General features: G+C 34.4%; 1 protein-coding gene across 1 annotated transcript; it reads left to right on the top strand.

Annotated features, from left to right (window-relative positions):
- The first annotated feature begins 41,824 nt into the window (after positions 1-41,824).
- On the top strand, positions 41,825-48,679 carry LOC136227382 (actin-related protein 7). Its single transcript, XM_066016025.1, has 7 exons — positions 41,825-42,113; positions 42,697-42,912; positions 43,353-43,494; positions 44,409-44,653; positions 46,736-46,919; positions 47,572-47,639; positions 48,268-48,679. The coding sequence occupies exons 1-7, from the start codon at positions 42,036-42,038 to the stop codon at positions 48,418-48,420; spliced, it is 1,086 nt and encodes a 361-aa protein (XP_065872097.1). The 5' UTR covers positions 41,825-42,035; the 3' UTR covers positions 48,421-48,679.
- The last annotated feature ends 23,410 nt before the right edge of the window (positions 48,680-72,089 follow it).

Consider the following 72,089-nt stretch of genomic DNA (forward strand, 5'->3'; position numbering starts at 1 on the left):
TGGATGGACCCAGTGATGGATGGTAGGGAAAAATCTGTGATTCTTGGATTATTGAGGAAGCTAGACAGGATTGAGAACGAATGCAGCGGAGTGAAACGTGAATTAGAAAGGGAAAGATGTTGTGATGCCGATTTTCAAGAGAATAGAGAGCTGGTGATTGATATAGAAAGAAGTAGGGGAAGGCACTGAAGCAAATGGATAGGGATTGTGGTTTCTGTAATGGTTGCTCTGTTTATGTTGTGTTTTATGGGTTGATTTGTTTAGTTGTTTAGTGTTGTTTTAATGTAAAAACACAGGATTGCTGTGTGAAATACTTTGTGGCTTGTAATGTTAATATTTATGTTATTTAAATGGCTTTATGCTGTATATTTATTGTGCTTTGGCTGGGACACATAATAATACAGGGGTTGGAAATTAATGACATACCAAATTTTAGGACCTGGTTAAAACACACAAAACAGTTGGTCAACATGTTAACATACCAAATTTTACCAAAACATTATGTAAAAAAATACCTAAAAAATAAGATTGAAGATTAAAGAACATGGTATCATACCAAATTTTACCATATTTTACGAGAACATTGGTTAAAAAACACAAATTCAACAATGATGGTAAGATTGAATTGCCAACTGCCAAATATATTTCCATTAACAAAAAATACCAACTACAACATATTGTCAACCCAACATGGGCACTGCACAAAATACCTAAGTTCATTGCCAACATGGGCACTGCACAAAAGACCAAACTTTAACCCAACATGGGCACTGCACACAAAATACTAAAGTCATTGCCAACATGGGCACTGCACAAAAGACCAAATTTTAACCCAACATGGGCACTGCACAAAATATCAAAGTCATTGCCAACATGGGCACTGCACAAAAGATCAAAATCCAACCTAAGTTTTATGCCAACATGGGCACTGCAGCATAATTACCAAAATTCAACACATAAAACCTAAACAACTCTAATGCCATGGTCTTTGTTGATTTGCAGATGCACTTCTTGTACATGGTCCCCTTCCTGGATGAATATAGGATCTTGCATTAGGTTGGCTTCTTTCTCTGGTTGCCTGTGTTGGTTGACTAGATGAGGCAACTGTCTGGCTAGTTCCCTGCACAACTCATCTATATTAGCAATTGAGATAAACTGTGACATAGGAATAATTAGACAAACAAAACCACCACTTACATTCATCATCCAACGGACTGTAGTAGATGGTGGGGGCTATGATGTTGCTGGCCTTGCAGCAGTAGAAGTACTAGGTGGTGATGTTGCTGGACTTGGAGTTATCCTTGCCCTCTTTGACTACAAGAAATAGATATGAATGATAGTTAGATCCCTATCAGAAATCATATGACTATACATTACATAATTAATACATGTGGAGCAGTTGATTGTGTAGCTTGTGATGTGCATGTCCTCTTATTGTGGTTTTTACCTCCACATTTTATGCATGTCATGTACATGTTACCTTTCCTGCTCAATTTAGTTCTGTTAGTTGCCTCAATTTCTTCTGGTTCTTTCCTCCTTGCCCTTTGCCTTCTGCCACGCTTGGCCTTCACCGGTGAAGGAGGCTCAATTGGAACCGGTGGATCTTCATTGGGTCATTGATCCATGCCATTAGTTGGTTCAACAATGAAACTGTAGACTTTTAGATAGGTTTCAACTGAATAACAATCTGCTAGATAGTTCTCCGGGTTGTCGTTTTGGCCTATAATAGCAGCACAACCGTGACTGCAAGGGATCCCATTCAACTGCCATCGTCGACATGTGCAAGTGTTATCTTCTAAATTCACAACAAACTGCTCTCCCAGCCCATTGATTTGAACTCTAGGCCCACCTAAGTAAGTTGGAACATAATGTCTTGCCCAATCCTTGTTGATTTCTAGCTTCTTCAAAATCTTTCCACATAACTTCTTATTATTCTTCTTCATAATATCTGCTTTGTTCTTGATCCTCTTCATTAACTTCACTTTAATCATCTCATACATGGTGATTATGCCCTTATCCCTTGCATCAAGGATGTACTTGTTGAAGAACTCACACAAGTTATTTAAGAGCATATCACATTGTGCCCTGTAACAGAAAACAAGCAATCAAATTACACTATTGAAACAAAATCCATCACAAACAATAGATAGGATATTATTACCTTTCAGAAAAGCATGCCCTGGCCCAGTGTTCGCTTGGCCTTTGTCTAAGCCATTCCCTTGCCTCAGGTGAAATCTGTTCAATCTTGTTTAACCATTCCTCATGCTTAGCCATATATGGAGCCGTTGCTGCATTCCAGATTAAATCCTTCAACTCTTTCCTTTTAAATTTCATTCTAAAGTTTATGTACATATGGCGTATACAAAGCCTGTGTTCAGCATGGGGGAACAACATCTCCACTGCCCCTATTAATCCCTGCATGTAATGACACAGTTATGCATCATGAATATGTAAATAAATACACACTATCCAAATAAACAATTATACCTTTTGTCTATCTGACATGAAGGTGAAATGGCTATTGTCTTCAATTTCTAGATCATCAGCCAATAGCTCCAAAAACCATGTCCAAGTTTCCTTGCTTTTTGTCTCTACCATGGCATATGCAATAGGAAAGATGCAGTCGTTTGGATCAATCCCAACAGCTACTAACAACTGACCTCCAAACATACCTTTTAACCAACAACCATCTAATGAAATAATTTTCCTGCACCCTGCCTTCCAAGCTGATTTCAAAGCACCCAAGCACATGTACATGCCCATGAACTTTCCTTCCTTCCACCTACCCATAAAAGTAGAACCTGGGTTGGATCTCATTATCTCATCCCTATACCTATATAAAAAGAACATACAAAAAATCAACAAAATAAGCAAACCAACATGTACATGTATAAGCAACAAATGCAAATTATAACCAACAAAATACACATGTAGATGTTCTCATATTGGCTCTTCTCATCACCATATATAATGGCAAGGGCAAAGTACTTAGCCCTGTAAGCTGTCATTCTGCTAATGCTCAAGGACATCTCCCTCCTGATGTCATCCATCATTGCTTGTATCTTCCAGTCAACATCACTCCTGAAATCCTCCAAATATTTCCTCCCAACATACTTATACGTCATGTGAAAATTTTTATGTACTTTACAACAATCATGTTGGAAGTGACCACTCTTCACCTGCATGGTCCGATTCAATGGATCATTTCTATCCACCCTTGAAGCATATATTCTCCATGGACACTTGTCACTATCACTGATCATCCCCTTGCAAACTGCCTCCACTTTGATAGGTGTGTTAAGCTTGAACCATGGTTGAAATCTGTGCTTGATGCCATGGCTCCTACATGCTGCTTTGAACTCTTCGTTATCATTGAATAGCATGTCAATCTTGAATGTAGGATCTGCCATATCCCTAGGAGCATTGAACTCTGGGTACCTGGTTCTACCTTCATTCTCAGAATCTGACTCCGAGTATAATACATCAGAGTCCCCATACTCCGATGAATTGTCTTGAACGTTGAAGCTTTGTGTCGGGTCCCTACCACTTGTGGGAACAGATGGTGCAGTCGTACGTCTACCTCGTCTGGCATTCTGAACCCCTTGTACCAGATCCTCATCATCTTGCTCCAGCACGTAATCATCATCAACAAAATCGTCTTCATCTTCTTCTCCTGCAACTGCATTTTGTTCACCCCCAGCAGCATGGTCCACATGAACATGGTCCACATTAGCATCATGGGGACCAGTTTCATCACCCCCAGCAGCATGGTTCCCTTCATCATCCCTTACAGCATACTCCCCTTCATCATCCCTAGCAGCATGGTCACCAGCTTCATCATCCCCAACATATGTACCTTCATCTTCATGGTCATCTTCTTCGGCATTAGGGGCATCATTTATGTTAACATAATCAAATGTTTCAGCTGTAGCTTGGTGATCACTTTGAGCTGCTTGCTCATCATGTACACTTTGATCTGCTTGCTCATCATGTGGACTTGGATCCGTTTGTTCACCATCATGTGCAATAGGAGCTTCGTGTTCACCACCAGCAGTAAGAGTTGCCTGCTCACCACCAGCAATAGGAGCTGCCTGTTCACCACCAGCAATAGGAGCTGCCTGTTCACCACTAGCAATAGAAGATGCTTGATCACCACCAGCAATAGGAACTGCTTGTTCATCTGAATCCTTATTGTACTGAAGCAAAAGCATCTTCCTTCCACTATACTCTAGGCCCCGCTGTTTAGGTAAGTCAACATCATCATCAATCTGTTCTAATATAACAGAGCTTGGTATAAACTCAAACTCATCTTCGTCTTCATCTTCTGATTCAGGTTCATCAATGCTAACCAAGTCATCTTCAGTCACCTCCTTGACATATATGTGAATCTCCCCACACTCAACACCAGCCAGAGCCATATCATAGCAATCCTCATTCGAGCCCAAATGTTTTAACCCATCCTCCCATGGCGTGTCGTAGCGCTTCCAGTAATACTGATAAACACCTGTGCATTCCAAACTGACTAATTTGGCAGCAATCCCCACTAAAGACAGAGTGTCCCAGTGGCACAAATCCTAGATGAACACCTTACCCCCTACATATCCATGCATTGTCCATCTTCCATCGTAATACAGTATAATAGGAAAATATCCTTCTTCAGGGTCTACACAGTCAAAAGCATTAAACCAATTAAACCAAAACAGCATAATTATAACAAATTAAACCAAAACAGCAATAAACCCAATCAGTCAAAATGAACTCTATCCAATAAACCTAAACATTCACTAATAAATTCAATGATCCAATAGGCAATAAACCAATAAACAAAAAAACTCAATCACAATTATAACCAACTAAACACAATCAACAATAAACCAAATCAGTCAAAATGAAATCTATCATTCAATTAAACCAAACAAGAAATAAACCCAATCAGTCAAAATGAACTCTATCATTCAATTAACCAATAATCACTATCATTCAATAAACCAACTAAACACAATCAGTAATAAACCAAATCAGCCAAAATGGACTCTATCATTCAATAAAGCCATAATCACTATCATTCACTAAACCAATAAACACTAAACACTAAACCATATCAGTGAGTAACCAATAAACAAAGCCATACCAGTCAGCAAACATTTTTCATCCATTAAACACTAAAATACATCGGTCAATATACATTTTTCATCCACTAAACACTAAAATGCATCAGTCAGTAAACATTTTAAAACCAAACATAATAAATACACTTACATGGCTTCGACATGGCAGAATCTTTTTAACAACTATGGTCCGGTGTACTACGATTCCCTCGATGTTCGATTATCCATACGGAGTGGGTTCCACTACATGACAAAAATCGAGGGGTATAAGTATTTAAATGGTTTGTATTTTAAACACCACTAAAAAAGCTTTCGTCAGAGAGAAAGCTTATTGAAGGAAAAAATTGATGAACTAGCCAAACAAACTTATTTCGAATAAGGTAATCAGAAAAAGTTATAAACTTACCTCCGATGTCTTCGAATATGAAATAGATTAAGTTCTCCTTGTCTTGCGATATGGGTTCGATTATTTAGTCACGCTGTTCGAATACGGAAAACAACAGTGTTACTTCACGTCTTCTTGTATTGCATGATCGCGGTGACTATGGTTTCGCTTAGCTTTACCCAGTAAGAACTGTAAAACTTAGGGTTTCTTATGGAAGTTGAAGATTTAAAGTCGAAAGATAGAGAGATGGAACTGGGTTCGAGCAAATGAAATAATGAGAGAGAGAGAGTTTTCAGTTGTAAGTTCACTCAGAAAACGAAGAGACGTGTATGGGGAGTTGGGTAGGTGATTAATTGGGAGGGAAAACAAAAAGAGGGTAGTTTAGTCAATTCACAATAAGAGGGCCCACGTTTTTATTTCGAATTAGTGAAATAAGGGTGACGTGGCGGTTTGACTGGCGTTGACCGGTCATTCTCATCGGCTATACACCACATTGTGAGGTCACCCCTAAGTACGTACATATTAGTGTGACATTTTGAAGGTTGTACACCAAAGTGTGATTTAGGGTAAAGGTTGTACACCATATGTGAAATTTACCCTAAAACACTCTGGTAGAAAGTTTGTCATTTTGTCTCTATATGTAGATTACATCCTAATAGCAGGAAATGACATTGAATTTGTAAACCAAATTAAAACTTGGCTAGACTCAAGTTTTGAGATGAAAGATATGGGTGAGGCTGCATACATTCTTGGAGTTAAGATTTCAAGAAATTGTTCAAAGAAGCTATTGGCATTATCTCAAGAGACTTAGGCCATGTTCTTTTTGACTGAAATTAAATTAAATTAACTTAACTGAAATTAAATTAACTGAACTGAATGCTACTGAACTGAACTGAATTGCACCAAATAATTATATATATAATGATATATTTTATATATATAAACAATTATAATTATAATAAATAATGATAAATTATATATAAAAAATTATAATTATAATAAAAATTATAAATTATATATAAGTAATTAGGGTAAATTTCATGAATGGTGTACAACCTTTACCCCCATTTCACACTTTGGTGTACAACCTTCAATTTGTCTCACTAATATATACGAATTTATAGGTGACCTCCCACTTTGGTATATAGCAGGTAAAATTGACATGTTTGACCAGTCAACTTGAAATCAACACTCCACATCATTATTTTTCATCATATTCATTAATAAAAAGTGGGACCCACAAATTATAAAAAAAATTAATTTTATCTATTTCTCTTTTTTACCCTTATACCTCAATCTCTTCATCTTCTTCCTTCATCTTCTTCCCTCTATTTCTTTCTCTCTAACTCTTCTCTCTCTAACTCCCCTCTCTTTTAACTGGATAAATTAAAAAAAAAAACAAAATATGGGTAGGTATTTTGAAGAAACTATAGATCCCTAAGTACAATACATAATAAAACCCACTAAATACAAAGCAAAGGCTAGGGCTCACCCTGTAAATTTAATTGCATATGAATTTTATTCAATTGTAATATAGGAATATCTGGGCTCCATAAATGTTTGATTAAATTTGTTAATTACATCTATAATTATGACGATAATTACCTTTAGTACCACTCTTCAAAATTTATGATAATTATAATTAGGCTCCATCATCATTTTTTACTTCCCAATCCTCACTTCATCTTCTTCCGTAAGCTACTCCTACCAGCTCTCATTTTAATTTCTTGATTTCCATGCTTTCTCTCTTGTTTAAGTTTATAACTTTTATTGTTTTGAGAAGTTACAATGCGTAATATGATGGAGACTTAAACTGAAGAGACGTCTTTTTAGCCGTTCATATATGTTTATTTCTATGTTTTATTGACTGCAATGGTTTTTAACCAGTTGTTCAGAAACTTTCATTTGGAAGAAATAAATTCAATTATTTTATTTATAAACCAAGCTCATTTGATAGAATTGTAAATGATGTAATTGAATTGAATTATGGTTTTGTTTCGGAGATCTGAACTGATGCTGCTTATTTTTCTCTCCACCTTTAAAGAGTATAAGATAATGCACTTTGATTTTCATTATATTAAAGACGAAACTTTCGAGCATCATAAGGAAGCATTTTTTTTTGTAGAACATTTGGAGTCAGAGAGAGAAAGGGAAAGATATTGAGAGGAGTGAGGTTGGTTTTAGAGAGAGAAAGGTAAAGTGGGAAATAAGAGAAGGGAAAAGGAAGAAGAAGGGTATAAAAGTAATTTCATATTAAGTGGGTCTATTTTTTACTGTTTGACTGGTCAAACAGGTCATTTTTACCTACTGTACATCAAAGTGGGAGGTCACCTATAAGTTCGTATATATTAGTGAGACAAATTGAAGGTTGTACACCAAAGTGTGAAATTGGACAAAGGTCGTACACTATTCATGAAATTTACCCTAAGTAATTATAATTATAATAAATAATGATGAATTATATATAAATAATACTAAATTATAAGTTATATATAAATAATTATAAAATATATATAAATAATTATAAAATATAGTAAATAATGATGAATTATATATAAATAATACAAAATTATAAAGGGAAAAGTATAAAAATAAACCTTGTGGTTACACTCATTTTCGAACAACACCCATGTGGTTTAAAAGTTTGCAAAGTGGTATCATGTACTTCATTCCGTTAGCAAACACATACCAAATTGATTAACGGTGTTAAAAGTCAAAGGAAAAAGAGTTAATTTGGTCCTTATATTTATTTATTTTTATAAATTGACCCCCTTATTATCTAATTATCACAAACAAGCCCTAAAATAAAATTTAAAATCAAATATACCATCTTCTCCATCTTTCTTTAATTTCTTATTTTTTCCTTATTTCTCTCCTCTCCCTCTCTCACGAAAACCCCCAAAATCAAAACCACCAAGATTTCCCAAAAAGCTCTCTCCTTTTTTGAAAAAATAGTAATGCAAGAATCTGTAGCTGAACCAGAACCAGAGGATGAAGAAATAAAGCTTTCTCACTTCATCAATGTCAGCTTCTGATTCCAGTATCCTCTTCACCACCACCACCGCCATTTTTCTACTCCTCTTCTCCACTGAACTTTTCAATTCAACTCAAGGTATTTAAAATTTGAATTTCCCCCAATTTCAGAAACCCCCAATTTCTGAAACCCTAATTCTGACATTTTGTTTACAAATTTATGTAGCTAAAGACCTAGACATGGAGTAGTTGATCCATTTCCACCTTCTCAATCTTACTTTAACTAGACATGGAGTAGTTCAGTAATGCTTCCTTTACTTTAACTATACATGGAGTATAATTCTTCGAATTAGCTGCTTAATCTCTTTCAATTTAGATTCTATGTCATACTTGAGCTTAGAATTGAATGAAATGAGATTTCGGATTTCTGAGAAAACATATGATCAAAGTCAGCCAAAAAGTTTGCTAAACACAAAGCATAATCTGAAATTCAAAATCAAGAGAAATTAAGAGAGAGGTGAGAGAAAGAAGAAAAAAATAAGAAATTAAAGAGAGAGGGAGGAGATGATATATTTGATTTTATTTTTTTATTTTGGGGTTTGTTTGTGATAATTAGATAATAAGAGGGTCAATTTATAAAAATAAATAAATATAAGAACCAAATTAACTCTTTTCCCTTTGACTTTTAACACCATTAGTCAATTTGGTATGTGTTTGCTAACGGAATGAAGTACATGGTACCACTTTGTAAACTTTTAAACCACATGGGTATTGTTCGAAAATGAGTGTAACCACAAGGTTTATTTTTGTACTTTTTCCAATTATAAATTATATATAAATTATAATAAGTAAATTATAAATTATAATAAATAATGATGAATATAAATAATAATAAATTATAAATTATAATAAATAATTATATATTATATATTTTATATATTATATAAATAATTATAATTATAATAAATAATAATGAATTATATACAAATAATACTAAATTATAAATTATATATAAATAATTATAATTATAACATAATATAAATAATACTAAATTATAAATTATAATAAATTATATATAAATATTTATAAATATTTATAAAGGGATTTGGCTTTTTTGGAGGCCAGATCGGATTCATTTTGATATTCTTAGCATGGATAAGTAGTTCATTCATTGTAAAGTGAGTATTTCCGGCAATACTCCCTTTTTTATTACCCTTGTGTATGCTGACCCTATCTTGTCTAATCGAAAACGGCTTTGGGAGGTTCTCTATTCTATGAGTGTCAGCATTTCGGAGCCCTGGTTTGTGGCGGGTGACTTTAATGATATCGCCTTTATGAGTGATCAGAGAGGGGGATCCAATCATTATGTTAATCGCTGTCTGCATCACAAGAATAGTATGGATTTATGTGGGCTTTCCGATCTGGGGGCTTCTGGTCATAAATTCACTTGGAAGCGTAATAATACTTTTGTTCGATTGGACAAAGTCTACGCTAATGTTTTAGCTCTAACTTCCTTCCCCGAGTGCTCTGTGTTGAACCTCCCGTTCCATCATTCGGATCATTGTCCTATTTTGTTTAGACTTTTGAGAGGTAAGCATCCTAGGGGTAAGAGACCGTTCCGGTATCAGTTGGCTTGGGAGTCCCATCCTAAGTTTAAAGAGTTCGTTCATGAGAGTTGGAGACCTCATTCGTATGTACTGCAAGCTGCTGAAGGGTTCAGGAATAAGGTGCAGGGGTGGAATAGGAATGTGTTTGGGCATATTATCAGAAGGAAGAACAAGTTATTAAAGAGGATGGAGGGCATTCAACGCAGGTTGGAGGGGAGGTTTGATCATAGCCTTGAGGGCCTCCTCAGAACCCTTCAGAAGGAGCTGGAGGCTGTGCTTAGGCAGGAGGAGTTCCTTTGGTTCCAGAAGTCTCGGAAGTCCTGGATTAGAGATGGGGATCGTAATACCAAATACTTCCATCTCTCTACCCTGATCAGAAGGCAGAGAAATAGAATTGAGGCCATTAAGGATTCTAATGGTGATTGGGTTTATGAAGATGAGGTTATTCGAAACTTAGCCCTGGATTTCTACAGAGAGCTGTTCAAAGAGGAACATGTTCTTTTGGAGAGGGCTCACTCTATTGCTACATTTCCTTTAATCAGTGAGGATTGTAGTCAGGAGGCCTTTCAACCTATTTCCCGAAAAGAGATTGACCAAGCTATCTTCAGCATTGGGGCTTCTAAAGCTCCTGGGATTGATGGTCTTCCGGCGGGATTTTACCATAAGCATTGGGATGTCGTGAAGGAATGCATCTATAATTTTGTCTTGGGGGTGTTCAGTGGTTCGAAGGATATTGAGCTGGTTAATAGAACCCTCCTGGTTCTGATTCCTAAGATTGATAAGCCTTCTTCCTTTTTGCATATGAGACCTATCAGTCTTTGTAATGTTCTTTACAAAACTGTTACAAAGATTGTGGCTAATAGAATCTGTGGCATTCTTCCTGCGATCATTTGTCAGAATCAGGGTAGCTTTGTGCCTGGTAGACAAATGATGGATAATGTGGTGATCGCCCAAGAGATGGTCCACACGATGAAGATTAGGAAGGGGAGGAAAGGCATTGTGGCTCTAAAGCTGGATTTAGAGAAGGCCTATGATCGAATTAATTGGGATTTCTTGATGGAGAGCCTTGAGAGAGCTAGAATCCCGGACAGCTGGAGAAGTTTAATTAAGGTATGTATTTCTTCTCCTGTGTTTCAAGTTATGGTCAATGGGGATATGTCGGAGGAATTTTCCCCGGGCAGAGGAATCCGTCAGGGGGATCCTATGAGCCCTTTCCTTTTTGTTATTGCTATGGAGAGGCTCTCTCACCTGATTCAGGATGCGATTGATAATGGGAGTTTCCACCCTGTGGCGATCAACAGCTTCTATCCCCAGGTGACTCACTTATTCTTTGCAGATGATGTCCTTATCTTTCTTGAGGGTAATGAGGAGCAGTTGAGAGTCATTATGGATATTCTGGATTGTTTTTGTTCGGCCTCTGGGCAGAAGCTTAATATCCAGAAATCTAGGATGATGTGCTCTAGAATATGAATCAGAGAGTCTGTAAGAGATTAAGTGATCTCTCAGGTATTCCTCTTACTGATTCTCTTGGGAAGTATCTGGGCGTTCCCCTCCACAGTGAGCGTGTGTCTAAAGGCTCCTTCAAAGAGACTTTGGATAAAGCTAATTCGAAGTGTGCCACTTGGAAAGCCAAGACTCTGTCTCTCGCTGGCCGCCTCACGTTAATTCAATCTGTTAATTGTGCTGCTCCCAATCACATCATGCAGGCTTGTAAGCTTCCGGATCCTGTGCTTAATGATCTTGACAAGATTAACCGTAGGTTCCTGTGGGGGGAAGCTGCGGAGGGCAGGAAGATCCATCTTGTGCCTTGGAGTGAGGTTTGCCAGCCTAAAGATTCTGGGGGTCTGGGTATTAGGAAAGCAAAGGACAATAATAAAGTTTTATTAATGAAACTCCTTTGGCGTATGTGGCAAAACCCCTCCTCTCTTTGGGTTCGCCTCCTTTGTGGTAAGTATCGGAAAGACAAAATCTTCGGGGGCCCGAAAGAGAGAGTTGCTAATTGTTCCTTCCTTTGGAAAGGACTTAATGCTGTGTTTGATGAGTTCTGCTCGGGAGTTGGCCTGGAGGTGGGGAATGGTAAGTCCATTAGTTTCTGGTTTGATAACTGGATTGGGGATAAATCGTTAATTGAGGTGTGTTCTTCCCCCCCGCCTAGTGATATACGCAACTGGAGGATTGCCGATGTGGTTGACTCGGAAGGGGACTGGATCTGGTCAAAGTTTGATACTTTCTTTAGCCTTGAGACTCTCCTTAGAATGCGGGGAGTGAAGCTGAGTAATCAAGAGGAAGACTTGGATAGGCACTGTTGGGCGCTGACTAACAATGGAGTTTATTCTTGCAAATCGGCCTTTGAAGCTTTCTCTCTCTTTAGATCTGATCCTCCCTCGGATGTGTGGAAGTCGATTTGGACCCTTAAAGTTCCTTTCCGTATTAGGAGTTTCCTGTGGCTGGGCGTTAAGGACAGGCTTCTTACTAATTCGGATAGGCACAGAAGGCACTTGGCTGATTCTGGAGCTTGCAGTAGATGCAGAGGCCATGTTGAGACTTTGTGCCATGCTCTTAGAGATTGCTCTAATAGTAAAGAGGTTTGGAGGAAAATTCTCCCACACCATATTTTCTCTTCCTTCATGGCACATTCTGAGGTCGACTGGTTCTCTGATGGTGTTAGAGGAAAGTTGCTTCCATACATGGAGCATGGTGACATTTTCTTTGCTATTATTTGTCACCAAGTTTGGAAATGGAGAAACGAGGAGATTTTTGGAGATAAAACTGTTTTTATGACAAACTTAGCTGATTTCTTCTCGAAAAAACTTTTCTCTATTATCGATAGTTTCAAAGGAGAGTCCCTTGCCAGAGCCTCTCAGTGTTGTGATGTCCATCTCGTGGGATGGAGCAGGCCAAGAGAGGGGGTTGTGAAGCTGAATACTGATGGTTCCTGCCTCAGTAATGGTAAGATTGCGGCTGGAGGTGTGCTTAGAGATGCAGGGGGCGCCTGGCTTTCTGGGTTCTCCCAGAATTTAGGGTTGGGTTCTTCCTTTTCTGCGGAGCTCTGGGCTATTCTTACTGGAATCAATCTTGCTAAAAGGCTGGGTGTTAAGAGGCTCTCTGTGGAGTCTGATAATTTGGAAGCAATCAAAATGATTTTTGAGAATCATTTTATGGGTCTTAACAGTCGCAACCTCATCAAAGCTATTATAAGGCTTTGCTCCTCCTTTGAGTTCGTAGAGTTCAGACACATTTTTAGAGAGCAGAATCGTGTTGCTGATCGCTTGGCGGCGGCGGGCCATGAAGGGACGTTAGGCGTTACTACCCTTCCTGTCTCCCCTAGTTTCATCTCTCCTCTTCTCTTAGAAGATAGGATTGGAGTTAGCTTCCCTAGGCTAATTCCTGGGTAGTTTGTTGTTGTTCGTTTTTCTTTTCCTTTTCTACCAAAAAAAAATAAATATAATAAATAATGCTGAATTATATATAAATAATAAGAATAAATTATATATTATATATAAATAATTATAATAAATAATTATATTACTGAAATTAAATTAACTGAATTGAACTGAACTGAACTTAACTTAACTTAACTGAGCTGAACTTATTTATGCTGAAATTAAGTAAAAAGAATAGGGCCTTATATCAACAAAGTGATTGAACGCTTTGGTATGAAAGGTTGCAAACCATAGATAGCCCAATGACTAAGGACGTCACCCTAAGTGCTGAAATGTGTCCCCAAACACAAAAAGAAAATGAACACATGAAGGCAGTTCCTTATGCTAGTGTCGTTGGAAGTTTGATGTATGCAATGTTGTGTACTAGACCCGACATTTGTCACGTCGTTGGGATGGTGAGCAGATATCAGTCCAATCCTGGACAAGCACATTGGACCACAGTAAAAAAAATATATATTAAGATATCTTAAAGGTACTGCAGTTATTCTCTATGCTATTAAGGTAAAGACCTCAATTCTTAGAGGATATCCAGATGCCGATTGGGCAGGCGACTTGGACGAAAGGAAATCCACATCCGGCTATGTCTTCTTGCTTGGCAATGGTGCCATCTCGTGGAGCAGCAAGAAACAGACATGCGTAGCACTATCTACCATGGAGGCTGAGTACGTTTCTTACTCATCAGTAGTTTAAGAAGCAGTGTGGTTGAATAGGTTCTTAAACCACCTTGGCATTACCACCTCACTGCTCCAGTCAATACTGATAGTCAATCTGCTATTGCTTTCGCTAAGGATCAAAGGTTCCACAACAAGGCCAAGCATATAGAGATTAGATATCCCTTTGTCATCATCATTCATTTCCAAAATTACCCTCTAGCAAATTTCTCAAATCCTATAAATTTTAACAAATTCATAATTTAAATCCTAAAAAAAATGTGAAAATGGAAAAACGGGGTAAATGTTAAAAAATGTGAAAAATATGAAAACATGAATAACGCGAAAACATTACAAAACATAAAAACGTAAAAAAAAACACGAAAATGTGAACAAACGCGAAAAACACGAAAACTCGAAAAAACGGAAAAACACAACAATGCGAATAACATGAAAAAGTAACTAAATACGATAAATACAAAAACGTGAAAAATGCAAAAAAGGTGACAAAATGCGAAAAACATGAAAATGCGAAAAACATGAAAACGCGAGAAATCACAAAAACAAATATGAAAACGTGAATACATGAAAAAATATTAACACGAAAAAGTCACAACATAAAAATCATGAAAAACCATGAAAATGCAAAAAAAAAACATGAAACCCACGAAAAAACGATAAAACAGAAAAACGTGAATAACACGAAAACGTTACAAAACGTGAAAAATATGAAAACATAAACAAACACGGAAAAACAAAAAAAAAAACGTGAAAACACAAAAAAAAATGTGAAAACACAAAAAAAAAATGAAAAGCATTAAAAACACATTTTTTCACATTTTCATGGTTTTTAACGCTTTTTACGTTTTTGTATTTTTCGCTTATTTCAAATTTTTGTGTTTTGCATGTTTTTGTGTTTAACCATACTTTTTCATATTTTCGTGTTTTTAACATTTTTTTACGATTTCGTGTTTTTTTCAATATTTTCATGTTTTTCACGTATTTACACGTTTTTCTTGTGTTTCCACGTTTTCATGTTTTCCATTTTTTAGGAAAAAATACAAAAATAAACCATATAGTTACACATGTTTTCGATCGGCACCCTTGTGATTTAAAAGTTTGTAAAATGGTACATTGAGGTTCATTCCATTAGCAAAAACAGGCAAAATTGATTAACGGTGTTAAAAGTTAAAGGGAAAAAAGTTAATTTAGTCCTTATATTTACTTATTTTATAAATTAACCTCCTTATTATCTAATTATTACAAACAAACCCCAAAATAAAAAATAAAAATCAAATATACCATCTTCTTCATCTCTTTTTAATTTCTTTTCTTTCTCTCTCTTCTCTCTCCTCTGTTTTTATTTCTCTTTCTAAAATCAATTCTTCTCTTTCTAAAATCTAATCAAGTGAATGCAATTTTGAAAAGATAAATTAATCAATTAATTCAATTGAATCCATACCCTGACACCATAGGCACTCCTACAAACACACATACCCTTAATATAAGCCCATCCCTCAGAATTTCTTCGTCATCTTCGCCGCCGAAATTCTGAATTTTGGGGGTTTCGAAGTCGAGTTTGGGTTGTTTCATGGGAGGTGGTTTTTTGCTGGTGAAGCCTTTGGCATTTGCGTTTCGCTGCCATTTAGTTAGGTTTCGTGGGGTTGTAGGGAGGAAATTAGTATAAAGCTTCGACGGAGAGGACGAATCTGTGAGATAAAATGGTGATCTTTGTGAAAGGATTAGGGAGTTCATAACTTGTTAATCTGTAACTTCTCACTATGATGATGAGCATCGATTAATATCTGTTTATGGTGTTATGGTGGTTATCTTATCAATAAAATAAATGTTGTTTCGCATATGTTCTTCGTGATATTTTTTTTTTCTCAAGAGAGTGTGAAGCTTATTAATTAATTTATTTTTCTTTTAAAAATTGGATTCAATTGGTTAGATTTAGAAAGAGATGAAAATTCAATTGATTTTAGAGAGAGAAATTAACAAAGAAGAGAGAGAAAGAAAAAAAAATTAAAGAGAGATGAAGAAGATGATATATTTGATTTTTATTTTTTATTTTGAGATTTGTTTGTAATAATTAGATAATAAGAGAGTTAATTTATAAAATAAATAAATATAAGAACTAAATTAACTCTTTTCCCTTTGACTTTTAACATCGTTAGTCAATTTGGCCTGTGTTTGCTAACGAAATGAACCTCAAGGTACCGTTTTGCAAACTTTTAAACCACAAGGGTGCCGATCGAAAACATGTGTAACCAGAGGGTTTATTTTTGTATTTCTTCCTTTTTTTAAGTTTTCGTGCTTTTAACATTCTTTTTACGTTTTTGTGTTTTCCACGTCTCTATGTTTTTTGCGTTTTAACGTTTTGCACGTTTTTTGTTTTATTGCGTGTTCATGTTTTGCATCTTTTTTTGTGTTAATTTGTTTGTATGTTTTCGCGTTTTCACCATTTTCCACTTTTAATTTATTTTATTTGTTTTTTTTTTTTGCGTTTTCACGTTTTTTTTTCGTATTTCATATTTTTTTACCGTTTTTCATATTTTTTCTGAATTAATATATATTTGAATAATTTATTGTCATAATTAAATTTTAAAATAACTAATAAATTACACTCGAGGGTAAGGATTTCTTTTGACTTACAACTTTTTTAATTCTTTCAACCAAACATAGGAATAGGTATTGTTGCAACTCCCCCCTCCAACTTTCAATTGTAACAACTTACCCCTCGAACTTGTCTAATTGTAACAATTTACCCCTTAAACTTGTCCAATTATAAACTATAACCCCAAATTGCTGACATGGACTGCAATTGAAGAAACGCGTGAAATGCAAAATCTGCAACGCTCGTGGAGTGTGATAATCAGATCTTTGGCGTGATACGAATCTGGAGAAACGCTTTTACTATTTCTTTAACTACGGGGTAAAAAAAAATTCAATTTGGGGTTATGTTTACAATTGAACAAGTTTAAGGGGTAAGTTGTTACAATTGAAAGTTGAGGGGGGAAGTTGCAACATTTGGACAAGTTCAGGGGGTTATTTGTGTATTAGGCCTAAGAAAAATTATTTTATTCTATCATATTTTATTCCTACAGAATAACTATTTTACTCCATTCTATTCCATTCCGTGAACCAATCGACACTTAAGGGCTCGTTTGGTTCATGGAATAGGGAGGGAATAAAATAGTTATTTCTTGGGAATTCCTAACCCACCATTTGGTTCAACTTTTTTGTATGGAATAGATATTCCATGGAATGTGTATTCCATAAATTAAAGAATATAGCTTCTTTAATTCAACCTAGGAGTAGCTATTCCTAATCAATATAATTCTTTATTTCCAAAGTTGCCCTTTAGCTAAATTCTCAAATAAAATTTTAGCAAATACATAATTTGTATCCTAAACAAACGGGGAAAACATTAAAAAATGCAACAATATGAAAACATGAATAACACGAAAACATTACTATGCACAAAAATATGAAAAAACGTGAACAAAAATGAAAATACGAAAAACGCAAAACACAAAAATGTGAATAACACGAAAAAGTGACAAAACACAAAAATATATAAAAACGTGAAAAAACGCAAAACACAAAAACGTGACAAAACTTGAAAAACACAATAAATATGAAAATACGAAAAACGCAAAAAAAAACACAAAAACATGAGAAAGCATAAAAAAACACGAACATATGAAAAAACATAAAAAACGTGAATAACACAAAAAGTGACAAAATGCGAAAAATACAAAAACGTGAAAAAACACGAAAATGTGAAAACTAAAAAAAGAAAGAAAAACACAAAAAACCTGAAAAACGCGAAAAAATAGAAAAAATAGAAAAAATGGAAAAAACATGAAAAATACGAAAAAATGTGAAGACGCCAAAAACATGAAAACTTGAAAAACGTTAAAAACACATTTTTCACGTTTTATTGTTTTTAACATTAAGTGTTTTTAACGGTTTTCATGTTTTTCCACATTTTTCTATGTTTTCGTGTTTTTCGTATTTTTCACTTATTGTGTTTTTCACATTTTCGTGTTTTTAACGTTTTTAACATTTTCATGTTTTTTAACAGTTTTCACGTTTTTTCTGTTTTGATTTTTTTCACGTTTTCCTATTTTCTACATTTGTCACGTCTTTCTATAGTTTTTCACGTTTATCAAGTTTTTACTATTTTTCAGGTTTTACCATATTACATGTTTTGCGTGTTTTTTGTTTTAACCCGTTCATATGTTTTTCGTGTTTTCATCATTTTCCCTTTTATTTCCTTTTTTATTTTTGCCTTTTTAATGTTTTTTTTTCTATTTTCATGTTTTTTTACGTTTTTCGTGTTTTTTTTCCGTTTTTCATATTCTCTCTAAACTAATATATATTTGAATAATTTATTGTCATAATTAAAATTTTAAAATAACTAAGAAATTACACTTGAGGGTAAAGATGTATTTTGACTTAGGCCCTGTTCTTTATTACTTAATTTCAGTAATAATCAGTTCAATTCAGTTTAGTTTAATTCAGTTCAGTTTCAGCATCCAGTTTCAGCATTCAGTAATTTAACATTATTTATTATAATTATAATTATTTATATATAATTTATGATCATTATTATTATTATTTATCTATAATTTATTATTATTATTTATCTATAATTTATCATTATCTATAAATTAGATAAAAGTCAAGAAATTGTAGTTTATTAAAGTATACATCGTTTAATAAAAAATGATGCACGTGTGATGTGTAGATGACAAGAATCATGACCGAGAAGACAGTTTGATGAATTATTTCTCAAATTTACCCAATTTATCAATGTTAGGATACAAGTGCACCATTTTAGACATTAGGGGTAAAATTACTCCTGATCCAAAACGTTAGGAGTATTTTTTGCACCTTACCCCGTAATTGTAATAAAAAGTTAAGAGTTTGTATTCATATGAAAATTTGTATTTAATTTCATAGGCTTTAAATTGTATGTAAATTTGCATTTGTATATAATTTGTATTTTTAATTTAAATTAGACTCATTTTTATTTAATTTCATAGGCTTTTATCGAGCCGAGCTTTTATTTGATATTCAATTTAGTTTTATCTTGAATAATATATTTATTTATTATTGTTATTATTATTCTTATTATTAGAATCATTATTATTATAAGCTTGTTAATGTCTAATATTATCATTAAAATTATTTTAAAGTCTAATATCATCATTATTGTTAAGTTCGGTTAAGTTCGGTAGCATTCAATTAAGTTCAGTAGCATTTAGTTAAATTGAGTTCAGTTCAGTTCAGTATTCAGTAGCATTCAGTTCAGTTTAGTTCAATTCAATTCAGTTCAATTCAGTGCAGTTCAGTTCAATTTTGTTCAGTTTTTTTCATCAATAAAGAACAGAGCCTTACAAAACTAGTTATTACAACTTATTTCATTTTTTTAACCAACTTTAGGAATATTTATTCCTAAAGAATAACTATTCTATTCTTTCATAAGTTCTATTCGGAATAACTATTCTATTCCATTATATTCCATTACGTGAATCAAACAATATTTCAATAGGTAACACCTTATAAAAGCATACGAAGGATGAAATGATAAGAGGATATTACTTATTCGTCTGTCTTCCTTTATAAATACGCAAAATTGGTTGATAAAGAAAGGGCACAAACATGTCCACAATTGGATAACAAAAAAAAACTAAATAATGAATTCCAGTGAAACCAAAGATTGAAGAGAGAGAATGCTAAGAGAGATTGAGGAGTGTACAAGTGTGCAGTCTAAGTAAGAATGTCTCGCTTTTGACGAGTGTCCCTAGGGTTTGTTGTTTCTAGCCGCCTTCCACGTTCTCGCAGCCGTAATTTTGCTCTCATCCGACGTACTTTCCCTTTCTTTTTGCCATAGATTTGTTACTTGATCAAGCTTCAAGAATCACTCTAGTTGAGGAACAGGAATCGAAACTAGTTGTTCAAGCTAATTATGAACCGGGTCGTGAGAAGCCCCCATCGTGGAGTTTACTGGGTCGTTTTCTAACTGACCGCCCTATTAAGATACCGCTTGTGAAGAATAATATGGCCGATTTATAGAGGCCGTCTCGAGGTTTGTTTATTGAAGTGCTTGGACCTAATCTGTTTCGCTTTGATTTTTTTCACCCGTTGGAGAGGAGCCGTGTGGTGCAAGGTGGACCGTGGACGTTCGAACAGAATATGCTTCTCACTAAGCGTTTGGAGGAGTGTGAATTGGGGACTAATGAGCCTCTATCAATGGCGGAGTTTTGGGTACAGATTCACGATTTGCCGATGGGTTTTATATTCGCTAAGTGTCTGTCAGTATTGGTAATTTCCTTGGGTGTTTCATTGAGTCTGATGAGAACAACTTCACGGACGATATGCGCTCCTATATGAGGATCCGTATTGCTATGAATGCACTCCGTCCGCTGAAACGCAAGATGAAGATCGAGAAAACTGAGGGGGAGTTCTCATGGATACAGTTCCGGTACGAATGCCTCCATACATTATGCTTCTATTGCGGCCTAATTGGCCATGCAGACAAATATTGCTCGGCCCTATTAGATCATCCGTCACCTGAACAAGCAGAACGGCCTTACAACACCTTGCTCCGTGCTCTCCCTCGTAGGCTGACTGCCCCTGAGTCTTCTAAATGGCTGTTACCCGCCCCGCCTACCACTCGGATGATTGCTGCCTAGGAAGGTGTGAATGTCGATAATGAGGGAGTGAACACTATGACGGCTGCCATGTCTTTAGTTTCAGCGAAGGTATCTGTGTTTGAAGCTGGCTCTGTCGATGAGGAGCTTCTGATCAACGAAGCATAACGTTGACGTCAAGAAAAAGGCGAGATGAAGGAAAAAGGTGATAGCCCTCATTTGGATAGCCATATGGAGTGGGATTCAGGCTATATGGGTGATTCAAAGCTAACAACATCATCAAAAAATAAGGTGGGTCTGAAGCCGGCCCGCCGACTGCCATGAGTACCTTAAGTTGGAACTGCCGGGGTGGGCAATCACCGGTCAGTTCATATGTTACTTGATCTTGTGTCAAGATTCTGCCCATCTTTTGTTTTCCTGATGGAAGTTAAATGTAACAGGAACAAAATTGAGATAATAAACGCAAATTGAATTTTGATGGTTTATTCTTTGTTGATCCTATTAACTGTGGAGGTGGTTTAGCTTTCCTGTGGAAAAATAATGGGACTGTCAATCTTCTTGGCTATACAAATAATTAAATTGATGCTCGTATCACAATTCAAGGTTTGCCGGAGTATTGATTGACCAGTTTTTATGGGTTTTCAAAGAGAGCTCGTAGGCTCGAATCATGGAATGTCCTCCAAACCTTTCGTAATCAATCTAATTTACCATGGGTAATTATTGGGGACTTTAATAACATTTTAGCACATTATAAGAAGCGAGGTGGTAGACGGTATCCACAAAATCTTCTAACTAGCTTTGATGAAGCTTTGATTGACTGTGATTTGTGAGAAGTTTATATGGTTGGTCATCCTTTTACTTGGGAGAAAAGTCGAGGCACACTGAACTATATTAAGGAGAAATTGGACCGAGACTTAGCTGATTCGCGTTGGAAGAACTATTTCTCATAGGCAAAGGTTACGAATGAGGAAGCCCATGTGTCTGATCACTCGGCGCTGATCTTGGTTCCTGTACAATCATTGGCTGTTTGACAACGTCGGTTTTGGTTTGAAAACGCGTGGTTAGGCGAACCTGACTGTCATCAGCGAGTGCAATTGGCTTGGAACGGAAATGGGAATGCTAATCTGGTACAGAAACATCATCTTTGGGAAGAAAGTTTTTTTATGTGAGACGAGCACGTGCGACTTAGTTTCAGAGAACAGCTTTGTTAGTGCAGATTGGAGATTAGGTATTGGAAGCGGGGTCAGGACAACGTTTCTCAGAATAAGCTGCTGGCTGCAAGGGCGAATTTGGACCGATTGCTAGCTCAGAATGAAATCTACTGGCGACAGAGATCGAAATACTCGGTACTTTCACACAGCCGCAAACAGTAGCAGGAGGAAAAATTCAATCGATCAGTTAAAGTCAGACATAGGCATCTGACACGACTGTGGTTCAGGTTTGGACAATCTAATTTTGAATTATTTTCAGAATTTGTTTACATCTAGTGGGTGATATGCTGATAGGATAATCTCTAATGTGGCCTGCAAAATATCTCCTGCTCAAAATGAGGAATTTCTTAGTGCTTTTATTGTTGAGGAAGTTAAGACAACTGTCTTTTCTATGCATCCGGATAAAAGTCCTAGGCCTGATGGCTTTAATCCTGGATTTTACCAAAAGTATTGGGATATTGTGGGTCCTCAGGTGACTAGCTCTTGCCTCTCCTGGCTCAACTCCGGTTCACTCCCTGACAATATTCATGAAACAAATATCGTGTTAATTCCAAAAAAGTCCAAACCGGAGAGTGTATCAGATATGAGACCCATAGCTCTTTGTAATGTAATTTATAAAGTTATCAGTAAGATCCTGGCAAATAGACTGAAGACTGTCCTACATCTCATTACCCTGTCAAAGTGCTTTCATCCCTATCAGGCTTATTTCTAATGTCATTCTGACCTACGAAGTGAATCATTATCTTCATAAGAAGTCTCAGCGCAAATCAAGTATGGCGGCACTGAAATTGGACATGTCGAAGGCTTACGATAGGGTTGAATGGGACTTCCTAAGACATATGATGTTAAAATTGGGCTTCTTAGAGGCGTGGGTTTAGTTGATTATGCAGTGTGTGGGTAAAGCAAGATATATAGTGGTAAATGGCAGTCATTCTGTGGGTCCTATCATCCTTCAGCGAGGGCTTAGACAGGGTGATCCTATCTCCCCGTACCTATTTATAATCTGTGCTGATGGGTTATCCCTCTCTTTGTCAAATCTAGAAGAACAAGGAATATTACATGGATGTAAATTAGCTCCGTCTGCTCCTCCAATATCTCATTTATTTTTCACGAACGACGGTTACTTTTTCTTCAGGGCTACAGTTTCAGAAACAATGGATATCAAACAGTGGCTGTCTGACTACGAAGCTACATTGGGCAGCAGATTAATTTTTCAAAGTCCTCAATTTCGTTCAGAAAACATTGTTTGCCTCAGAACTATAATGAAATCAGCGCTCTCCTTGGGGTCTCAGCCATAGCTATTCTTGATAAATACCTCAGATTGCCGTCTATTTTAGGTAGGAGCAAGACTGAGGTTTTTGGATACATCGAGGATATGGTCACCCGTCGTTTGCGGAGTTGGAAGGCGTGATACTTATCTAGAGCTGGGAAGGAAGTATTGATCAAATCTGTTTTGTAGTCAATCCCATCTTACGCTATGAGTTTGTTCTTAATGCCTAAATTGTTATGCTCTAGTCTTGAAAGAATGTTGAATTCCTTCTGGTGGGGCTTGGGTGATAATGGTAAGAAAAGTATCCATTGGAAGTCCTGGGATAGGTTTTGCATCCCGAAAAAGTATGGTGGTATGGGATTCCGGAAGTTTCAACAATTTAACATTGATTTGCTGGCAAAATAATTATGAAGGCTCCTATCAAATCCTTAGTCACTAGTAGCCTAGGTATTGAAAGCCTGTTATTTTTCGGATTGTTCCTTTATTGAGGTGTCTCTCCCTCCTAATCCAAGCTATGTTTGGAAAAGTATACTAGCTGCTCAGCACCTTATTGTGAAAGGTTCACATTGCCTAATTGGTATGGGTACCACAACTTAGATCTGGGATTATCCAAGGCTTCCTAACAATACGGATCCATTTATTGAAAGCACCCGAAATGTAGAAATGGACATTGAAAGAGTCTCAGACTTGATTGATATGGATATTAGGTCTTAGGACTGGAATCTAATTTCTGAGCTTTTCACCGTCAAGGAGCAACGTCTAATTGCTAGGATACCGCTAAGCTAGAGATGAATCGTTGATAGTTGGTACTGGTCCGAGGAGTGGAAAGGCATGTATACTGTTAGAAGTGGATATCGGCTATTGATGAGGGAGTTTAGAGTTTTAAATGCATTACAACCGGATGAGATTTGGCGCAAAACCTAGCCTTTAGTTGTCCCTCCTAAAATACGTGATCTGATGTGGCAGGTGTTAGCTAATTGTTTGCCATCACAACTAGAGCTACAATCGTGCTGTGTGGAGATATCTAGCCTATGTCAGTTATGCGGTATCGGGGAGAAGATAGCTTCCACGCTTTGGTTCAGTGTGAGGAAGCACGTCGGGTTTGGAGGAGATCGCTATTTGGCGAGAGAGCTGCTGATTTTACTAATTTCTATGACTTCTAGCATTGCATTACTACTGAAGCAGATCAGGTGGTGGTACAAGTGGCAATGCTATGTTGGAGAATTTGGCAGAATAGAAATGAACTTACTTGGATTAGCCGAACTGCTTCAGATTCAGTCCTATTCATGACAACCTGTCAAATGCTGGAATCGTGGAAGGCGACTCAACAAGTGTATGCTATCTCAGATAATGCAGTACCAGTAAATTTGGGGATGTCGTTACAGTTGTTGCCAGACTTTCTTCGTCTTAATGTTGATGCGGCCACTTTTACGACCGACAATAATACTGGCTTTGGTTGTTTGGCGTGGGATGGTAGTGGTCATTTCATTGCAGCGAAAAACGGTCTAATTGAAGGCGGTGTGGATGCAACATTAGCAGAAGCTATCGCGCTACGTGAGTTCTTGTCTTGGGTTAAGGCTCGCAGCTGGCAGAGGGTACTGATCGAAATGGACGCACAAGTAGTGGTGATGGCTCTATAGCATGTCGCCAGCGCTATGTCTCCGTTTTATCTTCTCATTCAGGATTGCCTTTCAATTTTGAAGGATATCCCACAGTGTTCTGTTCGATTTGTTCGTAGAATATACAATTCGAAGGCTCACACCCTTGCATGGGCAGTATCTAGCTTTAGCAGTAAGGGAGAATGGCTTTTGTTACCTCCTCCTTTTCTTAGCTATGTACTAAACCTTTCTGATTAATGATATTCATCTCAATTAAAAAAAGAGATTGAGGAGAGAGAAAGTGATATATGGTTAAAGTATAGAAAAATAAAAATAAAATAAATGAAAGGAAAAAAATACCAGTTTAGTCATTTGACTTTGATTGCCCGTCAATTTTTTTAACACCATTAGTATTTTTGGATCCTATTTGCTAACAGAATGAATCTCAAGATACATGTTTGTTAAATATTAAGTCATGATACTGTGTTTAAAAATGATCGAAACCACAAACTTTAGTTTTATACTTTTCCTTATTTATAATTTTTTTTTTGAAAATACTTCACCTGTGTTTAATTTCGTTCTAATTTCAATGAAACCTCTAATATTTAACCTTTTATTTTTACTAATGTGAAAACCACTTCGAATCTGAAAATAATTTTCGGGAGGAGACTAAAGTCACCTAAGTTTAAATAAAGGCCTAATACATCATTTGTCCCATGAACTTGTCCAAAAAGCTTGATTGGCCCCCTGAAATTTCAAGGTGTCCTAATAGCCCCCTGAACTTGCATAAAATGTTCACTTAGCCACCTGAACTTGCGTAAAATTTAATCAATTGATCACTCGGTTATAAAAAATTAAGTTAAATACGGAAGATGTATTGTACGAGTCTTAAAAAAAAGTAAAACGACCAAAATCGGGGGTATGCAGTTCTAATATTAGAGAAGACAAGTTGTATAGTTGAGCAAGTAATAACTTCATTTTGAATTTATTTTTTAATTATGTAATAACATTTTAAAATGCATGGAATACATATTCCGTATTTAACTTACTTTTTTGCGACCGGATGATCAATTGATTACATTTTACGCAAGTTCAGGGGCTAACTGTACATTTTATGCAAGTTCAGGGGGCTATTGGGACACTTTGAAAGTTCAGACGGCCAATCAAGCTTTTTGGACAAGTTCAAAGGCCAAATGATGTATTAAGCCTTTAAATAAAGCGAGAATTACTAAACTAGCACCTTTTAAGAGGTTAGTTTATGTTTCTAGCTCCTTTCAATAAAATTTCCAAAACTAACATATTTCAACAGATAACTTCCAAATGTGCCATTGTCTTCTTCATAAACATAACTTTGTGTTTTTCCCCCTCTTTCTCTTTCTCGCGCTCTCTCTCTCTCACTCTCTAAAGAACAAAACAATCTACAGAACGACTACGAAAACTACAACAATCAATCCAACCCACAGTTCATATAACAAGATTTTATACAATCATGTAAGTTTTTCATACGTTTTTAGTTCCATTAGAAAGATTTAAAGCTTAGTCCATTTATTGTTAAGATCTAGCATTTTGTTTCTCTACAACCCAATGTATATTGTTTCTCTTCCTTTTTCATGTTTTTCCTGGTTGTGCGAACCCCAAAAATAGTGGCATTGTTGTCTGAAAATGCATTTTGGTTGGTCTTTTTCCATCGAAGCCATCGTGGGATGCAATTGGATGACTTTACAAAGCATTCGTGAGTGGCATCCCATACTTCAAACAACCAAGCCTGCAACAAAGTTCCAATTCATTATTTATGCTTATTACTAACATTTCTAGTATATAGAATATACACACATCATACCTGAAATACGAGTGCAAAACCATATAGGTTATATGAGACATGTGCTTTCCTTTTTCCATCCCTATAAGCACATAATTGATCCTGTCGGTCTTTGCCACCATGCATACCATTAACAAGGGACCTGTAGGTCTCATCCCAGGCCACAACAACCCACGGGAACTTGTTAAACAGTGTTGGAAATTCTGCAAGTTCCAAAACCCAAGGAAGAGCTTGTTTCGTGGCAGTGTTATCCAACACACTGCCAAGTACAAAGTACAACATGACAAATGAAACTGCATCTTGATCATCTCTTCCTTAGCCCATTTAGTTTGCTTCATAATTGTGTCCACGTCTCTAATAGTTGGTGTAGGGTAGTGTGAAAAAAACTTCTTTCTAAATCTATCTGGATTCTTTAGCGCACTAAACTTTGCCCTAAATGCTTCCAGATCTCCAAACCGTAACCCACTTAGGAGTTCAAACTCCCAATCTCCACATCTCAACTCAACACCTCTAACTTTGAAGCAAAACTCCCTGGGGTTGAGGTCTTCTGATAGCTCCCATTTGTATAGGGTTTTTAGGATCATTTTAGCTCGTTTTTGCTTTATTTCCTTTTGATTTTATTATCGTTTTGTTATCTTTTAGTTAAAATTAGTAATTTCCATTATTTTTGGCATTTTCTGTGTTTTCAGGTGTTTTTAGGCCTATTTGAGCATTTTCGAACCAGACCCAAGCCTATTGGAGCATTTCTGGATTATTCAAGGACCATTAGAGCACTTTTGGGATTCATCAGGACCATTAGAGCACTTTTCGGAAGCCCAAGGACCTAAACGGATAAAAGGCGAAGCAAAATCGCCCCATTTAGGACCTGTCTCGTCGAGACAATACCTGTCTCGTCGAGACAGGCCCTCGTCTTATCGAGACACTCCTTGTCTCGACGAGACGAGGTGGGGAAAGGCGCACCAGCGCCTTCCCCCTTGCTGAAATGTGCGGATCGAGCCCTAAAGCCCATTAAAAACACTTTGTAAATGTCCCTTTTTACCCTTGAGGCATTAGGGTTTCCTCCCTAACTCTATAAATAGGGAGCTAATCCTAATCCTTGAAGGGGGGATTAGCCATTCAATAAATCAGAGAGCCGCTAGGGCTTTCTCTCCTCCACAATGTAGATTTATATTTTTGTTTATATTAGATTTCCTGCTTTCTAGGTTAGTTTAATTTCAATTTCTGTTTTTATTTCTTTCAAAAACAATTCATGGGAGAAGTTCCTCATCTTCTATTTCTGTAATTGGAATCGGCAAAACGGGTTCTGGATTTCTCTCTTTCCATTTTATCTTTTGCGATTATATTTAATTGAAGCTTTTTTCATTGTTCCTATTGTCCTTTTGCTATGATTGGTTTGTCTATGAACTGATCCCCATCCAATTTGGGATGGGGGATGAAATTGATTGTATGAATATGTATGATTAGGGAACTAGGGTCTTTTGATTGATCAGTTTATGCATGCTTAATGCCTAGATGATGTTAGGAACATGATTTATGCTAGAATGAGCATTGATAATGGTCAACTAGCCTGTTTATGTATATAATGTGTTTAATGCCTGTGACCCTGACATTAAATAGGATTATAGATAGATGAGAACTTGACCATGGAATCGTCTATACCGAATATGTATTAACCTGACTTCGCTAGAGACCACTAGGAATGAGGCTTTGTGGCTGGGCTACGACTTTAGCCTTAGTTGTCAATAAACCTAATGCTTTGCATGACCTAGGGTATATGCCTAATCAAGCCGTCACCCGAATGCATGTGAATAAGAAGGACGAATACTGATCACATTAGTCTTTCACTTAGGACAATTACCTTCAATCATTGGTAAAACATAAATCTGAACTCCCTAAACCCATACATAGGATTTAATCAAAGGATTCCTCAGCCTATATTGTGCCATCCATTAATTCACTTTCTACCCTGTCAATTGTCCAATCTATTTTTGTTATCTTTATTGCTCTCAATTAGTTAATTAGTTCACCAAAAACCCAAACATTTATCCAACCCTCTAAACAATTAGATCACTCTAGGTAGATTTACTAATTATAACAAATAGTCTTTGTGGTTCGATCTCATGCTTAGCACAATATTACTTGTTGCGATAGGATACACTTGTCCTATTAAATGCTATATACTTTACGAGCATCATCTTCACATTTGATCTCTCTTGTCAAAAGGGTATGACAAAGGACTCCTGCAAATTGTGTAAGTTCCATCTCACAATACTACCCGAAGCAACTCTGCTTAAATAGCTTTCTTTGGTTTGGTGTTAAATTGGTCATTATATTTTTTGTTGCATCTAAGTTACACCTAACTGTGATGACGCTTTCTGTTCCAAATGCTTTTTTATATTTATATTCTGAACCCTCATTGGCTTTCCTGGAAGAAGAGACATGCTCATCTCTCTTCCTCTTTTGTCCATGATCATGCTGAAATTTATTGTAGATATATCATAAGCTAATAAAGAAGTTAAGCTAAAATGAGCTAACATAGGCTAAAATAAGAGAGATATCGACAATTAGGTTGTCGATATCACATAGATATCGAGAACCTAATTGTCGATATCACATAGATATCGACAACAATATCTATGTGATATCGACACATATCGATCAAACACTTACCAATTGCAGATAGGATATCGATTGATATCGACAAATATATGCACGAATATAGAAGATAAACAAACAAGGAAATTAGTGTTTGTCAATATCACATTGATATCGGCAACTGCAAACCCAGATGAACCCTAACACCAAAAGAAGTAAGCAAAACGAAAGATTCCTTCTCACACCCAAGAAATGTACATACAATACAAGAACCCAGCAAATGTACATACAATACAATAACCCATAAGTAAAATCAAGTTATTTATCCTTCTGAGCTTCGCGTTCTCGCCATGTCTGAGCTTTGTGTTGTCTAAGCTTCACGTTCGTCGGAGTAAATCGTCGAATGAATCATCGAATTCGTGCAATGAAATATGTTAAAGAGCAGAGTGTTAGAGAGCACAGTGTTAGAGCGGAGTGTAAATGATGAGGGCAAATGTGGAAGAATCTGTTGAAATATGTTAGTTTTGGTCATTTATTTAAAAGGAGCTAGAAATTTAAACTAACCCCTTAAAAGATGCTAGTTTAGTAATTCTCCCTTAAATAAATGAAATTTGAGAATATTTTTGCAAGAATATTATTTACTCCTTTGCACTGTAAAACTATTTGTAAGGACTAATATATGTAAAACTAATTTCAATTATTTTCTACACTTTAAATATGTTATATTTACTTTTTGAGCTTGCAGAAAGTAACTTATCGACTCCTAAAATTTTAACAAGTTGATGTATGTATATTTTAAGTAAGTTCAAGTTGTTAATAGACTACTGTATGTAAATATAGACCCAAAAATATGGCTACTTAAAAAGTTAAGAGATTTAATAGATCAATTTAAATAAGTTCAGAGAGTAAACAAAACGTTTTCAAAGTATGGAGAAAATTAACTTCTTTGGACAAGTAGGGGGATTAAAAATGTATTAAGCCTAACTCTAAATTAGTTTTCGTTTAAACTAAAATAAAAGTGTGCGAGTTTGATGCTAAATACCGCCTCTAATTTACTTTTCACCGACCCCTCTTTTACCCTTTCGCCCTTCTCATTTTTTTCCTACTAAAACTCAAAATCCTTTCTCTCTCTTTCTCTCCCAAGCCAAAAAACCCGATTTTGACGAAAATGGACCCGAGCATTCCCGAAAACCATGATTTTGAACACGAGGTATTATTACGATCCATATTTAATTTAAATTTACGTTTCTGTTATTTTTTTTATTGTATTTGGCCTGAAAGGGCGGCGCATACTGCCCATTCTGTAGGCTGAATGGAGTGTGGCACCCGTTCCTACCTACGGTGGAACGGGCAGGCTGCCCGTTTAGCCTATAAATGCCCCGAATTTTAATTTCTAATGGACAGGCTGCCCATTTAGCCTAAAAAAGGCCCGAACAAGCCCCGAATTTTAATTTTTAACGGGAAGGGTGCACGTTTAGCCTAAAAAAAGGCCCGAACAAGCCCCAAATTTTAATTTTTTAATTTTTGCACGTATTGTTAATACATATTATGCATTTTTTATATATTCAGGAATCGTTAGAAGATTGGCAACCCGACGACATTAATTACAGTTCCTGTTTCATAACGGACACTATTTTCCCTTCGTGTCAAAATGCTGTTGATTAGGCAAAACAGGTAGTTATTCAAAATGGGTTTAAGATCATAATATCTTCACATAAACATGGGGGAAAGCAGAAGCTGTTGAGATGTTCACGGGGTGAACGCTATAGAGGGAGAACGGATGAAGATACTTTAATAAGAAAAAGTAAAACTAAAGCGTGCAGATGTAAATTTTAGATTAAAGCCTATTAACATTCAGACCTTTCTAGTTGGGGGATACAGACTAAGGCTAGGTTAACTGGCCAGCACAATCATACGTTACGTGTGTATCCAGAGGGAAGTCGGCAGATGAGCAGACTCAGTACCGCATCTAAAATAATTGTGCGTGATATGAGTTCGGCTCAAGCAAAGCCCTGTGCTATTTTAGCAGCCGTTAAAGAAAAGCATCCTGAAGACAACCCAACAATTAAACACGTCTACAATTATAGGGATAAGATGAGGAAGGATGAGTTCGAAGGTAGAGACCTGGCTAGTTAGTTCTATCATATTGCTCTCGAGAACAAGTATGTTCACTATACGCAAGTTGATCCTCATTCTAGCATGATAACGCATGTGTTTATGGCACATCTAGAATCAGTAGATTTATTCAGGACCTATTACTGGTACATCGACATTGATTCAATGTACAAAAACCAACAAGTACAAAATGCCATTTGTTGAAATTATTGGGATGACAGCATGAAATAACAACTTTAAGATCGTGTATGCCATCATTAAAGATGAGATTGAAGGGAGATATCATTGGGTCCTACATCGGCTGAGGGTTTTGATGGGGTTTGATCTCAACCCAACTGTTATTGTTAGTGATAGGGAGTTGGGGTTGTTGAAGCCGATCCTAGAGGTTTTTCCACATTCAGCACACTTGATATGCACCTGGCATATAAATAAGGATGTAGAAGATCGGGTGTACAGAATTATGGGAGATAAATCATTTGCCGCTAAATTCAAGAATGGAAAATGGAGAACAATAATACAATCCTTAACCATTGCGGAGTACGAGATAAATCTGAGCAAGATGAAGGATTCGATGAATAGGTACCAAAATCTTATCTCGTACATTGAGGAGATGTTGTTGGTGCATAAGGAGAAGTTTGTTGTTGCTTGGAGGAAAGATTTCCTACATTTTGGCAACACAACTTCTTATCGTGTGGAGAGCGAACATGCGAGTCTAAAGTAATGGCTCAATACAACCACTGGCTCCCTCGATACAGTATGGCAGAAGGTCCACAAGCAGATAGAATCTCAGGCAACTAATATCAGGTATTTGCAATATGTTCTAATGCAATATGTTTATCTTCTTATCAGGTATTTGTAATCTTAGGCAACTGATAGTATGTTTATCTTCTTATCAGGTACATGCTTGGGCAGTCTAGGCTTCATAAAGGAGTCATGTACTCCGGTTTCCCACTTAACTACCTGGTCTACAATGTCTCCCACCACTGCATGTAGTTGCTCAGTGAAGAGTTAGAGCGTATGTGAGCTTTGAGCCATGAAGTGAACGTGCTTTGTGGTTGTGTATTGAGAACCTCTCATCAGATACCATGTGCATGCGAGCTCAAACAAACTTATGATCGTAACCGTATGATCAGTATTGAGAGGGTTCATATGTTCTGGAGAACACTTTTAATTAATTATGGTCAGACTGATGAAAATGCAGTGTGTAATGATCAGATAGAGGATCAAAGATATTTTCAATCCTTAGTTGACCAGGTCTCTAAAGGTGACCCAACCTTGCTGCGAAACATTTCAATACTTATCCATGATCAACTACACCCTGATGAAGCACATTACACCGAACATGATGTAAAAATTCACGTTCGAGGACGACCTAAGGCGAGTAAATCCACAAAACATACGTCGAGTGCTTGGGAGTACAATGACACTCGTCGTGGACGTGCTCATTCTACTAGTTCGTCTATGAGTCATGGTAGAAGTGGTAGAAGAAGCTCTTCATCATCTGTCCATAATGTTGCATCATCAGGTAATGTGTATTTGATCAACACAGCTTGTTTTTGTAATACAAATTTGCAATATCTAATTCATTTACACTTAACATCAGTGCTGCGAGGGTTACAATATCTTATTTCACTCAATGTAGATGGAAATACGTTTGATGTTTGTGATTTCGCACATTCTGACAAAATAGTCGGGATCATTAAGCCCTACGTCGAATCATATTACGACATCATCGGTGATGGAAATTGTGGCTTCCGTGTTGTTTCTACCTATATTTTTTGGCACCGAAGATTCGTGGCAAGCAGTTAGGCATAACCTTAGAAATGAAGTAATTGCTAACCGTTTCCTGTATGAAAATGTGTTTATTGATGGTGTTGATGCAGCAATTAGTAGGATAGGTTGGGACGATGGAGGTTGTTCGCAGGACAAATGGATGCTCGTCTGTGATGACTTGTATCCAATTGCTATACAGTCTTGATCACATGCACCTTAATGAGCATGTAGAATTTGCTCATTCATCGTTAGATCTAGACTTATTAGAATCCTAAGGTGGAGATTCAAAGCATCCTGAGGCTTAGATTTAATAAGCCTATATCTAACGGTGAATGAGAAAATTCACTTGCTCATTAAGGTGCATATGAAAATTCCTGAATTGGCTATATTGTATAATGCTACTGTCATGTTTTTCGACTTCGCGGGTGGGCATACATTGCAGTTTTGTGGTACCGTGTTACCATTGTATGCCGCATCCACTGCTACAAGACCAGAACGAGAGATATGTATATCTCATTTGGCTAATCACTGTCGACACTATATTCGTTTAAATTTATCTCCTAATTTTCTGGTACCCCCTATACTGGCATGGTGGTTTCAACACCATGATCGAAGCGTTGAAGGGTGGGAGCGCTTCTATGTTGATAGAAGAGCACAATGGACAAGATTGGGTAACATTAGGGGCAGTTAGCTGTATATATGTTACAGGTAGTTTGTGAAAGAGTTTTGTAATGTTCTGGAATGATCAAGTTAAATTTCAGTTAGATGTATATATGTACCAGGTTGATTGTGAAATACTTCTGTCATGTTTTGGAATGATCTAGTTATGTTACAGCTAGTTGTAGCTATATTGCAGTTATGTTACAGGTTGATTCTAAAATACTTTTGTCATGTTTTGGAATGGTCCATTTATGTTATAGTTATGTTTTAGTCATTTTTAGTTGAGTTACAAGTTGATTCTGTATGAGTTCTGTAATGTTTTGGATGTTTTTAGTTACAGTTTTGATACAGTTATGTTCAGTTGAGTTACAGGTTGATTGTATATGATTTCTGTAATGTTCTAGATGTATTCAGTTATGTTCAGTTGTGTTACAGGTTGATTCTGTATGAGTTCTGTAATGTTCTAGATGTTTTCAGTTACAGTTTTGATACAGTTATGTTCAGTTGAGTGTGTATGATTTCTGTAATGTTCAGGATGTATTTAGTTATGTCCAGTTGTGTTACAAGTTGATTCTGTATGAGTTTTGTAATGTTCTGGATGTTTTCAGTTACCGTTTGGATACAGTTATGTTCAGTTGAGTTACATGTTGATTGTGTATGATTTCTGTAATGTTCAGGATGTATTCAGTTATGTTTAGTTGTGTTAAAGGTTGATTCTGTATGAGTTTTGTAATGTTATGGATGTTTTCAGTTACAGTTTTGATACAGTTATGTTCAGTTGAGTTACAAGTTGATTCTGTATGATTTCTATAATGTTCAGGAATGTGAGTGAAAGACTTCTATTAATAGTTTTATAAAAAAGTACTAAAGTACGTACTTATATAATTAAAGTACTAAAATACCTACAAATATAATCTGTACAACTATAATAAAAAGTACTAAGCTACAGTCACAAATCACTTGGTCGAATGCCAAACATCCATAATCTGGTCATACGACTATCTCCACTCAGTCGCAACATCCTCATCAAGAAGGATCATCGCCTCCAATGCACCTTCACCCCAGTTAGCTAAACGGCTAACCCACTGATAAAAGAAAAACCAAAAACTTAATAAATATCATTTCATTAAATGGAATTTTATATTTGTAGATGAGTTGATTAAAACTAAAATCACTTACTGCTTCACTGTTCGAGCGAGTATGAACAGTCGGTGCGGGTGCAGTCATCTCCGGAAGTAGATGAGGGTGTGAATCACAGGTGTACCAATGCATGTACTGCTCCTCACAGTCCGAAGGAGTCCGTGCTGGAGTGAACCGAGACAATACAAGCATGCCTGCCTCAGGATACGAGTCCCAAATCTCCTACGCTATGTCGGCAGGCACCTCTACCTAATACTTCAAGTTTGACCAGGGATGTACGACCTTGAACGACCTCAAGATCGGTCTGGGGATGGTCTTCACGTAACCAAGATGGCGAAGGCATCTCCCCGGCATGTACGGCTTGATCACATCCCGGTATCATATCCATCCGGCGTATGTCGTCCTCGGGGTACTCGTAATGGCATTAAGACCATACGGCATCCACATCACCTACAAATGTATACAACAACATTAACATACAAGTAATGACATCGGTTTATTTAATTAAATGGAAATTGTACCTCATCCATAATCACTTTATCAAGCCGGACGTGATATGATCTCAGCCGATCATCACTTTTCTCCAATGCTGTAGATGGCCACATGCAAGCCCTAGGAAGATCCGAGTCCACTATAACTCCCTCCCGATGAGGCCTGAAGCATGGGAAGTACTCATAAATCCATGCCTGAATTAGTGTAAGACAAACCCGTGATCTGCCCGTAGTCTCCTCTGCTAGCAATACCTAGATGACAGTATAGATATGCTAGTGCAACCGAGCCCCACGAGGGTCTAATGGCTCCAGCTGCCGAATCCTGCACCTCTAGCAGGTAGGAAGGTCGAATGCGGTCACCACTATTGTCTACGAACAAGATGCAACCGAGCATAAGAAACGTCGAAGCTATAGCCTGTGCATCAGGAATCCGATCTCCTCGACAATACTCCATGACGAAAGCCGCTCGTATACCGCCGTTAAAGTAGTGACCGACCAGCAACTCAGGCCGAGTCATCCCAAATAACTCCATCACACAAGACTGAAGCTCGTTCGTACCCGCCTCAGCAGTCACCATAGCCCCATCTACGGGGATGCGTAAAATCTGCCACACATCATGCAACAGAATGCTCATCTCACCGAACGGCATGTGGAATGATGACGTGTCTAGCTTCCACCACTCCGTAAAAGCCTCAATCAGAGGCGCATCGATGTGGGCGTACATGATACCTGGTAGATGGGACAACCCAGATGACTCTATACGCGACTGAATCTCCCTAAAAGCACCACTGTACCATAAACACAGCTTCCCGCAACAGATTGAGTGTGTATGACACCTGAGGATGCCCCTATCCTGCCCGCTCCAGATAGCATAGGCAATATGTCCCAGAAAGCTCAGGATCACAAGACCATCAGCTGGACCCCTAGGGACCGGGGTCTTCACGATCCAGTCATCCTCTCCAGCACTCCTCGAGCGCTTGCTGCTACCTAAAATTACAGTAAATGAATTTCAGAATATTCGTATATTTTCTACTACTCACGAATAAATCACATAATAATAACTAAATTTAAAATTCTCACCTGAAAACGACCATGCTGCAGTAGAAAAACGTCCATCTCGACCCCTCGTCACTGTCCCAGGGAGGTACTGGGACAGAATCAACACTCTGAGGAGGCATAGAGTCATCTCTGTCCATCTCCACAGCATCCGCCACCTCTTGACGTCCAACACGCTCGTCATGTGCAGTCTATGCCCTCCGGGCATCCTCCATCAATCTCTGCTCTGTATCCTCCAGAACGCGCCTCACCAATATCATCTTATAAAAAAATGCAAGTAAATAAAACATTTTTTTATTTATTATACTCAATTTCTCGTTTTTTCGGTTTTTTTACTATTTCGGGCCTGCCAACGGGCGGCTCGAATAATTTCTTTTTGAAAAAAATTGAAAAACGACCCATTTTTGGGCTGAACGGATGCCACGTCCGTTTGGCCGGCACCGGTGGAACGGGTGCACCATGCGTTCCACAGTTTATACGCAGGGGCGTCTCCAGCATTTTGGAGGCCCTAGGCGATTTACGTACTTTTTTTTTCATTTTTTTATTATTTTAGAAATAATAAATACGAAATAGTAAAACGAGTATATTATTAACTATAATTCAAACAATATATTAGTCTTGATATAACAATCAAAATCAACTAATAACAACTTAAAAACTAAGAAATTATTATTCTTCTCGCTTTTGCATGTGCAAAATCTCTAATTAAATCACTGTAATCTAGTTCAGCTAAAACTTTCTTCTCAACAGATAATATGGCCAAACCGTTCAATCTCTCTTGTGACATAGTTGATCGGAGATAATTTTTTATTAACTTCAACTTAGAGAAACTTCTTTCGGCAGTAGCTACTGTAACCGGTATAGTCAATATAATCCTATAAGCAACCCAAGTATTAGGAAAAGCAAGATGCAAATTCTTAATGTACTCTAACACTTCAACTGGTGTGGTTAAGTTATCTGGTAATGATTTTCTTAACAATTGCAGTTCTGAAAATAATTCAAGACCATCAATATCTAAATTATCTCCATCTTGCAGAAAAATCTCAAGTGCAGCACAAGCATGCTTCATTCTCTCGTCCTCCATAGCTTTCAACTTGCTCAAATTAAATAAAAACCCAAAAATATCTTCATATTTTTTAAATTGCTCAAATCTTGTAGTGAGCGAAGAGATGACATTATCAATTATATTTAAAAAATAATTTACTCGAAAAGATCTTTCAGCCACTTGGATTGCTTCATCGCTGGTATTCTCATCAAAAAACCTTTTTTTAAGACGCACACGAGTTTCGCGAAAAGTGGGTTCAACCCCCATTTCTAAAGCAACCTTTCCAGCTTCAATTTTAGCAATTTCAAACCCATTATTTCTGTACTCTTCGAAAAAAAGAATGAGACATTGCAAGAGATTAATACATGCCTCAATATTCATATCCTTACTTTGAAGAATCTTGCTAACTTTATTCACTTTTTGTAGAATTTCAAACCAAATAACCATACCAACAAGGAAATCAAAGTTTTGAAGTTCATGGTTTGCTAAAGAACTTGCATCACTTATTGTGGTTGCATCAGCACTATGTTCTACTAGATGAAGTAATGCATCTCTTATTTGAGGAGCTTGAAATCTTATTGCCCTTACACTAGCAACATGACTTTCCCAACGTGTATCCGACCATGACTTTAATGTAAGCCCTTTCCCATTCTGATCTTTCACATAAGATTTAAGGACCTCCCATCGTTTTGTTGAACCAGAGAATAATTTATAAATCCTTTGTATCACTCCAAAAAATGATTTAGCTTGAACAGAACTCATGGCCATATCACAGAGTGCAAGATTAAGAGAATGACAACCACACAGAGAGTAAAATGCTCTAGGATACTCTTTTAGTACTCTACTACTTACACCTTTGTATTGTCCCTTCATATTAGAACCATTGTCATAACCTTGCCCTCTTATGTCACTAAAATCAAGTTTCAGATTTCCAATAGCATCTTTCAGTTCAAGAAAAAGTGCATCCCCTATTGTTTCAATAACTTTCAAAAAGCTAATGAAAAACTCTTCCACTGTTATTGGACTCGTAGAAACATTAACACATTTCAGAATGAGACTCATTTGTTCTTCATGACTAACATCGGGAGTACAATCAAGAATAACAGAAAAATATTTTGCCTCTTTAACAATATGAAGAATTTTGCTCTTAACCTCACTTGCTAACAAAAGTATTAGCTCATTCTGAATATTATGACCAAGATAATGGACACGATGAATCTCTTTTTTTCGAATACGCCTAAGGTGCTCTTCCATTATTGGATCAAAATCAGCAATCATTCGAATTATTCTAAAAAAAATTCCACTATTATCATCATCAAGTCTCTCCTTACTCCCACGAAACGCCAAATTACTACTAGCAAGAGTTTTTACAACACATATAATTCTTTCAAAACTTCTCCCCAAAACATTTTCTCTTTCTCAATGGCTTTTTTATTAGAGGAATCAATTGTCAATTTTTTTCTCAATCTTGTTTCTGCCTCCATCGAGTCTGTTATATTATTAAGGTGATCACTGCTCTTTTCATGCTCATTAAGCTTAGAATAAATTTTTTTCCAGTCATTATATCCAATGGTTCCTGTTGTTATAGGACTTGGCATAACTCTTTCTCTTTTGAACAAGACACAACAAAAGCAAAATACCTTATCTATCTTCCGAGAGTATACTAGCCATGACCTATCAAGTTTTTCTTCATTTCGTAAACATCGAGTGTAGTGTTTATTACTAAAACTTCTATTTTTTCCATTAGAAGGATATATTTCATCTATGACTCTGATAGGCCCTTTTTCTACTAAAAAATCAATTTTTCTTTTAGACATATTAATCTCCCAATTTCCTGGATCAAATAGATCATTTAAATCTTCTTCGTCCACATCCACGTTTTCATATAAAGGTTCATCATTTGTAACTACAGTATTAAGATTATTATCAATTAAATCTTCATCTGTAACATTCACAGGATTCAAATTCTCAGGCAAATTTTCATCAACGTGTGAGGGGTTCAAATTGTCATCATTGATAGGTATATTTTCAACTAAATTTTCATCAACAGTGGCACTCTCTGTTAAATTTGGCAATATATTAGTAGCTTTTAAATACCTATTCATCGATCCCATTAGAGATTGAGTGAGTTTATCTTGTCTTTCCTTTTTCTTTTTCTTCGAGCTTCCGGATTCAAATTTTCTTTTACCTGTCATAGTATTGATAACACCTACAAAATAATGATAATTATTATGATAATCAGAAAATAGGATTGTAATTGAAATAAAAAAAATTACATTAATTACTAATTATAATTTGCAACCTCTACATATCAAATCCTCCATACATAAAATTAAAAGAAATATACGTTTTAATTATTTTCTCTAGTTAAAATAATAAAATATATTTTTCTTGATCTATTAATTTAGACAACTTTTTAAATATTTCTTTCTATGTGGTACTAGTTAGTAATAAGAAACTAGCAAAAAAGAATGATAACTTTAGCTGTGTTTTTGATTGACATTGACAAAAAAAAAATGAAAGATTGTTGTATTTTAAATTTAATCTATGTTAAAGGCAAAATTTATAATTTATTTAAATACCTTTGCTTATTTTAATCTATATTTAATGCACATTTTCTATTTTTTTTCCACTACCTAGAACAAATCATGACAAAATTAATCCGATTATGATTTATTACTTTTATACTAAATTTTAGAAAAAAATTAGATCAAAATAAAATTAAATAAAATAAATGAGTAAGCATTAGGAAAATTAAAAATCACATCAAATAAATAAATTGAATAAAAATTACCAGTACACCACCCATGAGAAGAAAGAATAGGAAAATCACAAATATTTATCTTCTAATCTAAATAATATATTAATAATGAATATATGTAGAGTAGAGAGAAGAGAAGAGGAAAAACAAAACATTTGTCAGACTAAATTTTGTGGGGGGCGATAGACTGGGTTTTATAGGGAATAGATGTGAGTTTTTTTTTTTTTTATTTCTAGTACTAATTGGAATAGTACTTATTTTTGTCCTATTCAATTTTTATATTAATACAGTAAAACCTCTATATAGGAATACGTTTGGGACCGGACAATTTGTATAACAATTGGGAGGTTATTCTTATATAGAGTTTGGTACCCAAAAAAAAAAAAAATCAACACTTAAAGTTTATAAATTTAACAACAATAAGAACTCTCTAATTGGAAGAGTTTTGAGTTTAGTTTAATAAAACAAATTAATGTTTAGCATATCAAGTTTACGAGTTTTATTTCCAATACCTAAAGAATTGGAAGAGTTTTGAGTTTAGTTTCCAATACATAAAGAAAAGAGTTTTATGGGAAAATGGTAAGAATTTATAGTTAAAGTTGGAATTTGTGTGCCAACTCATATTTAATCTCAATAATTTTTAAATTTTTTTAATAAATTTTGTTTAAATCCTTAATACATATATACATTATTTACATAATTATTCCTATATAGAGGTATAGTTTCTAAAGGTGGGACTTGGATTATGTATAACAATTAACATTTGAGAGGTTATTCTTATTTATAACCGGCCCAAGTTGGGACCGAATTTTTTTTATAACAAATTGAAGGTTATTCTTATATAGAGTATTCCTATATAGAGGTTGTACTGTAGTTAACAATTTGATTTGTAATTGATATAGGTTGTTGTGTTTTACTGACTTTTATCTCTTGGTTTCCACGACAGAAGTGAAAGAGAAGTGAAAGAGACGTGTTAGTTGAAACTAAAGGCAGACTTTTATTCTTTAAAAAATAATTAAATAAAAGAAAAAGTACAGCTGTCTATATTTTTTTTATGAAAAACTGAGGCCCCAAAATATATGAGGCCCTAGGTACAGGCTTAGGGAAACTTCCTCTAGGGCTGGCCTGTTCATACGTTCCGCCCATAGTGGCAGCATAATGGCGCACCCGTTTAGCACAAAAAAATCCGAGTTCCGCTTCCGATTTTGGAGGCGGAATTCATGATTTCGTTCAATTTTTGAAAAAAAAAACTTACCAGAATGCCCATCAAGCCTTTTCCCTTTCCGTATTTTGGTGTCATGACGTTTAGGTCGGATTTTTGAAAATCCAAAAAAAACTTGAGAGGATTTGATTTTTGGAGTTGAAATGGTGAGGAGGGGCATAAATGTCCAAGGGGCGGTGAAAATACATTAGGGGCGGTAAATAGCAGTTAACAATCCATATGGCAATTTAGTAGAAGCAGCTGGGTGCAATTAACCCAGTTTGAAATTAGTCATAACCCGCTAAAGAGAAAACAAGCTCAGAGATAGAGAGTCCACAGAGTGAGAATTGCTAATTTGCACTTCTTGAGGACGAATTTCTCTAAAACGCTTGAATTCCAAGTCAAGGTGCAGATAACATTGTTACAAGTTGGAACTTAGGGTTTTGGGTCTTGAAGTCACGGATCAGTAATGGAGGCTGCGGTAATAGACGCTGGGTCCAAGCTCCTCAAAGCCGGCACCGCTATTCCAGATCAGGCTCCCCCAATTGTATGTGCTTCAAATTTTAGATTGTGTTTACGAAAATTTGTGCCAGCAAACCTTTGCTCGTTATTGTTTCATTTCATTTTTTAATGCTGTTTTCCTATTGGTTATGGTTTTGTTAGAATATCTGTTTTTTTTTTTTTTTTTTTCCTTTTTTGCCTTGGGCGTACCACTCTCTAGTCTTTATCCTCGTTTCCTGCCTCCACAAATGCTGTTTAGTTCGTGAGAATATGTTAGAGAATTACCAGGGAGAATTTGAAAATTTTATTGCTATATTTATTCTTATTTTTCTGTTTTCAAGGTTTTGGAGAAGTGAAATGCAAAGATATAGTGGAAAATAAAAGGGGCAAAGGGAAAGTCCTACTATCAAATAAAAACTATTTTTATACCGGGTGTACTGGAGTTCGTGTGCTGGTGTTGTTTCAATCCATCATTGGAAAATTTAGAATTGTATTCAAGTTGAGCAAAAATTTCTGCCTAATTTTAAAACGGTGCTTTTATTTCAGAATAAGCATAAAATATTATGTTTGGAATATCTTTTGTTATACACTGTGAAAGAGGCTATTTAACTCTGTTGGTGCGCAAGCAGATTATTCCTACACAAATGAAACGCATGCTTGAAGATGGTTCGTCAGCTGATAGTACATTATTTGAGGATGTCAACGTTGATCCAGTTGCTCATGGTTTTATAAGAGATTGGGATGCTATTGAAGATTTGCTGCAGTATGTTCTTTACACTGGCCTTGAATGGGAAGAGGGCAATGAGGGACAAATCTTGTTTACTGATCCACTTTGTACCCCTAAGGTTACTCTACTCTGTATATTGCAAATCTTAGAAAATGCGATGCCGACAGTTTAATTATTATTATTTTCTGAATATTTTGTATGAAAGAATAGTATAGTCTATATTTGAGAGGGCAGAATCTATACCTTTTTCTTTTTTTTTGCACCAGAATCATGCTGTTGTTCGAGTACATACTGTAGGTTGACATTGTATTGGGTTTAAAGTTGCTTACTTCTACTCTCTTAGGCTGCTAAACAAGGTTAAGTGACAGTGAAAATTTTAGGTCTAGTTCCATTATATATGCAGCTAGCTTTAAGTCAAAGAAGGGAATGCATAAATTTCACTAGACTGGTGTTCCTATGTACCAATATGTATACATATGTTTGTGTGTGTGATCATGTCTATTGCTGTGAAGTGCTGAGCATTATTTGGTACTAAAAGTGCTCAACTCAACTTTACAGTCTGTCAAGGAACAATTGGTGCAGTTAATGTTCGAAACATTTAACGTCTCAGGGTTTTATGCATCCGAGCAAGCTGTTTTGTCTCTTTATGCAGTTGGGCGCATATCTGGATGCACAGTTGATATTGGTCATGGGAAGATCGGTATGCTATCCACTTTTAAGCTAATGCATAACCATCTATCTCTGCATGTGTAAAACATTTTATATAACACTGAACTGTACTAAAATAAACATGATTACACAACAATTCTATTTATTGGAGAATAGAAGTCTCAGTCATCATTTCATGATAATAATTAGGAGACAGCTTGAAGGATGCCAGAAACACTGCTTTCTAGTTTGTGTTTAGACGTTAGAGTAATGTATACTATTTTGCTCTTTGTATTTTCTGCCTCAAATATAGTTATGCAAAGCAAGATTTTCTCTTTGAGCTAGATTTAAGATTCATATATAGGCAGTAGCCCCTGTAATACATTTGTTGACTTTTATTATTCTAAATACCTTAAAGTGTTTTCAATTGGTTCACTTAACCAATAGATCAAAGTGGGTTCTATCATCTGGAGAAAACATTAACAAAGTAACCCTACAATTTACCATATCTGGAATATATTAGTTTCATATGTTATATGTAAGTTGTCAGGGACATATTAAATGTGTAAAACTGAAAAGTTTATGCTTTTCTATGACCATTTCGTGATCCAATCTTTGCTTCTGTTTTTTTTTTTTTTTTTGAAATAAAAATAAAATATAGATTGTGCATTCTCAATTTTAGATTAAAGAGTTAATTGGATGGTAGTACTGATTGTTGTTTATACCTGGATTGAGTAAAAAGAGCATATCCTTGATTTCTCTGGCTGGAATATGAGATCCAAAAAAGTTGGTATAAATTCGATTATATGGGTGTAAGATTAGAAAGTCTCTTAAGTGGCACAGTTTTTGTAATGCATTTGAATCAATTGCATGAACTCAACTTTGTGGATTTGCTACATAGTATGTTCAACTATTAGGTGCATTGGCTGCTTTTCCTGCACTCAAATGATTTCTTTTCCCTTTCAGATATTGCACCAGTTATTGAAGGTGCTGTTCAGCATATAGCTTCAAGAAGATATGAAATTGGTGGTATTGATTTGACTAAGTTACTAATCCAAGAACTGCACAAATCTAATCCTTCAGTAAATCTTAGTCTCTCTGATGCTGAGATTATAAAAGAAAAATACTCACGCTGTGCTGAAGATGAGGTTGCTTATGAGAAGCTGCAAAAGTCAAGTGAGATAGAAGAGCATACTCTTCCTGATGGACAGGTTTGTGCTTTCTACACTGATCCAGCCATCAAACTTTCTGTGGAAGAGTGCAAAGCACCAAAGATTCAATTTAGGTGACATTATGCAAACAAACTAAAAGCAAATAAGCATGAACAATTTATTATTGTGTAAATGTTGTCTTTTAAGTGCTAAACTCATAGAATACTAAATTTTTAGTTAAGTTAGGACCAAGGTTGTAAAAAATGCTAGGAGCTAGTCGGGCGGACAGGGTCCTCGGGGATTAATCGGATTTGTACTTTTGTATGTTTTTTAATTTTTAATAAATAAAATATTATATAAATACAATTAAAATATGAATCATACTATGCAAAATTAATAATAGAAAATATTTAAGATAGAAAACCATATATATTTTCATATTTGTTACATTAATGTCCTTAAAAAATAAAAATGTGCCAACAAAATAACATTATATCCTTAAAAATAACATTTGATAGTTTTAGGTATTTTCTTTTAGTTTTTGGTTATTTTAGTAATTTATTTAAAATTAAAAAATTGACATAAAAATCAGGGGCCAATTTTTTTAAACAGGCTGCCTGGATCTCCCTGGGGCTGTCCTGACGGCCAAACATTGGTAAACCGATACCGCGCGACATGAGGAAATCGAGACTGTATTTCTACAAATCGCCACCTGGGTTGATTTTTAGAACACTGGTTATGACCAGACATGATAAAGAGAGAAACAAGCACAGAAAAATATAAGTGAAAGAAACAGAGCATAGTGAAACATAAGCACCCAAGGGAGAAGAAACTGATTTTGTAGATGATGTGATGAGGATAAAGAGGATCAGTTCCTTGACCAAGAATTTGATGATATTTTAGATGAGGAGCGTTGCATTTGGAGAGTTTTGATGAGGAGTGGCTATTAGTCCATTTAGGATCTACTATTTAGTTGGACAATTGAACTTGGGGTTTATTGCATGTTAGAATTTAATTATGATTAAGCGTATTATTGTTTAGTATTTATTGCATTTTGATTTTAGAACTATCATTTCTTATAATTTAAATGTAATCATAGTTTTATAAATTTTATTTTGTTAATAAGCCTTCTGCCGCTCAAGCGGGCGCCGACACTTTGCGTTGTGTGCCAAGCTCTAGGATCCCCTTGCACTGGGTGCCTTTAATAACTGTCTAGCCCTGTGGTTTTATATGTCTAATGTGCATTCAGGCTTCTATGTGAACTTTTTTTTTAAGGCATAATACATCCCCAGCCTCCCGAAGTTGTCCAAAAACTGCAACTGACCCTGAGCTTCAAACCATTACAACTAACCCCCTCAGTTTGCTTATTTGAAACAAATAACCCCTCAAATACCACGTGGCAGCACGTGATTGGAACATCAAAATGTTACAACTAACCCCCACGTGCTGCCACGTGGCATTTGAGGGGTTATTTGTTCCAAATAAACAAGTTGAGAGGTTAGTTGTAACGTTTTGAAGTTCAGGGGTCGATTGCAGTTTTTGGACAACTTCGGGGGCTAGGGATGTATTAGGCCTTTTTTTAATCCTTATTTTGGGTCATATAAATGACCAAATGACCAAGTAAATATATGTTGTCTCCCTGGCTCATTAGTTGATGTTTAGTAGTGAGAATCTGACTGTTTCAAGATCAAGTAGTATTTGGGATAAGACCTGGGGACATTTCATGGATTTCCTGATCTAAATGGCTGATCCACTCCAGCCAAAAGAATTGTTGTTATTGTGCCAGGTTCATAGAGTAAGATATTCAATTTGTTTGTTTGTTTGGCTTTTTTTTTTTCCTTGTAAATTTGTATAGGAAATTTAAGTTTTTATAGGAATCCTATTGTCATTGAGAGTCACTATCCTATCCACTATTTCCTAAATTCGGATTTGTAATCCTAGGAGAAGGGTTATATACTGTATAACATACTTAAGGGGTGGTAAGCACTTCACTCGCTAGGGGATGGGATCTTCTAAGGTTGTTATGTAATGATTGTAAGTTGAAACCAAATTTTATGGTTTTAATCCTTTTCTCTTGTATAATGTCATAGTTCATAGTTATTCATCATGAGGATTCTGAAACAGTTTCAAACGTGGTCTTAGGTGATAAAAATTGGAAGAGAAAGATTTAATGTTGGCGAGGCTTTATTCCAACCATCTATATTGGGTTTAGAGGCACATGGAATTGTTGAGCAGCTTGTTCGCAGCATTTCAACAGTTTCTTCTGAGAACCACCGGCAGCTGCTGGAAAATACTGTGCTTTGTGGTGGCATTACTTCTATGCCTGGTGAGTTCATATTGGTGAAAAATCTTCGATGTTCAGATCCATCCTTCCTTGCACTGCTACTCTACCTGGATGGGAGAAGAAGTAAAAGATTTGTTGTTAATTTCTTTGCAACTCTTTTCTTGCCCAGGTGTGAGGACTCAGTCGGGAAAGGGAGTTGTTTGTATTAGTTTTCAATGTAGCCAAAAGGAAAATGTTTTACTATTTCTGCACTATTGATTGCAAGAGTTGAATTCTTGCTAAATAATTTTTCTTTGACATGATTCCAAAAGTATGAAGTTGACTTGCTATATTATGCAAAAGAATTGAGTTCTAATCATCATGAGAATTGACCAAATGAACTTCAGTTGAATTTTGGAATTGTAAAAGTTACAAGAAATGATCATGCAGATGCAGAGAGAGAAAATTGTTTTGGCATTATGATGAAAGCTGTTTAAAATCATAAAATTAAGGTAAAGTATATTTTTGGTGGGAAGAACAAAGTGTTGGATTCTTTTTTTCCTTTTTTCGGGTGTGCGTAGTTTCCATGGCTCTCTTACAGCATGCTTTGCTCATGATGCATTCTTTTTCATCTTTTTTAGTTACATTCTCCAGTAGGGGAATCTGTTGCTTTTGGAGTAGCTGAGATAGATTATTAAATTGCTGCCTGTTGCAGGTTTTGAAGATAGGTTTCAGAAAGAAGCTGGCCTATGCTCATCAGCTATTCGTCCTTCGCTTGTAAAGGTGATCTGCTTATGACTTGCTTGTTAGTTGTTAAAATATTGGTCCCGTATTTTGATGACTTTGACTGATGGTGGTCATGCCATGGTCAAATGCATGATAAATAATTTGTTTTTAGCAGCTGGGAGAGAGTAATTGATAAACGTTGAGTGATCAGTGTTTTATGTGCTGTATCTCCAGCTTGGGATTTTATTGAGCTTTACTTCCCATCATATGAGAATTTTGGTGGTGGTTCATAATCGTATTTTTGTTTGAATAATTATTTTGTGTTGATAAGAGACTTATATTTCTTTTTGGCTTTGAAGGATTTGTAGAGGGATTAATATATCAAGAATCATCAATCAATGAGATATGTTTCTTGATAGGCTGCCATGAAAGCTCGTCACTTATTTATATATTTTCATGTGCTTTTATGCTAATAATGACACTAAGGGAGACTATGATGAAGCTGGGTGGAAATGGAGCTGCCAGGACATTCTTGATATATTAATCCTTCTACGAATTTCAACCTGATTTTATTCTACTCTTAGAATCGGGTGGAAATGTTCTCTGCTTCATTTAAATTTTTTCTCCTTCAAATGGTGTTTGAATAGTAATTGAAGTCTTGATCTCTTTCTCTTTCTGATTGCAGCCTCCAGAATACATGCCAGCTGAATTGACACAGTATTCAGCATGGGTGGGAGGAGCTATTCTTGCTAAAGTTGTGTTCCCTCAGAATCAACATGTTACCAAGGGAGACTACGATGAAGCTGGACCATCTGTAGTGCACCGGAAATGTTTTTGAAACTCTTCATACAGTGAGTTGGGTAAAACTTGTTATTTGTACTTGTACTATATTAGGTGGTTATAATGGAAATACAGTCAAAAAAGTAATTTGCCTAATTGCACTGGTTTATGCTGTTGTGGTTGACCCATCACCGTCCAGATCTTTTAGCACATGCCTCCTAATTTCCTTTTGGTCTTTGTTCATATTTATAAAAAGTTGTGTGGTTCGTTCATGTAGACCATGTTTTCTAAAGAAAGGGTTTAACATTTAGAATTGATTTGAATATCTCTGGCATTATGGAAATTATATTAAGAATTATCTATTTTCCTTTGTGTTTGTCCATGTGCATGCAATTAGAACAATGATGTTGTTGGATGTGTGATTAGATTGACATGTCAACACGGAACTGATCTCCTTGCTCTTGAAGACCCTCAATATTAATCTTGGATACTACTACTTTGCTGGAAGTAGATTTTCTCTTGCTTGGTTGTTGTCTCCACCAAATCTGCAATAAAGCACAAATGAATGGACACACTCCCTCCTCACCTTTTATTATCATTGAGCTTTCATGACTACCGTTTTCCTTGAGGATAGATAAATTTAGTGATTACCTGTAAGACTTGTTCATAAGGTTCAAAGTAGCCATAATTATGTTTACTGAAAATTGTGGTTTCGTGATCTTCCAGTATACATTCATAGGCATCAAGAGATAAGTTGCAATTCTGACGTTTATCTTAGCATTTAGCATCTGACTCTACTTATAATGAATTAGACAAGAGGTGAGTCTTCAGAAAGTTGATGCTGGACTGTGTACGACTCTAGTTACCTCATATAGTTTTGGTTGGCATGAGATCAACTTGGTTCAAAAAGCATTTTGGCTTTCTGAATTTATAGAGTATCTCGTTACCCCTTGAATTTACTTAAAGTGACTTATTGGCCACCCGAATTTATTTGAAATGATCTATTATCCTCCTGAAGTTGCTTAGAGTGATACATTCGCCTCTTGAACTTGCATAAAGTGGTATACTTATCAATTTGTCAAAATCCATTCTTGATTTGCTACGTGGATATAAAAAGTTAATCATGTCATTTTAATCAAGTTTAAAGAGTTGATGATTCAGGGAGTCAATATATTTTTTGGATCCTGAGATATCAAATTTGATATAAGCTTTTAGCTAGTTTTAAGGAAGCTTAAGGTAGGTATTTATCAATACACTTTTAAAGTGATATGAAATGCAGCTATTTCAGGGTGTTGCAAATGATATATAGCTCTTAAGAGGAAATAGAACAGTGGTTTTGAAATCCGTGTAAATTTTGGTGTAAAATAGGGTCAAATGCGGGCCACTCAACTTTAACTATTGTTTCACTAGTCATTAGATTTCAATTTGTATAATAAAAACTAGGGCTCTAAATGAGTTGAACTTGAATACGATTTTGAGGCTCGATTCATAAATGAGTTGAGATTGAGTACGATGAAACTTGGTTCGCAAGCTTGCGAGTAGATTTGATTATAGTTTCATTAAAAAAATTTAATTATAATGTTTATGAACAGGTTGGTGAGTAGTTTCATAATAAACCAAGCTCAAATGTAATGTTTGAACTGAGCTCGTCCATTTTTTTTGCTGAGTGTGTCCGGTTGGATTGCAGCCCTAATAAAAATAACTAAATGTTGATTTTTATCCTATTAAAGTCACTGATGAAATTCTAGCTAAATTTATGCTGGAAAATTAACGTGGCATTTTACCATAGATTAAGCAATGAGTCATTTCATATCAGCAACCGAAGATACCACAATTGCTGGGATATAAACAACAATAAATTGAATTTTGGAGTGTTTGTGTAGCTGAGTGGTATTAGTGGAGCTAACATGTCTCTTAATCAAGCTCATGTTAGGTCAATTTTCGGCACATAATAATGGGATAGAAATTAAAAATGGAACACAAATTGAAGTTTAGTGATTGTAGTGATTAGTGAAATAATAGATAAAAATTACCATGTCCAAGCGATGAGATTTTTAGAGGCATTGGGGTAAAATAAGTCAGAAGAGTCAATTATGTAAAAAGAAAATTTGTTTGACAACTACACCTTATATAGAAATCAGATGCCATGGCAAAACTTCCACATTAATATATCATTTCCCCTCAACTTGTTCAAAAAGCTTGATTGATCCCCTGAACTTTTAAAGTGTTCAGTTAGCCTCCTAAATTTGCATAAAATATAATCAATTGATCATTCGGTCGCAAAAAAGTAAGTTAAATGCGGAATATATATTACACGCATCTTAAAATGTTATTACATAATTCAAAAATAGATTAAAAAGGAAGTTATTACTTACTCAACTATAAAACTTGTATTTTCTACTCCGATTTTGGTCGTTTTACGTTTTTTTAAGACTCGTGCAATATATTTTCCGCATTTAACTTACTTTTTTTTGCAACCGAGTGATCAATTGATTACATTTTGTGCAAATTCAAGGGCCAACTGAACATTTTATGCAAACTAGAGGTTATCGAGACACTTTAAAAATTCAAAGGGCTAATTAAACTTTTTGAACAAATTAAGATGCAAACGATGTATTAATCCTTTATTAATTAATATGCCATATATAAAGTTAATTGGGTGATTGAAGAAGATGAGAATTTAAGAATTTGAAAAGACAGGTAAGGTAGAAGGGGTTCCTTTAGGCCATGTTCTTTATCACTTAATTTCAGTAACAATCAGTTCAGTTCAGTTCAATTCAGTTCAGTTCAGTTCAGTTCAGTTCAGTTCAATATTCAGTTTCAGCATCCAGTTTCAGCATTCAGTTTCAGTATTCAGTAATTTATCATTCTTTATTATATTATAATTATTCATATATAATTTATTATAATTATTATTATTATTTATCTATAATTTATCATTATTATTTATAGTTTATCATTATCTATAAATTAGATAAAAGTCAATAAATGATAGTTTATTAAAGTATATATGGTTTAATAAAAAAAATAAAACTAAAGTATGCATCCATATTTAAAAATTAGGAATTGCATCCATATTATGAATTATTTCTCAAATTTATCCAATTTATCAATGTTAGGGATAAAATTCCACCATTTTAGACGTTAGAGGTAAAATTACTTCTGACCCAAAACGTTATTTTTGCACTTTAACTCTTAATTAAAATAAAAAGTTAAGAGTTTGTATTCATATGAAGATTTGTATTTAATTTCCTAGGCTTTAAATTATATATAAATTTGTGTTTGTATGTAATTTGTATTTTTAATTTAAATTAGACTTATTTTTATTTAATGTCATCGGCTTTTATCGAGCCAAGATTTTATCATCCCGGGCTTTTATTTGATATTCAATTTATTTTTATCTTTAATAATATATTTATTTATTATTGATATTATTAAATTTATTAGAACCATTATTATTATTATAAGTTCATTAATGTCCAATATTATCATGAAAATTATTTTAAAGTCTAATATCATCATTATTGTTAAGTTCGGTAGCATTCAGTTAAGTTCAGCAGCATTCAGTTAAGTTCAGTATTCAATAGTATTCAGTTAAATTCAGTTCAGTATTCAGCAGTATTCAGTTCAGTTCAGTTCAGTTCAGTTCAATTCAGTTCAGTTCAGTTCAATTCAATTCAGTTCAGTTCAATTCAGTTCAGTTCAGTTTTTTTCAGCGATAAAGAACAGAACCTTACTTTAGGTGGATGCCCCTGCTACTGGACATGCACCTAGTGCTAGGTAGAGGTACAAGTTCAAATGATACATATGAAAAATTTATCCAGCAGTTTCTTTAGGATTAGGAAGGATGCAATGCTTGCTTAAATGTGATTGAATGATTCCGGATCGTAGTGAGAAAGTAGAGGTTATTTCTCTATGTACATCAATCAATGGAAAAAAATCCGATATCTCTAATCTTCCATGCCCTTATAAGAAGTGGTTACATTTAATTAAAATAATATATTTTATAAGTTAATAGGACTCACATAATTAAAAAGGATCATTTTTTGTGAGTGAGACATGGAAGAGGATACTGTTGTTCCCATTTTAGTATCCCCTTCCATATTCTATTTTATAAGCCAATAGAATCCACATAATTAAAAGGGACCACTTTTCGTGAGAGAGACATGGAAGGGAACATGGAAGAGACCACTTTCAGATGACGGTTCAAAATCGTCGTCCCGTAAAATATAAAACTGTTACGGGACTCGTTGCCGTCTGATTGTGGAATCAGACGACGGTCGCGTTCTATTATCTCTAATGACATCATATGACATACGCTTACTTGCACTCTGTCATCTTTTCAATGTTACAATGACGATATTATTATTGGGAACCGTCAATTTGGATGTATTCTAATGACACATCTTTTTATATAGTCAGTCACTGGAGTGAGTGAAAATCTAAAACTTTTACGTGTAATATGACAAATTTTATCTTCGTATTTGTCATTGTAGTTTAGTTACGACAACAGTTTTTTTTTAAATTCTGTCATAATAAGGTCATTGAGATGACAGTGTATTCGGTTATACGTGTCTTGTGAGAGTATTTCACATGCCATTTTTATTTAATAATCTATTGAAACAATTAGTTCTATGCGACGACGTAGATTATTAGACGACATTCTAATTTTTCATTTATGTCATCTTAACATTTAGTATGCCAGTATTTCATTAATCTGATGTTGTGTCACGCATCATAAAATGACATTCTTTTTATTTTGGCGTCCATTCAATGTTATAATAGACGACATAATTTTTTTATTCGATGTGTCGCATAACCTGTATATAATATCTTTTATGTAACCCCTTTTCATGCATCTGTACATACATCCATTGAATTACATGATAGTACTACTGCAATTATTTCAGATTAAAGGTTCGTACCAAACCATTCCATCTTGGTTGATTTAGTACAACTGGGATACAAAAGCTTGTCTCCATCATGTACGAAGTGCATAAATTAATCTGACTCTACTGAGCATCTGTCTTCTTCTAAATCTCTCCCTAAGTCATGGTTCATTTCAACTGTTTCAGAACCCTCACTAATATGATTTGAGCCTGTAACAAAACACTCACCGTGCCATATCCAAGTTGTATATGTTTTCATAATTCCATTACAAATTACATGATCCTTAATGAACTCAATACCACCTTTGAGGTTACAACATTTGACACACGGACAAAAAATATAGTTCGAGTTTGGAGCATTATCAGATGCAAACTTCAGAAACTATTGAAAGCATATCCTAAACTGTAGTAATCTCCTATCAGCCACCATCCATGATTTATCCATCTTGAACAAACATAAATAAAATATTCCACAATTTTGTATACAAACAATCAACAATTGTAGGAAAATAGACAAGACTAGGCGCAGCGGAATAATAAAATTTTATCTATTTTATCTATTTCCTTTTTCTAAGATCTGTTAATTGCTATTTCATTCAAAGAGGGATAGAATGAAATACTTTGTCTGACGAACTATCTACAATTGCAAACGAAGTGCCCACAACTTCTTATATTTAATCTGTGAGCCACGAACGATTTGTTTAACACAGAAAACAATAACTATTAGTAAGAAAGATTGTAAATTAGTTGAGACGATTTTGGAACGGTTCCTCTAGCCCCCTTCTATATGTTGGCCGAAATTTACAGTTAGAGAGTCTATTTATAGACTTCTCAAAACCCTAACCATAGTTGTATTAGTTAACTAATTAATTAGAATTTTATTCGGAATAGAATTACTAATTAGATAATTAAATAAACAATTATTATTATCTAAATAATAACTAATTATATTTAGACAATAATACTAATCCAATTAGTTATTTAATTTATGTTAGGGATAATTAATTAGAGTTACAATCACATTAAAACCTCTAATTAATATTATCAGATAATCCTTTAATTTAATTTACAATTATAATCTAATTATAATTATTAATCAAATTAATTTATCCCTAATTAACTATTAAATTTCGGCCCATGTATAGTGTCCCACTAATTACAGTTTCGTCCTCTGGTTCGAAGTCCCATATGCGATCCATTAGGTCCTTTATTGCCACTAACCGTATATATCCTTTGAAATTAATTCATCCTGATTAATTCCAACATATATATAACGGAATACCGTCGCGATCTGTTACTAGCAGAACCTATGATATTCCCCCAGAGCAATTAAGAAGTCAGGTTGATAACTGATGTTAACCTTTTCGCATTAGGTACAGTATAATACGATCCTTCATCAACTATATCCTTTTGACCATGGAATGTGTCAAGGTTACATATAACGAAGAGCCTGTTTTACTTGTACAGGTTGAATTTACTCTGAAAGATAAGTTAAGTGAAATTTCTATTTCTACTCTTAATTATATCATCTTGCAAGGATTTCAGTCAATTCATCACAAGCAGCCATTTGGATATATCTCCCACTTATCAGGAGTGACGAATGCTCAATCTAACATTAACTATTCTGCAATTACTTTATGTGGTACCCAACCTTACTCTCACACACCTCAGGCACTCACCTATAGTGGATCGTGTTCGCACAGAATCAAAGTATCACACTCCATAATCCAGAATCACTAATTAATGAATGTTTGAGTCTGAGGATTATTTATACCTACTAATACCAATGAGATGAACAGTTGACACATTAGATAAATCAATCCATATTGTTATCTCAAGTCGGGTCCCAATCCTAATGAACTCCTTCATCGAATCCATGTAACTGTCTAGATATCTCTATATCTAAAGCTTGTGAGATCAGCTCTCTGTCTCGACAGAAAATACTGTTACATGCAAGTCTCAATAGTAATATGCCAACCCCTATAACATATCACTTGACTTGGGCTGATTTTAAGTTTATTGATCTATTATAAAGTACAGTCTCACTTCATGCTTGTATGAACACTTTATAACCACTTTAAATAAACTTAGGATTACTTTCTTTATGAAATATTAGTGCCTTTATATATAGTTACATTTTATACTATATATCTGATTAAACAAATGACTAAATAAACAATTTATTCATTAATATTTATATCCTAAAATAATTGTCTTTAGGACACTAAACTCCAACATTCTCCCACTTGGACTAAAGCCAATTGTTTCTGAAAAAATTCCCATAAGCGTTCGCATGACGATCATGAACCTTTTGGGGTAAGACATTCTTTTAAATGGATCTATAAGATTGTGCCTTGGTGGGCACTCTTTTAATTCTCAAATCTACTCTTGTTGTTATCTCTCGGAAGAGATAGTAACGACTGAGGTAGTGTTTGGACGTATTATGAGACTGCGGGCCCTTAGCAAGAGCAACAGTCCTATTGTTAATCTCATTAACAATGTCAGGTACCACGCCTAATTCATTAATGAACTTGCATTCCAAACTTCCTTTTAGCTGCTTCAAAAGCTGCTACATATATATATATACTCTGATTTAATTTACTGGCTCGGTCACGATTTCCTACTCGAAACTATTCCAGCTAACCGTACCTCTTTCAGAATAAACTTGTATTCTGTAAAATCATCTTTATCTGTTTGATGACTTATATCTGAAAGTCTCCAACTTTCAATTTATCATCTCCATATACTCAGAACATGTCTATAGTCATTCTAAGTACTTAAGAATGTTCTTGATAACAATCCAGTGACCATCACTCGGATTGACCTAATCGACTTTGTTATGCTTAAAGCAAAAGTGATGTTAGGTCTAGTGCAAAACGCTTTGAGCATTTTGTCAATGTATTTAGACTGGGAGGGGTCAAGCAGTCTTCTCAATCTATCTCCATAGATCTTAATCCTTAAGATGTAAGTTGCTTCTCCTAAGTTTATTATGGAGAATTTTACCCGATAACGAAAATTTTCACTGATTGCAGTATAGCTACATCATTCCCATTAGTAGAATATCATCGATGTATAATACTAAGTAAACGACCAAGCTCCCACTAGTTTATATGTAAAGGCTCATACGAGCTCCCACTAGCTTACATGTATAGGTTTACAAGAGCCTTCTCATAAGTCGTAGGTTTATTGTCTAACATATGAACCTCTTCGTCGTCTCCCACTAAAAATCCAAATCTCTTTGGGATTTGATGAACTCGACCAGATATGAGTTAGTAATGTCACCAGTGTCTCATCTTGTGAGACAGATTCGGGTTCCACCATCGCTTCCGCTATTTCAGCCAAATCCTTCTTCTTGAACTTCTTCAAGTCCAATCACTCTCTCTACTTGTGTTTCTAAAAGAAATTCTTTCTCTAGAAATATAGCGTGTTTGGATACTATTACTTTCTGATCATCCGGATGATAGAAGTAATATCCCACTGTTTCTTCCGGACATCCAATGAAGAAGTATTTATCAGATTTAGGGTCTAGCTTAATATGATGCTATGCATTTAACGTATGCTGAACACCCCCTAAATTCTCATGAAAGAGAAACTGGGTTTCCTTTCCAATGAACAATTCGAATGGAATAGAACTTGCAGATTTTGTGGATACTCGGTTCAAGGTAAATAAGGCGGCTTCTAGGGCGTAGCCTTAGAACATCTTAGAAAGAGAGGTTGTGCTCATTGTGGATCGTACTATATCTAATAGAGTATAATTTCTCCTTTCAAATACATCGTGGTGTATACGGAAGAGTCCATTGTGAGTGAATCCATATTCATTTAGATAATTCAGGAAATCATTTGAAAGATATTCTCTGCCTCGATCTAATCGAAGTACTTTAATAGTCTTTCATGTTTGATTTACTTCTTCATTCTTAAATCATTTGAACTTTCTCACAAGCTTCTGACTCATGCTTCATCAAGCAGATGAATCAATATCTGGTATGATCATCTTATGAAGCTAATGAAGTGGCTAATCCTTTCTCTTGCTTGTGTTGACGTATAACTACATACATCTGAATGTACTAGAGTGTCTGATACACATTCTCCTTTATTGCTAAAGGGTGTCTTTGCCATCTTTCTTTTAAACAAGACTTACATATGTCCATTGATTCAAAAACAACTGAGTCTATAAGCCCATCTTGATGCAGCTTTAAACATGTGTTTCTCATTTATATGGCCTAGGTGACATTCCCACAAGTAAGTTGAATTATCTATCTTTTAATTCCAAATGTAAAAGCACCATCCTGACCCTTCTTCTAGAGAGAGTCTAAGTACTTCTTACAGTTCCTCTTCCAATTCCCTTTTTTACCATATTGGTGGCATTCCCTTCTTGCTTTTATTGACTTGGGTTTAATGCATTTGTTCTTCTTGGAATCTTTAGAATTTGGAAAAACTTTCTTTTCTCTCGTGAGATCCCTCAATAACAAGTGCCGACATCACTTTCTTAAGATTTGGGCTCAACTGACTTGAGCATATTCAAAAGCTCTTCTATAGAGGTCTTTGAGTTATTCATCTGACAGTTCATGATGAACTTATGAACAAATCTCCGGGAGGGATTGTAGAACTAAGTCGACACTTAATTCATTATCCATCACAAATCCAATACTAGAAAGCTTTGGTGATGTAGTCAATCATCTTGACACAAAGTGCCACAACAGAAGAACCTTCTTGCATCTTGGGGCAAACAATCATCACTATCTCATAGCTTTCGCATTTGAGTCTGTTTGTCAAAACACCTCCTCCAAGTGCATAAGCGTGGAATATGTATCCATGTTCTCATGTTGCTTTTATAGCTCTAGTGCCATAGCTGCAAGTATGATACATCCTATACGTTCGTCATTTGATTGGTGCTTCAGGTAAACATCAATCTTCTTGACATGAGCATCATCAACTAGGACATTAGGTATCTGCGTATCTTAATACATACCCAATCCTTTCGAACTTCAAAACAATTTTGACGATGGGTATCGGTGTATCTTAATACATACCCAATCATTTCGAACTTCAAAACAATTTTGAGTTTGCCAAAATAGTTAGTGAATTTTGAACTATTCAATTTGTTATCGGTTAAAATATTATGTAGATCCATTTTAGATATGATGATTCAGAGTATTTACTTTAACTTGAGAGTGAGATAGAGTGACAAATGTTATTCATTTGTTTAATTCATTACAATTTAAATATGTAGGACTTTACTGGTTTTAAATTGCTCCCACTATTTTACCAAATTAATAACCCTCCATATTAATTCGAAGAATTTTATACAAACTCTTTAGTGAGCTAGGATCCTATCTTGTGAAGCTTACCTTGAATGACTCAAACAAGTTCACTCCCTTTAATAGGTAGATTCTTGTAATCAATCACATCAACCATGTGATTCCTAAGTTGTTGGGTTACTAACCACATTAGTAACTAATGCTTTTAACATTAATCCCAAGCATCTTGCCCAACAGCTTCAAATAATCTAGACGACTCGCCTAACTACTCTCAGCCATTTTAAGTCATTAACCTCATATATTCATGAAAACGCTTTTCGATAATTCAGGTGTTATCCATAAGACCCCGAGCCCTGAGACTCTTAGTCGCACAAATGTCCCCAGATACTACCGCCTGAATTATAATATTGGGGGGGGGGGGGAACTTATTTTTAATAACTTGTTTATTGACTTAACCTTTCGATTAGTGAGAGATTTTAATTTTAATTTTAAAGCCTCATAATCTAACCTAGTATTGATTTGCTTTAGCATACATCAGACACATACAATTTACATTGGTGGTCATGGACATATCATCTAAATTATTCCGTCAAGACAGAAACTGAATAAAAAGTCAACCCTAGGGAAATACTGACTATTACATATTTCTCCTTCAGGTCCTCCGTCTTTTTCTTGGCGCCTTGAATTTACAACAATATCAATTTCTACACTACTTCAGAATACTTCAACTAATTTGAAGGGATTTAGGTGAGAAGAGAAATACAATAGAGAGTAGATAAGGCAGGGCACGCAGACCCTATTTTCAAAAATACCAAAAGACTAAATAACAATTATAGAGGGGTCTAAATATGTCCATAACACCAAACATGCAAAGACTCAATTAAATAAATTTAATTGGTTGATTACATAAACTATTTATGTAATATTTTAGTTAATCAAATTAACCCTTAAATTAATTTTATTACCAATTTAGTCCTTTAATTAACTTTACTATCAAATTAACCTTTAATTAATTTTGTATCATTTATATTTTATTCTAATTAAAATATATCAAATATAAACTTAATTAGACACTATAACTATATAAAATATTAATTATTTGTGTTCAATTATTTTACCAAAATTATTTAATGTGTTTAATTCAACCGTATCACATACAAATAATTAAACATCAAATAACTTTGCAAAATCAATTCCAAAACACAAAACTTTTAAGACGAGAGATTATTAAATTATTGTGTTTAACTATTTTACCGAAACTGTTTAACGTGTTTAACGAATATATCGAATATAATTATTAAGCACAACACGATTTGCAAAATCAAATTAAACACACATAATTACCATATCATTTTATTAATTATAACAATTATATATCAATAAACTTATATGGGCTGATTCGTTGTTCCTAAATTTTTAATTTTCTATCAATGAAATAGTTCGCCTAATTAACCGTATCAAATAACTTTAATTAGACAACTCAATTCCATACAATTTAAAATAAACAACGATTAAGTTATGTGGATCAATTAATTCTATATATATTAATTTCAGTTTTCCGAAAATCAAAATATTTTAAAAAACCAGAAACACAAAATAAACGTGACGAGGACGAACGAATTATTTAATCCGCGACAGTGGGCGGCACTGCTGCCAAAAAGGCAGCAAGGCTGCTGTGTTCGAAACATTCATTTATTTTTATTTTTTTCGATTAAAACCAATTTTAATCTTAACATATACATATCAAATTAAAACTTTACTTTTGATATATATATATATATAAACTAATTTATATATATATTTAGAAACTAATTTATATTTATATATATATAAATTTTTAATATATATCTCTAATTAATCGATTCTAACCGTTTCGCTTAAATTGTTAACAAAATCAAATTTTCAAAGATTAATCTAATTAACTATTTTAACGATTCAAACAGCTAAAACCCTTAATCGACAAAACATGTATATCACATATACAAACATCATTTTAATCAACCGTTTAATTCTACAAACTCCTTTGTTAATTAACCGAATCATAAAACATCTTAACCGTTTAATATTTTCAATCAAATTAAAAATAATTCCATAATCATAACTTTAATTATCAAATAATTGAAAAATCCATTTATCTTTAGATTAATTAACCAAATCAAATTTATTAATTAACCTAACAATAAATCTATTCAATCTAATTGAAAACCCTTTTATTTACATATATGAAATAACAGATTAACACAGACTCTCATACTAATGTAGGAAAATAGACAAGCCTAGGCACATCGGAATAATAAAATTTTATCTATTTCCTTTTTCCAAGATCTGTTAATTGTTTTTTTTTATGAAAATACTTATATCTTCATTAGATACGAAATGAACAATTACAATAAGAAATGAAAAAGGTAAAAAACCTTACAAAGTCCACAATGGGACAAAAACGACTACAAAAAGCATAAAAGGTATAAAACACACAGAAAAACAAAAACACATATACTTCGTGGAAATCCAAATCCATAGAAAAGTAACTGCAATCGAATCTTCATCATTTAGGCCATTCTGAACATTCGGATCTGAGTCCAAAGATGACAGGAGCAGACACACGTATAAAATGTATACAGTTGGAGATTCGAAGCACTTGGTGCGTTTCGAAGCACTTGGTGCGTCTAAAGAATGAAATAATGACACATGTATACGGTGGTATATAGACTAAGGTTCGATGTACTTGGTACGTCTACTATCATGACTACGCAACATACATATATGGTGGTATACATATGGAGGTTCGATGTTATTGGTATGTCTACTAACACAACTACATAACGTATGTATAGAGTGGTATACATATGGAGGTTCAATGTACTTTGTACTTCCATTGGCACGATGACATAACATACATATATGGTGGTATACAAATAGAGGTTCGACGTACTTGGTATGTCTACTGACATGATGATACGATATATATGGTGGTATACTGATGGAAGTTGGGACATACTTGGTACGTCTACTTATATGATTAGACAACGTACATATACGGTGGTATATGGATGAAGGTTTGACATACTTGGTATGTTTATTGACACACTAGGGGTTGACTTAATGAATGTTATGAAAAAATGAATGTAAGAATGTGAAAGCCAAAACAACATGAACAAACACGTTACGATTAGCAAAAAAAGGCACTCCCTTCCAACCTTATTCCTCCATGATTGGCCAATTATTGAAATTCTCTCATAGGTATTTGAGTTAATTCATCATCAACATAGGATAACGAATTTGTTCTCTCAAGTAAGAATGCAATATTCCAGTATCCTAAGGGAATATTAATATGGCTTTCTTAACATGAGCTCATGGACATGGATATGGTTAACATCAAGGTTCCTCATAGAAAGATATGCCATCAATACGAGGCTATGGGTGATGACAACACTTTGTACCCTAAGGCTAAGGAAGCTTTTGAATGTACAAAGCATAGAGTGTAAAAGGGAATACGAGATGTGTACAAGTGTAGTGAAATGCGGAGAAATAAATCAAGTATTAAAGTTTAAGCTTTTTAACGTTAGATTTTTTTAGTGCTGTCCTATCAATTTTCCCCAACAAAAGTCGCCACTATGAGCGCACGATACTTCCGAGAAGGAGTCTCACCTGAGCTGCCCGGAAAAGAAGTGCAATGTATCACGAGCAAGAGACACAATTACTGATACTTGGTAAAATGTGACATAGAACAACTTATAATAGAATTGTACAAAGTTCTCACCCGATGTACTAAACCAGGAGATTCGGTATAGTATATAGAGCTCTCGACTACTACACCCTTCAAAGATGGGTTCGGGACATTCACTTACTCATCACTAATGTTAAATTAGTTTAAACTTTAATGCTTGATTGATTTTGAAGAATACTATAACTGATTGATTAGTCTAAGTGTGGGCAAATGGGAAGCGGTAAATTAATTAATTAGTTACATATTTACGATAAATAAATAAATGGGGATGCAAAATACCAAACTGAGACATGCAACATGGGGTACATTCCTCAATATATATATATATATATATATATATATATATATAGCTATTAAACCTACAAAATCATAACAGTTATGGTTGTGGCCTTTGATGCATGCTTTTGGGATATCAGACTCGACATGTACAACTCAAGTATGGACTTAAGAAAGACATATATGGGATATATTTTGTGGAGAATTCCCTGAAATGCGATTCATTCTAATTCAATAGTTGAATAATTGTTAGAAATATCTTTGAGATGTCATAATAAACATGAATAAACTTATTTCAAATATAAAATATTCGAAATAACTAAGTAATATTTACTATGAAAAACCGATCCCTAATTTCAACAATCAACCAATTATTAATAATCAACGATTAACCAATTATTAGAAACATCTTCGAAGTGTCATAATAAATACCAATCAACTCGTTTTAATTATAAAATACTCAGAATAGTCAATTAAACTTTTTTTATGAAAACTTGATCCCTAATTTCAATAATCCATTTGTCATTAACCCGATTTAATAAATAACTATTAAAATGGTGAATTTAATTGTTCATTGTCTTTATCTATTATTCATTTTCATAAAGACGCCAAAATGAACAATAAATAAGTCAACCCTCAATTAAATCACATCATTTTGTCAAGTCATTTGTTAATTCATTAGAATCAATAAGTTCCTTTTATTTTTAGCGAAATATTTTTTGGATATTTTTATAGGAAACGTTTTCTCTTCTTATTAGCCCTAAAATATCTTGAATGTGTAGATCTACTTTTGGAACATATATATGTATATCGTTATAAAACATGGATAAATGACAATAAATGATTAAAGTGGACAAAAACTTAACAAGTTAAAAACAGACAAAAAAAAAAGGCCCTTTCTAAGATAAAAGGTTGATCGCCCTTCCTCGAGTATCCTCTTAAAGTCGATTGATCTTCCTTCCAAGGAAATAGCCAAGCTTCAATTCTCACACGTTCCATTTCTACTATTTTTTAGGAACTTTACGTAAAACAACAAACCAAATGACACTATTCTACCTTTGAAACTAAGAATTTTGGTAGATCGACTTCATTTCCATCGATAGTGTACGAAGAATGAGATATTCTGGCAAGAATTTAGAACCAAAGTCGGTCGGCCTCTATTGAGGTCCTGTTAAGGCCTATCAACCTTCATCTTTAATTTCCCTTCTTTTTTTCTTAACCCGAGCAAAGGACGATCGACATTCATCTTCCCTAGACAAGATCGATCACCTATTGTATGCAAGAATGCAAGAATGCAAAAATAAGCAAATTTTAACACCAAATCACACAAAAATACACGTGATCTTTAGGCCTCTCAGTTTTATTACCTTTGTAGCATAATTCCAGAGCTTTAAACGAACTTGATTTGGGCGATTCTCGTCCTTCAAGCCTTCAAGCAAAGCTCCTCAAACCCGAACAAGAAAAAACAACAATTTTTTATGATTTCAACACTTTCACATTAGTTCGAAGATGCTATCTTAGCAAACTCAACCATGTGGACATGTTGGTAAGGTCAACAAATGGATTAAAGGTGTGTATTAGTGGGATTAACTCTTAGGATTCAAGTACTTTCTCCTTTCTCTCTCAATTTCAAAGTTTCTTGATCTCACTCACTACCCTTTCTCTCCCTCTAAATCTGTCTAAAGGTTTCCCTTTTCAGAAATCTCTTTGAAATCCCCCCTCCCTGCAAATCATCACACCTTTAATATAGGTGAGATGGAAGGGGGGGGGGGGGGTTGGCATTGCTACAGTTGCTTGCCAAAATCCTAATTTCCTAGGATCGAGGGTCGATCGGCCTTTTCTGGAATTCCAGTCAAGGCCAATCATCCTTAATGTGATGACATGGTCTCCCTTTGGCTAGTTGAATGCTCAACGTTCAGGATACTTTAGCTAAAGATCTATCAGCCTTTACAAGAGGCAATCGGCACTAACGATCGGCCTTCTTCTAGATAAACTTGTTTTTTTTTTGTTCTCCTTCATTTTCTCTGATCTTTGGCTTATAACTAATTTAACTTATATCCAAAATTGCAATATCTCAAATATAATTTTAACATTGAGCATTATATTATTGTTTTAACAAACTATATTATGAATATACACATATATACTATAATCGTACCAAAATATATCAGAATAGAATTAACTTCTGAAAATATAATTCTTTTTGATAAATTTATTTAAGATAAAATACATATATTCAGATATAATTCTTGAATAATAATAATAATTAAATTGGTCTTAGGCTCTGTTCTTTATCGCTGAAAAAACTGAACTGAACTGAACTGAATTGAACTGAATTGAATTGAACTGAATTGAACTGAACTGAATTGAACTGACTGAACTGAACTGAACTGAATTGAACTGAACTGAACTGAATACTGCTGAATACTGAACTGAATTTAACTGAATACTACTGAATACTGAACTTAACTGAATGCTACTGAACTTATCTGAATGCTACCGAACTTAACAATAAGGATGATATTAGACTTTTAAAATAATTTTCATGATAATATTGGACATTAATGAACTTATAATAATAATAATGGTTCTAATAAATTTAATAATATCAATAATAAATAAATATATTATTAAAGATAAAACTAAATTGAATATCAAATAAAAGCCCGGGATGATAAAATATTGGCTCGATAAAAGCCTATGAAATTAAATAAAAATAAGTCTAATTTAAATTAAAAATACAAATTACATACAAACACAAATTTATATATAATTTAAAGCCTATGAAATTAAATACAAATCTTCATATGAATACAAACTCTTAACTTTTTATTTTAATTAAGGGTTAAAGTGCAAAAATAACGTTTTGGGTCAGAAGTAATTTTACCTCTAACGTCTAAAATGGTGGAATTTTATCCCTAACATTGATAAATTGGATAAATTTGAGAAATAATTCATAATATGGATGCAATTCCTAATTTTTAAATATGGATGCATACTTTAGTTTTATTTTTTTTATTAAACCATATATACTTTAATAAACTATCATTTCTTGACTTTATCTAATTTATAGATAATGATAAACTATAAATAATAATAATAATAACAATAAATAATGATAAATTATAGATAAATAATAATAATAATTATAATAAATTATATATAAATAATGATAATATAATAAATAATGATAAATTACTGAATGCTGAAACTGAATGGTGAAACTGAATACTGAACTGAACTGAATTGAACTGAACTGAATTGAATTGAACTGAACTGAACTGAACTGAATTGAATTGAACTAATTGTTACTAAAATTAAGTGATAAAGAACATGGTCTTATACCATTTATTATAATATGTAGGAGGGTATTGCTATAAGAACAATCAGGTGCATGATGATGTCAAAGGGTAAGACTAGGATATTCTAGTTTGGTATGGAGTAAGTTGGGGGATTTAGCACCATTTTTTAAAATGTAAGATTAAGGTAAGAGATTTGAATTTGTGGGGTAAATTTCATCAATGGTGTACAACCTTTGGTTCATTTCACACTTTGGTGTACAACCTTCAATTTGTCTCATTAATATATACGACCTTATAGGTGACCTCCCACTTTGGTGTACAGCCGGTAAAAATGACCGGTCAACACCTGGTCAACGTGCCACCTCATCATTTTAATTCAAATCATTAAAAAGTGGGACCCACAAATTATAAAAAACAAACAATTTTTAGCATTTTCCTCTTTTACCTTCATCCTTCATCTCTTCATCTTCTTCCCTCAATTTCTTTCTCACTCCTCAAATTTCTTTCTCTCTCTAACCTCTCTCTCTTTAGATTTCTTTCTCCATCTAACTCACGTCTCTCTCTCTAACCCCTCTGTAACTTCTCCTCTCATTCTTCTCCTGCTTCTAACGTTGTCTTTTTTAATTTTCTGATTCAATCTTCTGTTCTCATGCTTAACTTCTTCTTCTTATTCAATTTTAGAATAATTTCTTCGTCTCTGTCCTTTTGTCAATTTAGCTATTTCATCTCACTTTCCTATCTCTGGAATTTCACTTGCCTTAGTTTTATTTAGTGATCTCTATTACTAATTTATAAGTACATGTCTTATTTCAACTTATTTAATGATTTCTGGTATTATGTATAAACTTATAGTAACTTAAAAAATTATTAATTAATGAGTAGTGAAGAACTATAAGGTTAAGGCGCCAGTGTATAGAGATCCTATGGCGAAATCAGAATTGTTGATGTTTAAAAGCATCAAAGCACAAAGAACTGCCACATAAACTAAGAAAACGGAAGCCATTGAAAGAGCAAGGTTAGAATGCCGAATATGAACAAGCACGAGGTTGGAAATTGAGAAACTGTCCTTACTTTATGTTGCTTGATGCAGGCTATTAATAGCTAATGGAGAATGATTGAATTAAACCAAAAGTTCAGTATTAATTTTTAGAGAGAGAAATGGAAAGATAGAGAGAGGGTTGCAAAGAAAGAGATAAGGATAATTTCATAAGGAAAAATGGTATTTTAGTAATTATATAAGAAGTGAGTCTCACTTTTTTAAATGGATAAATGAAAAATGCTGAGGTGGCACGTTGACCAATCGTTGATCGGTCAATTTTACGTGCTATATACCAAAGTGGGAGGTCACCTATAAGGTCGTATATATTAGTGAGACAAATTGAAGGTTATATACAAAAGTGTGAAATGAGACAAATGTGTATACCACTAATGAAATTTACCCTGAATTTGTGTTAGGTGAGAGAATACAAATATTTAGCTAAAAATTAATAAAGACTTTATTTTTTTTTTTGTGTGTAATTTGATTCAACTCTAACTTCCAGGTTGACTCTATTTTAAAAATAATGGATTATGTATGTTAAATAGGGAAATTAAAAAGAGATGGTCCAAAAAAAGAAGAAGATTATATCTATTTTAATTTTACTATCAATTTTTTTTTGAGGGAATTTTACTATCCATTTGAATTATAGTATTATAATACTAATTATATATGTTTATTGAGTATTATATATGTTTATTGAGTTGATTATAAATTCAATAAAAATAATAATGTCAAATATAGCGTGTACCAGATTATTTTTACAAATATATTACGGGAGTGTTTGTTTGCTACTTTTCATGCTTCTGTTTGTCTTTTCACTTAAAAAATGAGAGTTTTAGATGTTTGGTTATGTTTTTTTGTCTGCTTTTTACACCTGAAAAGTAGCATTTTACAAAAGCAGGAAATCCCTGCTTTTTGAAAAATCATCGTTTTCCAATAGCAAACCGCAATAGCAAATAGTAGGTAAAACAAACAGATCTTACATTGACACAATTTATTTTAGTCTTTCATGTATAAAAGTATAGAAGATGAAAACATAGAGGTAGGCGGATGGGGAAGTTGTGTGATTTGGGATTATTGCCACTCTAAGGCCCTGTTCTTTATCACTTAATTTCAGTAATAATTAGTTCAGTTCAATTCAATTCAATTCAATTCAGTTCAGTTCAGTTCAGTTCATTTCAGTTCAGCATTCAGTTTCTGAATCCAGTTTCAGCATTCAGTAATTTATCATTATTTATTATATTATAATAATAATTATTTATCTATAATTTATCATAATTTATTATTATTATATATTATTATTATTCTTCTTCTTATTATTATTATTATTATTATTATTTATACTTTATCATTATCTATAAATTAGATAAAAGTCAAGAAATGATAGTTTATTAAAGTATATATCGTTTAATAAAAAAATTAAAACTAAAGTATGTATCCATATTTAAAAATTAGGAATTGCATCCATATTATGAATTGTTTTTAAAATTTACCGAATTTATCAATGTTAGGGATAAAATTGCACCATTTTAGACGTTAGGGGTAAAATTACTCCTGACCCAAAACGTTATTTTTGCACTTTAACCCTTAATTAGAATAAAAAGTTAAGAGTTTATATTCATATGAAAATTCATATTTAATTTTATAGGCTTTAAATTATATGTAAATTTGTGTTTGTATGTAATTTGTATTTTTAATTTAAATTAGACTCATTTTTATTTAATTTCATAGGCTTTTATCGAGCCAATATTTTATCAACCCGAGCTTTTATTTGATATTCAATTTAGTTTTATCTTTAATAATATATTATTTATTATTGATATTATTAAATTTATTAAAACCATTATTATTATTATAAGTTTATTAATGTCCAATATTATCATTAAAATTATTTTAAAGTCTAATATCATCATTATTGTTAAGTTCGGTTAAGTTCGGTAGCATTCAGTTAAGTTCAGTAGCATTCAGTTAAATTCATATTATGAATTGTTTTTAAAATTTACCGAATTTATCAATGTTAGGGATAAAATTGCACCATTTTAGACATTAGGGGTAAAATTACTCCTGACCCAAAACATTATTTTTGCACTTTAACCCTTAATTAGAATAAAAAGTTAAGAGTTTATATTCATATGAAAATTTGTATTTAATTTCATAGGTTTTAAATTATATGTAAATTTGTGTTTGTATATAATTTGTATTTTTAATTTAAATTAGACTCATTTTTATTTAATTTCATAGGCTTTTATCGAGCCAAGATTTTATCAACCCGAGCTTTTATTTGATATTCAATTTAGTTTTATCTTTAATAATATATTTATTTATTATTGATATTATTAAATTTATTAGAACCATTATTATTTTAAGTTTATTAATGTCCAATATTATCATTAAAATTATTTTAAAGTCTAATATCATCATTATTGTTAAGTTCGGTTAAGTTCGATAACATTCAGTTAAGTTCAGTAGCATTCAGTTAAATTCAGTTCAGTTCAGTATTCAGTAGCATTCAGTTCAGTTCAGTTCAGTTCAGTTCAATTCAATTCAATTCAATTCAGTTCAGTTCAGTTCAAATTTTTTTCAGCGATAAAGAACAGAGCCTAACTTCTTTTATTCTGATTTCAACTTACTCTATATTTATTCTCTTTTATCCGATAAATTAAGCGTTTCACTAATCAATTTGTAAAGTTTATAAATGAAAGAGAATTAGATCCGTAAAATTTATAAATATTGCAATTTTGGTTAAAATTGATAGGCTAAAAGGATTCAACATGAAATTTGGATAAATTACACTTGTGGTACCTAATTTTTAACCTTTTTCACATTTCGGTATCTAACTTTTAATTTTGAATTTAAAAATACATGAACCTACCTGTGACAGATCATTGTAGTACCTATTACATGTATATGATTGGTCAACGTTGGTCAATGTGACACTTCAATGGTTTATGCTATTTTGAGAATAAAAAGTGATACCCACTGAATGTGTAATGATTAATATACTTTGAAAAGCAAGTTTGTAAAAAAAATATTAAACGTTAGTCGGATGTACATGGCTCTCGTGAACTAGTCGATAATCAATCGAATTTGTATTTTATATTTTTTATATGTTAATAAATAAATGATTATATAAATATAAATATAATATGTATTATATTATCTAAAAATAATAATAGTAAATAATTTGATATAGAAAACATATATAATTATACTTGTTAATATTAAGTATTAATTTATTATTATTAATTAATTAGTCATGTGAAAGTTTGAATTTTTTAATATTATGAGAAAGTTTGATTTTTTAATAGTGTGCGAAATCATACTATTTTGGTAAAGCAACTTTTGGAATAGTTGGACGTGCAAAGAAAATCACCATTAGGAGCAAAGAAAATTAGAGAGTTTGAGAAATACTTGGACGCATAAGTTTTTAGAAATTTCTTGGATTTGTAAGGTTTCATGATTTTCTCTTATTCTTGGTTGCTCCAATAACAAAGCTTCTCCCCTCCCATTGAAGTAGGTACAAATTGTCGAACCACATACATTTTTTGTGTTGTTTATTTATTTTATTTTCAATTGTTCGATTAATTTACAAAGACAATCATAATCTCCTAACAAGTGGTATCACAACGTCGAGTTCTATGGTGAATTAATTATTTGTCAGACATGGTTGTTGAAACACCTTTCCACAAGATTTTGATTTGACAAAATCATCTATGATTAAGAGACAATTAAATTTAAGTGTTTTATTTTAATTGTACTAATCCGTTTGTTCAATGTTGAGTATGAATATAAATAAAGATAAATATAAAAAGAAAGACATGAAGAAGTCAGGTCAGCATAGAAGCCTAAAGTATCAAGCTGAGTGGAATCAAACTTAGCATCAAAAGACAAAGACATAAACGCCCACTACAACTGTCTCACGAAGCTGAGCTGACTAAAAAGATACTCAGCTTGGAAATTGCCAATAACAATGATTTACGCAGTAGAAGCTGAGTGATTCTTCAGGACAGCATGAAAAAGTCGTTTGCTAAAAGACAATGATTACCGCCCCTCTGTACCAATAATTGAATCCTTGGAAATACGCAGAAGACACATTCCGAGATGTATGGGTCAATGGATTATTGGTAAAGGACAACTGACACAAAAAGACAAGCCATACGCAAGAAGACAAGCCTGACATCTGAAGGAATGCAGAGAAAGGGAATGGCCGGAACAGTCTGAAGCTGACCAGAATCTGTCCCCTAAAAGAGCCGTTTTAACAGCAACGGCTAAATCATTTCAAAATGATCCATCACAGATTTTCCCTATATAAGGACAATCAAACCTCTTGGATCATTTGCCGAATCACAAAAAGAAAAATACAAGAGAGAAAAGATACAAAAGCACTTAGATACAAAAAGAGATCTTACACCCATCTTCTATTCCTTGTGTAAATGCTAGAGTGATTACTTATAATCTTCTAAAGTGTTCTTTATTTGAAAAGGAACAAGTGTTTATCAATTGTAAAATTGAGAGTGTTGTGCTGAGTGTTTGGTTGTAAACATTCAGTGGTAGAGAAATCTAGGTGCTGGGTTGTAGCGCTTAATAGGAGTTGAGTAGACGAATAGAGGAAGGTACTCTTGCATATTCAACTGCCTTGTAATTGGTTTGTGCTCTACCTTTAAAGAGCTCAGTATTGGATTCTAAAAGCCCGGAGGACTCTGGGGACTGGACGTAGGCAGAGAGGCCGAACCAGGATAAGTGATACTGAGTAATCTCTAAACTCTCTCTCAATATATATATGTGCATGTGTTGTGTGTGAAGTTTACTCAGCATATAAAATTGTTTAAAGTTGACTCTGAGTAATTTCAAGTGCTGAGTTAGAAGCTGACCTCCAAGAGTGTCAATATCTAACTTACAAATAAAACAGCCTTAGTCAATATCCGGCCAAAGCTGTCTTATAGCATATCTGGCAAAGCTGACCAAAAGCTGAGTTAATAAACTTGCAAAATAATTAAGTCAGCATATCAATTAAACGAAAAAAGTTATATTAGTTCCTAACCCCCCTTGGAACTAATCACACGGGACCAACAAGTGGTATCAGAGCCTAAGCTCACTACTCAAAGATATAACTATCTTGAGCGGATCCCCATAAATGGCTGAGAACAGCACTCGTTTCCTTCCAGGGAACCAAACAACACAGATACTCCCTGAGGGATTATCAATCACTAGACCTCCCCTATTCTTTGGTTCTAAT

Source organism: Euphorbia lathyris, chromosome 4, assembly GCF_963576675.1.
Source record: "Euphorbia lathyris chromosome 4, ddEupLath1.1, whole genome shotgun sequence".
NCBI lineage: Eukaryota > Viridiplantae > Streptophyta > Magnoliopsida > Malpighiales > Euphorbiaceae > Euphorbia > Euphorbia lathyris.

Excerpts from the sequence above, each read along its gene's own strand:
- LOC136227382 (XM_066016025.1), top strand. The coding sequence starts at position 42,036 with ATGGAGGCTGCGGTAATAGACGCTGGGTCCAAGCTCCTCAAAGCCGGC. Across the intron at positions 44,654-46,735 it reads ATACTCTTCCTGATGGACAG|GTGATAAAAATTGGAAGAGA; the intron begins GTTTGTGCTTTC and ends ACGTGGTCTTAG. Across the intron at positions 46,920-47,571 it reads TGGCATTACTTCTATGCCTG|GTTTTGAAGATAGGTTTCAG; the intron begins GTGAGTTCATAT and ends TGCCTGTTGCAG.